The sequence below is a fragment of the Hyla sarda genome, chromosome 6, assembly GCF_029499605.1.
Source record: "Hyla sarda isolate aHylSar1 chromosome 6, aHylSar1.hap1, whole genome shotgun sequence".
Taxonomy (NCBI): domain Eukaryota; kingdom Metazoa; phylum Chordata; class Amphibia; order Anura; family Hylidae; genus Hyla; species Hyla sarda.
In genome coordinates, this window is record NC_079194.1 from 262,518,514 (window position 1) to 262,590,602 (window position 72,089).

The window sequence follows — 72,089 nt, forward strand, 5'->3', positions numbered from 1 at the left end:
CCTTTTTGGGAAACACTGAGTTAAGTAACAAACTCAGTGTTTTGCAACCAGTGTGCCTCCATCTGTTGCATAACTACAACCCCCAGCATGCACGGACAGCCAGAGGGCATGCTGGGAGTGTTAGTAGTATGCCTCCAGCTGTTGCATAACTACAAGTCCCAGAATGCCCTCAGTTGTCACTGCATGCTGAGAGTTGTAGTTTTTGCAACGGCTGAAGGATCACTGGTTGCGAAGTTTGTTACCTAACTCAGTGTTTCGCAACCAGTGTGTCTCCAGCTGTTTCAAACTACAACTCCCAGCATGCACTGATAGACTGTACATGCAGGGAGTTGTAGTTCTGCAACAGCTGGAGGCACACTGGTTGTCAAACACTGAGTTAATTAACAAACTGTGTTTTGCAACCAGTGTGCCTTCAGCTGTTGCATAACTTCAACCCCCAGCATGCACGGACAGCCAAAGGGCATGCTGGTTGTGGTAGTTTTGCAACAGCTGGAGGTTTGACAACCCCCCCCCCCCATGTGAATGTACAGGGTACATTCACACGGGCGGGGGTCTACAGCGAACTTTATGATACAAGTTTGAGATGCAGCAAGTTTTCCGCCACAGCTCAAACTCCACGGAAAGCTCGCTGTAGACCCCGGCCGTGTGAGTGTACCCTAAAAACACTACACTATACTACATTACACAAAATAAAAAGTAAAACACTACATATACACATACCCCTACACAGCCCCCCTTCACCCCCCCCCCCCAAATAAGAATAAAACATTTCTCGTATGGCACTGTTTCCAAAACGGAGAATCCAGCTGTTGCAAGACAACTCGCAGTATTGCCGGACAGCGATTGACTTTCCAGGCATGCTGGAAGTTTTGCAACAGCTGGAGGCACCTTGTTTGGGAAACCCTGCCATAGGGTATTTTTGGTATTGGAGGCAAGTGTAATTCTTGCATCCGGTTCCGTCCTCATGCAAATCCCTTATTTAGTCCTCAAATGCACATGGCGCTCTCTCACTTTGGAGCCCTGTCGTATTTCAAGGAAACAGTTTAGGGCCACATATGGGGTATTTTCGTACTCAGGAGAAATTGCCTAACAAATTTTGGGGGGCTTTTTCTCCTTTTACCCCTTATGAAAAGGTGAAGTTGGGGTCTATACCAGCTGTCATTGTAAAAATGTTTTTACATTTTTTACACTAACATGCTGGGGTTGCCCCATACTTTTCATTTTCACAAGAGGTAAAAGGAAAAAAAGACCCCCAAAATTTGTAACGCAATTTCTCCTGAGTATGGAAATACCCCATATGTGGACATAAAATGCACTGCGGGCGCATAACAAGGCTCAGGAGTGAGAGCGCCATGTACATTTGAGGTGATTTGCACAGGGGTGGCTGATCGTTACAGCGGTTCTGACATAAACACAAAAAAAAAACCACCCACATGTGACCCCATTTTGAAAACTACACCTCTCACGTAATGTAATAAGGGGTACAGTGAGCATTTACGCCCCACAGGTGTCTGACAGATTTTTTTAACAGTTGTCCGCAAAAATGAAAAATCGCATTTTCATTTGCACAGCCCACTGTTCCAAAGATCTGTCAAAGGCCAGTGGGGTGTAAATGCTCACTGCACCCCTTATTACATTTCTTGAAGGGTGTAGTTTCCGAAATAGGGTCACATGTGGGGGGTCCACTGTTCTGGCACCATGGGGGGTTTTGTAAAGCACATGACTCCCGACCTTCATTCCAAACAAATTCTCTCTCCAAAATCCCAATGGCGCCCCTTCTCTTCTAAGCATTGTAGTTCGCCCACAGAGCACTTTACATCCACATATGGGGTATTTCCATACACAGAAGAAACGGGGTTACAAATGTTGGGGGGCATTGTCTCCTATTACCTCTTGTAAAAATGGTAAGTTTGGGAAAAAAAACTACATTTCAGTGAAAAAAAAAAGATTTTCATTTACACATCCGACTTTAACGAAAAGTCGTCAAACACCTGTGGGGTGTTAAGGCTCACTGGACCCCTTGTTACGTTCCTTGAGGAGTGTAGTTTCCAAAATAGTATGCCATGTGAGGGTTTTCTTTGCTGTTCTGGGACAATAGGGGCTTCCTAAATGTGACATGCCCCCCAAAAACCATTTCAGAAAAATTCACTCCCGACAAATCACATGCACAGAGTTGAACTAGAAGTCATTGCTAAAAGCGTCTGTGCTAGATAGCAATGCTATATTTACTGGTGACATTTTAATTCCATGGTGAAGTGCTCTGTAGCATTACTTGTGTGGCACATGCTGAATTAGCTTTTTGTATGTGATGCCTCAATGCTCCACATTTCTTTGTACGTGTGTTAATACAATACACATTTCTTTGTACAATACATTCTCTGACAGAATACATTGTACTCTGACAGAATAAATCTCCAGTGTTTTTTGCAGTTATTTCGAAATTGCTGCCAACAGTTTATTTTGCTTCATGTGGTCTTGTATAATTACTTCTGGTGTCAATTGTGGTAGCTGCCATTGCCACTTGGCCAGGATGACTGCTGTGGATTCCAAGGCAGTATGAATCATAATAAAACTTCAATCAGTTTCCTAATGAGCAGTCCGGAGAGCTCTCTGAGTCATTCTCTCATATACTTGCTTATTTAGCACACACGGCACTATACATTATGATTTCGTCCAGAATATGCAGTAGTCAAAGTACAATATACCACAAAGGCAAGTTATTTTTTCTTTTAATGAACAATAAAGTTTATTAAGAAGTAAAAAGTGTCAGGCCCATGACATTACAAATAAGCAACAATAAACCATGACATTACAAATAAAAACAATGAGAAGCATAAAAACATAGCACTATCAGTACAGTGATAGAAATGATGGATACATAGAAGCAATACTGCGATATACTAAGGACATGTATGTAGGGTATACAGCCCCCAATGACATAGTGTGGATACAAGTTGACCTATCAACATATTACAAAAAACAGTCATAATAGTCCTTAAAAAAAAATAGCCAAACATAAAAAGAAACATGGAGTGGATAAAGGTGTCCTTATTGAAAGCAGATATGAACCCATTAAGTGAAAAGCATGGCTATGGGACCAGAGGGAATTAAATCGAAGTGTTAGGCCACAAGAATTGGCCTTTGGATGTTGACATGTGAACATGATGCAGGCGAAAACTGCACTGGAAAGGTGTTTGGCATAGTTTTCATATTGATTTGCAGTTTACCTGTGCACCTATTAGGCATTAGCAGTATAGAGATATATCAAAAGTTCTGAATAGTGAGAGTCTGGGGGTAAGACTAAGCCTCAACTGGGGGTTTCAGAACCCAAACCCTGGCCAATACAAAGGGTGTAGTGTGCGCAGACTAGCGTACATTTACGTTATTCTGATCCAGAGCTATGCCCATACAATCACTGCAGGAGACCATGACAGCCAGGCTCCCATTGCAATAGCCAAATCAGAGATCATACTTGTTTAAAGGGGTTATCCAGGAAAAAACTTTTTTTTATATATCAACTGGCTCCAGAAAGTTAAACAGATTTGTAAATTACTTCTATTAAAAAATCTTAATCCTTACAGTACTTATGAGCTTCGGAAGTTTAGGTTTTCTGTCTAAGTCCTCTCTGATGACACCTGTCTCGGGAAACGCCCAGTTTGGAAGAGGTTTGCTATGGGAATTTGCTTCTAAACTGGGCGTTTCCCGAGACACGTGTCATCAGAGATTACTTAGACAGAAAAGAACAACCTTAACTTCAGAAGCTCATAAGTACTGAAAGGATTAAGATTTTTTAATAGAAGTAATTTACAAATCTGTTTAACTTTCTGGAACCAGTTGATATATATAAAAAAAAAGTTTTTTCCTGGAATACCCCTTTAATCCCTTAGATGTCACTGACAGTAGAGTGACCACAGAATCTAGGCAGACATAGGGAGAGATTACCTGTAAGTTCTTATGTTCAGGCAGTATGGTTTGGTATACTAATAGAAAAAATGGTGCAGCTCACAATTAATCACTATCCGAGGTATAATGGGCAAACACCTATACCCAAGGTGTATATACAATATATGGGAAAAAAAGAGAAAAATCACCCAACCTCTAGGGTAGTGAGAAATAATAATTATAGAATAATGTTTGACTAAGACCGTGCTTCAAATAACAATGAATTATTTATTTATATAAAATAATGAATGCATGAAAATTGGAGATTTTTCTATCCTTGGTGAAGGAAAATATAGATTTTATTAAAGACAAAGTTTTTAGGTTTTTTTTAGGCTGTCTGGGCTTGCTGGGAGTTGTGGTTTGACAACTCCTGAACGCAGCAGTGAAGATCACTTACCGCTGATCTTCACAGCTCCGTCCGCTGGTCCCGCGCTGTCTGTCCGGTACCGCCGCGGGTCCCGCTGCGATCGCTGGCCCCGGGACATGATCGCTGGTCCTGGGACCATCCGCCATCTTCCCCCAGCTCTGCCCCGACATCCAGGGGCGCGGCAGAGCGGGGATTTCACCTTTAACCTCCCGCCCCCCTCGTGCCATTGGTCGCTAGTCCTAACGACCAATGGCAGAGGTTTAGGAGCAGCTGCCACCTCGGTCTCTGACTGCTCTCGGCCTAGCTCAGAGAGCAGGAGGAGCAGCCATGATGTGTGCGAGTATACACATTAAAAGCGTGTCTGCTCGTAGCGGAGGATTGCCGTTATGAGCAGGCACAGATGGAGGCAGCACTGTAGGGTCCATTGTCGGTGGATCTGTAGCGTATAATACACTGTGGATCCACCCCTGAATGGGCCCTTAGGGTACGTTCACACATACAGGATCTGCTGTATATTTTCTGCAGCTAATTTTGCTATCTATTGAAGCTAATGGGTTGCAAAATCAGCTGCATGTACATGTGATTTAATGGGGTTTAATGATAAACTAGCAGTGTGTTCACATGTTGTCCTTCCAAAGGGGTCACTTTCCCTCCTCCAGTGTCCACAGGTCACCAACATGTCACATTACCAGAACAATTTATGGAAAAATCGCGGCAAAAATTGCGCAATTTTTGCCGCGATTTTTCCCAAAAATTGTTGTGATAATGTGGCCTGTTGGTGACCTGTGGACACTGGAGGAGGGAAAGTGACCCATCTGGACTGCTACCATACACATTACTCAGCCCCGGGTTATACTGCTGATCAGGGGGGAGAGAGGCAGGACAGGGCGACATCACTCACCTCACATGAAGCAGCCGCTCTGCTGTGTGACCTGTCAGCTCTAGGCCCGTCCTCTCCTGTGCTCGGGGCTGGGCCATCAATGTATCGGGACATCCCTATTTATTTTAAATTGGGGGGGCCCAAGGGGGGGCACGGCCTGATCTCTGCCCCCCCCCCTAGCGACGCCACTGCCCTGGTGGAAAACAATTTTTTTTAATCAACTGGTGGAAGAAAGTTTAACAGCTTTGTTAATTACGTCTATTTAAAAATCTTAATCCTTCCAGTACTTATCCACTGCTGTATGCTCCACAGGAAGTTCTTTTCTTTTTGAATTTTTTTCCAGTATGACCACAGTGATCTCTGCTGACACCTATGTCTATGTCTGGAGCTGTCCAGAGTAGTAGCAAATCCCCATAGCAAACCTCTCTTTCTCTGGACAGTTCCTTACATGGACAGAGGTGTCAGCAGGAAACACTGGGGTCACCCTGGAAAGAAATTCAAAAAGAAAATCACTTCCTGTGGAGTATACAGCAGCTGATATGTAGATTTTTAAATAGAAGTAATTTACAAATCTGTTTAATTAAAAAAATAATTCCACCAAATTACCCCTTTAACCTGTTGCGGACCACGGGCTTATGGATACGCCCTTGCGTCCTGGTACTTAAGGACCAAGTACGCCCGTGGGAATTTCGATCCCCGCCGCTAGCCGGACAGGGATCGGAACGGGATGCGTCTGAAATCATTCAGCAGGCATCCCGTATGTTGGCGATTTGCGGCGATTCCAGGCTGATCGGGTCGCTGATCGGGTCTCTGATCGGAGCTGTCAGAGACATCCCCGATCATCCTAAAAGATAGGAGAGAGGTGGCAGGGGTGCGACATCTTCCTATCCCCTGCGATTGGCCGATCAGGACTAATCGCAGGGCAGGGTCGGGGGTGAACGTTCATTTCCCCCACTCTGCCTGCCCCTAGATGTTGGGGCAGAGCGGGGGAAGATGGCGGCGATCTGCGGGGGCCCTGTGGATGCGGCGGGGACCGACGGCGCTGGTTACCTGGCTTCATGCGGGGACCATGGACCGGCGGCTGACAGAAGGCGCAGGCAAGTGGAGGCAGCGGCGGCAGTTTCCCAGATGCAGCAGTGAAGATTGCCGTAAAGTGATCTTCACTGCTGCATCTAGGAGTTTCAAAACTACAACTCCAAAATTGTCTGGGCATGCTGTCTGGGCATGCTGGGAGTTGTAGTTTTGCGACATCTGGAGGGCCACAGTTTGGAGACCACTGTCCTTCCAGATGTTGCAAAACTACAACCCTCAGCATGCCCAGACTGTCCAGGCATGCTGGGAGTTGTAGTTCTGTAACATCTGGCCCTTCAGATGTTGTAGAACTACAACTCTCATAATGCTTGGACAGTCTCAACATGCTGGGAGTTGTAGTTTTGCAACATCTGGAAGGGCACAGTTTGGAGACCACTATACAGTGGTGTCCAAACTGTAGCGCTCCAGATGTCAATTCAAAGCATGCAGAGACTGTCCAGGCATGCTGGAAGTTGTAGTTCGGCAACATCTGGCCCTTTAGATGTTGCCGAACTACAACTCCCAGCATGCCTGGGCAGTCTGGGCATGCTTGGAGTTGAAGTCTTGCAACATCAGGAGAGCTACAGTTTGGAGACCACTACACAGTGGTCTCCAAATTGTTTTCCTCCAGTTGTTGCATAACTACAACTCCCAACATGTCCCTTCGGCTGTCTGGGCATGCTGGGAGTTGTAGTATAGCAACACTGGAGGCACACTGGTTGGGAAACATTGTCTGTTTCCTAACTCAGTGTTTCCCAACTTGTGTGCCTCCTACTGTTGCAAAACTATAACTCCCAGCATGCACTGACAGACCATGCATGCTGAGAGTTGTAGTTTTGCAACAGCTGAAGGCACATGGGTTGGGAAACACTGAGTTTGGTAACAGACAGTGGTGCGGAAACACTGCGGTAGTCTGTTACCTAACTCAGTGTTTCCCAATCCCAACCAGTGTGCCTCTAGCTGTTGCATAACTTCAACTCCCAGCATGCACGGTACAGGGTACATGGGCTGGGGTTTACTGCAAGTTTCCCGCTTAAAACCCTGGCCCGTGTGAATGTACCCTAAAAACACTACACTAACCCTAAATAAAGAGTAAAACACTGCATATACACTACATCCTTACACTGTCGCTCCCCCCCCCCCCCCCAATAAAAATTGAAAACGTCTTGTATGTCAGTTTTTCCAAAATGGAGCCTCCAGCTGTTGCAAAATAACAACTCCCAGTATTGCCGGACAGCCACTGAATGTCCAGGCATGTGGTGAGTTTTGCAAAAGCTGGAGGCACACTGTTTGGGGAAAACTGATGTACAGTATTTTTGGTGGAGGAGGCAAGTGAAACGCTTGCATCTGGGTACACCCCTATAAAAATCCCTAATTTAGGCCTCAAATGCACATGGCGCTCTCTCATATCTGAGCCCTGTCTTATTTCAAGGCAACAGTTTAGGGCCACATATGGGGTATCTCCGTACTCGGGAGAAATTGCGCTACAAATTTTGGGGGGGGCTTTTACACCTTATGAAAAGGTAAAGTTGGGGTCTACATCAGCATGTTAGTGTAATTTTTTTTACATTTTTTACACTAACATGCTGGTGTTGCCCCATACTTTTTATTTTCAGAAGAGGTAAAAGCAAATAAAGACCCACAAAATTTGTAACACAATTTCTCCCAAGTACGGAGATACCCCATATGTGGGCGTAAAATGCTCTGGCGACACACAACAGGGCTCAGGAGTGAGACCGCACCATGTACATTTGAGGCCTAAACTGGTGATTGCACAGGGGTGGCTGCTGGTTACAGCTGTTCTGACATAAACGCAAAAAAAAAAAAAACATATGTGACCCCATTTTGGAAACTACACCCCTCACGGAATGTAACAAGCGGTATAGTGAGCATTAAGACTTACAGATTTTTTAAACAGTGGTCTGTGAAAATGAAAAAAATATATATTGGGCCATGTGAGTTTTTTTTTGCTGTTCTGGCACCACAGGGGCTTCCTAAATGTGACATGCCCCCCAAAAACCATTTCAGCAAAATTCGCTTTCCAAAAGCCCAATGTTGCTCCCTCCCTTTTGAGCCCTCTAGTGCACCCACAGATCACTTGACATACACATATGAGGTATTTCCTTATTCGGGAGAAATGGGTTAAAAATTTTGGGGGACATTTTCACCTATTACCCCTTGTGAAAATGAAACATTTGGGGTAACATCAGCATTTTAGTAAAAAAAATAAGATTTTTCATTTTCATGTCCAAATTCAACGCAAAGTCATCAAACACCTGTGGGGTGTTAAGGCTCACTGTTCCACTTGTTACGTGCCTTGAGGGGGTGTAGTTTCCCAAATAGTGTACCGTGTGGGGTGTTTTTCGCTCTTCTGGCACCACAGGGCTTCCTAAATGCGACATGCCCCCAAAAAACCATTTCAGCAAAATTCTCTCTCCAAAATCCCATTGTCGCTCCTTCTCTTCTGAGCCCTCTAGTGCGCCCACAAAGCCCTTTACATCCACATATGAGGTATTTCCTTACTCGAGAGAAATTGGGTTACATATTTTGGGGGGCTTTTTCTCATTTTACACCTTGTAAAAATAAAAAATATTGGTCTACAAGAACATGTTAGTGTAAAAAATGAAGTTTTGGAATTTTCGCCTCCAGTTTACTGCTATTCCTGTGAAACACCTAAAGGGTTAATAAACTTTCTGAATGTCATTTTGAATCCGTTGAGGGGAGTAGTTTTCATAATGGGGTCCATTATGGGGTATTTCTAACATAAAGACCCTCAAATTCACTTCAAAACTGAACTGGTCCCTGAAAAATGTAGGCATATTGTATATGTGAGCTTCAAAGTTCTAAAAATGCTAAATTTTTTAAATTTTCATGAAATTTGGGGATTTTTCACCAAGAAATGATGCAAGTATCGATGAAAATTTACCACTTACATAAAGTAGAATGTCACAAAAAAACTATCTCTGAATCAAATTCATAAGTACAAGCATTCGGAGTTATTAATGCTTAAAGTGACAGTGGTCAGAATAGCAAAAAATGCTCTGGTCCTTAGGGTAAAAAATGGGCTCGGTCCCCAAGGGGTTAAAATAAACCCAAAAATGTTGTGCCAAAGAGGAATGATATATGCAGTGCCTGGACTGTTGAAAAGATCCTATTATGCTGATATCTAGATATTTCTCAAAACAAATCTTTTTTGTATTTCTATTGTCACAATCCATTAATCATATTTTTCTGGGCTGACATCTGCTCTGCACGCTCTTATACTGCACTGAAACCATCAGAATATGAAAAGCTGCTGACATTCTCCTTATCATATATTACAATCAAATGTCCTTGGGGCTGGGTGATCTGTCTTCATCAAGGGGGCGAGAAGTAGCTAAAAGCATAATTTATGTAAATCCTGGACGTCAGATGTTAATCTTGTCTTCATTCGGAGAAAGGCGGAAAGCTCTAGACAGAGCTCCTAATACAACAAAAGACAATATGGTAGCCTTAAAGCAGAGCACAGATACGAGCTGCCTAGCAACCCAGCCATAACTAATGGTCACAAATGATATTTAATGGTATTTTGTACGCTGAAATTTTCAATTCAGTCTTCAAAGCTGTCTTGTGGTATCATCATTAGGCTGGCATAATAGAGGAAGAACCAAGGTTGTATGATCTGTAAAAGATTAGTAACGCCATCAGCCCACTAGTTCAGTGGTATGTCCACACATTTTAAAGTAATGGCGCCAATTCTGTATCACAATGTAATTCAGTGTAACACTGGCAGTTGCTGGTATGCAGCACGTCCTGCTGCTTACCTCAGCCGAGCTGCCCCTCCCCGCTCTTGACATCATGTGTACTGTCGCCAGCGATGACAATTTCTGGTGCTCCCTGTTGGGATGGCGTATGTGCAAGGAATTGTGTGCGTCCATGATTCCCATGACTCCTTCTCCAGTCTCTGTCAGGCGTTGCCTATATAATCTCATACAGAAGAACATGGATGGTATTTCGCAACGTGGATGGAATAATGATTTTATTCACTTACATCAGACAGGACAGTGACAACGGTGCAAGGGGAGGGAGCAGACAAGTTGTAACAACGTCTGTTTTGCAGCCACCTGCTGCTTCTACTGGTTCCTGCAAGTACACTTCAGAGCACACCTCTTAAAGGCTCTTGGCGATATAGAGGTGGAGGTTATTTAACTCTCAGGAGTGTTATGTATGGGAATCCCAGTGTACAACTTCACAGAAAAAATACATGAAGGAAATGCATAAAAAAATACATAAAGAGTGAACATAAAGAAACACACAAGGATAACAATACATAATACAGTGTAATATTTGAAACTTTTTGTATTAAATTACACATAGTATGCACTCGTGCAGGTACAATTTTTTTTTATAAATATATCTTTCTCTCTGGAAGCAGATCAGGCTAGCAACACTTGAGACTGTTTATTCATTGAACATACTTAAACCACTTCTCTCATTCAGGCTCAGGGGGCCAAGTGCCTGGGTCCTGATAATCAGCAAGGTTTCTTGTTTCAATAACGCCACATTCACCTCACCGCCATCCGGCCGTGTGTGAACACAAACTAGGTATCACCAGCATGGCATTCCGCATCTGATGTATTAAACGCGGGGATCCCTTGCCGCTGCTCACAGATCTCACATGTTCGGCAAAACGTACATATAGTGGTCTAATCGTCTTCCCAATATAGAAGAAATCGCAGCTACATTTTATAGCATATATTACTGATTTTGTACGGCATGTAATAAATTGTTTAATAGACCAGTGTTCCGCTCCTAATTTCACTGTTTTTCCTGTCAACAACTGTTCACAGCATTTGCAACTACCACAACTGTGGTTGCCATGAGAAACCACACTGTTCAACCAACATTTTTCCGTCTTTTCCATTAGATCAAGGCGCCCTTTTACCAAAGCATATCTCAAGCTGTGTTTTTTTTTTTTTTTTTTTTTTTTTTTAAGTAACAATCGGTTTCTTTATACAAATATCCCTAAGAATTTCGTCTTGGGCCAGAATGTTCCAGTTTTTAAATATAGCATTTTTCACAATTTTTCCATTGGACTAAAAGTGAAGGAAAAAACTAAAGTTTCTCCTCCACTTTTTGGGAAATATTTTGTCCTCCCTGATTAGCCTCCCTTTTCTTTCTGCTTCTTAAGAGATGTTCATGGTTCAGGGCACGGGCTTTTTGATAGGAGTACTGAATCAATTCTTCTAGGTAATCATGTTCTCGTAACCTGTCCATTAGTTGGGACGCCTGTAGATCAAAAGATGTCAAGTTACAGTTTACTCTTCGCAACCTGACAAATTGCCCAGGGGTAGGGAGACCTACTTTCTCCAGGTAACATGCTTCCGTTTCACACCTGCTTTTTTGCATCTTTCAGGTCCGTCCCCGGCGTGTTCGTCGCCTAAAGGGATATTGCCACCTTCAGCCATACGACCAGGTGGGTTAGGTGTAATCGGTAGGCTAGTTGGGTCATCTCGGTCCCCTCTGCCACTTGAATCAGAACCGTTAAACAGATTTGTAAATTACTTCTATTAAAAAATCTTAATCCTTCCAGTACTTACTAGCTGCTGAATACTACAGAAGAAAATCTTTTCTTTTTGGAACACAGAGCTCTCTGCTGATATCATGACCACAGAGCTCTCTGCTGACACCTCTGTCCATTTTAAGAACTGTCCAGAGTAAGAGAAAATCCCCATAGCAAACATATGCTGCTCTAGACAGTTCCTAAAATGGACAGAGATGTCAGCAGAGAGCACTATGTTCCAAAAAGAAGAGAATTTCCTCTGAACTTCACATCAATTTTAATTTTAACCATCTTCCCTGTCCCTGCTGAAGAAAAGCAGGCCCAAACCATGATGCTGCCACCACCATGTTTGACAGTGAGGATGGTGTGTTCAGGGGGATGAGCTGCGTTGCTTTTACGCCAAACATAACGTTTTGCATTGTTGCCAAAAAGTTCGATTTTGGTTTCATCTGACCAGAGCACCTTCTTCCACATGTTTGGTGTGTCTCCCAGGTGGCTTGTGGCAAACTTTTAAATGACACTTTTTATGGATATCTTTAAGAAATGGCTTTCTTCTTGCCACTCTTCTATAAAGGCCAGATTTGTGCAGTATACGACTGATTGTTGGCCTATGGACAGAGTCTCCCACCTCAGCTGTAGATGTCTGCAGTTCATCCAGAGTGATCATGGGCCTCTTGGCTGCATCTCTGATCAGACTTCTCCTTGTATGAGCTGAAAGTTTAGAGGGACAGCAAGGTCTTCGTAGATTTGCAGCGGTCTGATACTCCTTCCATTTCAATATTAACACTTGCACAGTGCTCCTTGGGATGTTTAAAGCTTGGAAAATCTTTTTGTATCCAATCCAGCTTTAAACTTCTCCACAACAGTATCTCGGACCTGCCTGGTGTGTTTCTTGTTCTTCATGATGCTCTCTGTGCTTTAAACGGACCTCTGAGACTATCACAGTGCAGGTGCATTTATACGGAGACTTGATTACACACAGGTGGATTCTATTTATCATCATTTAGTCATTTAGTCATTGGATCATTCAAAGATCCTCACTGAACTTCTGGAGAGAGTTTGCTGCACTGAAAGTAAAGGGGCTGAATAATTTTGCACGCCCAATTTTTCAGTTTTTTATTTGTTAACAAAGTTTGAAATATCCAATAAATTTCGTTCCACTTCATGATTGTGTCCCACTTGGTGTTGATTCTTAACAAAACATTACAGTTTTATATCTTTATGTTTGAAGCCTGAAATGTGGCAAAAGGTCGAAAAGTTCAAGGGGGCTGAATACTTTCACTATGCACTGTATATATATATATATATGTATATATATATATATATATATATATATATATATATATACACAGTAGTCCCTCAACATACGATGGTAATTCATTCCAAACAAGCCATTGTTTGTCGAATCCATCGTATGTTGAGGGATTCGTGCAATGTAAAGTATAGGAAGCTGTACTCACCTGTCCCGTCGCTCGCGATGGTGTCCCCGCCGCTTCCGATGGTGACCCCGGGCCTCCGCTGGGCTCTCCGCTGTCTTCTCCGGTCCTCTGCTGTCTTCTCTGGTCCTCTGCTGTCTTCTCCGGTCCTCTGCTGTCTTCGGCAAGGCCTTACTGGGCCTGCGTAGAGACGTCATTACGCCGCTGCGTACGCCATTCCTATTTTATGACGTGCGCAGCAGCGTATTGACGTCATCGGAGAGGGCCGAGAAGACACCGGAAGACCAGCGCTGGACCCGGAGGGCACCCCAGAGCATCGTGGAGGGGTAAGTAATACTTACCACACCACACGGGGAACATTAAGCTGCTATCCGGCAGCAGCTTAAGCATTTTGCGCTGCCGGATAGCACTTAATGCGAAGGCCCCGAGGCCATCGTATGTCGATTTGATCATATGTCGGGGCCATCGTAGGTCGGGGGGTCACTGTTTATATATATACACATATATATCAAAGTTATGGTAACCTAGTGTTGAAATAACAAGCTCACCAGCAGCTGTTTTTAGGAATATCACAGTATAGTATATATAGATATGGAATCTATGACATATTGCCATTCTATTTTATTTTATTTATTTCAAGTACACATGTAGTGTGGGGAAGAACAAGGCCATTTGTGGATGGTTAGTAGTATCCAATCAGATAACAATGTAGCCATTACATAATGTATATAACCACAAGTTAAATATATATATATATATATATATATATATATATATATATATATATCATAAAATGTTGCAGTATCCTGTAATACCTTTTTTATTGGACTAACAGCATTTTGTAGAGACAATCTTTCGGGATTCCTCCCTTTATCAAGTCCAAAGCAAATCTAAGCTCACAAGTAGAAGACACAGGTTACATCTCACAAATATGCAGGGGTTAAGACAATAGATGTGGAGAATTCACACTGAGATGGGCCATAAATTGTCCTGTTATAGGAACACAGACTAAATAGATAAGGACGAGAAAAAGGGGGAGGGAGGGGGGAGCAGGGGAGAGACTGGTAATAAGCAGGACAAAGTGAGATGCAAAAGAGAATCCAGTATAGTACAGGTTATAAGAAATTTTGATAATGAGATAAGAAGCTCAAATCCACATTGAGTCCCCTGTTTTTTGAGTAAAAAAACAGCCAAAATGATACTGCTTTTTGACTCGAAAAACAGGGGACTCAATGTGGACTTTCTAGGTCATTCTGCAGGGAAAGGGATGCGGCACTCTGCTGTAAAAGGTGGTGGATCTAGTGTTATGCACAAAAGAAACCCCCCCCCCAAAAAATAGGTAATTTTCTGATGACAGTTGTTTTAACACCTTAAGGACCAAGGATGTATGAGTACGTCCTTGGTCCCGCTCCCGTGATATAACGCGGGGTCCCACGGTGACCCCGCATCATATCACGGCGGGCCCGGCGTCATAGTGAACCCGGGACCCGGCCGCTAATAGCGCGTGGCACTGATCGCGGTGCCGCATGTCGTTAACCCTTTAGCTGCGCGCTCAAAGCTGAGCAACGCGGCTAAAGGTGAAAGTAAAAACTGCCGGTTAGCTCAGTGGGCTGTTCGGGATAGCCGCCGCGAAATTTCGCGGCATCCCGAACAGCTTGCAGGACAGCCGGAGGGTCTCCTACCTGCCTCCTCGCTGTCCGATCGCCGAATGACTGCTCAGTGCCTGAGATCCAGGCAAGATCTATGGGAGCTATAACACTGCAAAAAAAAGTGAAAAAAAATAAGTGAATAAAGATCATTTAACCCCTCCCCTATTAAAAGTTTGAATCACCCCCCTTTTCCCATAAAAAAAAACACAGTGTAAATAAAAATAAACATATATGGTATCACCGCGTGTGGAAATGTCCGAATTATAAAAATGTATAATTAATTAAACCACACGGTCAATGGCGTATGCGCAAAAAATTTCCAAAGTCCAAAATAGTGCATTTTTGGTCACTTTTTATATCATGAAAAAATGAATAATCCTGATCAATAAGTCCTATCAATGCAAAAATGGTACCGTCAAAAACTTCAGATCACGGTGCAAAAAATGAGCCCTCATACCGCCCCATACGCAGAAAAATAAAAAAGTTATAGGGGTCAGAAGATGACAATTTTAAACGTATTAATTTTCCTGCATGTAGTTATGTTTTTTTTCCAGAAGTACGACAAAATCAAACCTATATAAGTAGGGTATCATTTTAATCATATAGACCTACAGAATAAAGATAAGGTGTCATTTTTACCGAAAAATGTACTACGTAGAAATGGAAGCCCCCAAAATTTACAAAACTGTGTTTTTTTTTTCAATTTTGTCGCACAATGATTTTTTTTCCCGTTTCACCATAGATTTTTGGGCAAAATTACTGATGTCATTACAAAGTAGAATTGGTGGCGCAAAAAATAAGCCATCATATGGATTTTTAGGTGCAAAATTGAAAGAGTTATGATTTTTTAAAGGCAAGGAGCAAAAATAAAGTGCAAAAACGGAAAAACCACCGTTCCTTAAGGGGTTAAAGGGAATGTAATACTTTTTTAAGCTAATTAAAAACAAATTTTGATACTCTTTTCTGATGTTTTTACCATTTGATTTTAGCTTCTCTATTCTATTTTCTGAACATTTATGTGGGCAGCCATCATGCTCTACAGGTGTTTTCCTAGTAATTGCATACTGAAATGCGATCAAAAAAATCAAGAGAAGATAATATATCCATCAATTCAGCCATACCAGGAGCACACCAACAATCAATCCCTTCTGTCAGGTCTCACCCTAAAACAAAAGAACAGATTTTTAGAACAGCCCAAGTAATACATTTTACCAACAGCACTATAGACTGTTAAAGAGATAAAGAGGAGATAAAGAGGAGATAAAGAGGCGCTGCCAGTGATGACAAATGTGTCAGGCAGAGTTCACACTGTAAAATACACTTCTCAGTGTAAAAAGATCTAAAATTCTCAGTAGCCCGGTTATAGTGTTGGTCCATGGGCCCAACACACACTCAATGGCCAATGCAAATCTGCAGCAGTAGCTGCCTGCAACACTGTCCTGCTTTAAGAAGTTTTCCCACATTTCCTACAGGATAGGTTATAGGTAGTTTTTTTTTTGCTGGCAGTCTAACCTACTGTAAGAACAGATGTCCCTAGTCCGCCATTTGCAACATAGTGCGATTGTTGGAAATGCAAGCTGCTGCTCTATTTACAACTGTGGAAGTGATGGAGTTAGCTGAGTACAGTTCCTGTCTATATTTGTCAGTCCTATAGAGCTGAATGGAGAGACAGCAACATGCCAACTTCTAATCCATTCAAATGGGGGAAACAGACATTTACCAGCTGAAAAACTCCTTAACTCCTTAAGGACGCAGCCCATTGCACATCTGACCACTGTCACTTTAAGCATTAATAACTCTGGGATGCTTTTACTTATAAATTTGATTCCAATGTTGTTTTTTCGTGACATATTCTACTTTAACATAGCAGTAAAATTTCGTCGATACTTGCATCATTTCTTGGTGAAAAGTTCCAAAATTTCATGAAAAATTTAAAAATTTAGGATTTTTCTAACTTTGAAACTCTCTGCTTGTATGGAAAATAGACATACCAAATAAATTATATATTGATTCATATATACAATATGTCTACTTAATGTTTGCATCATAAAGTTGACATGTTTTTACTTTTGGAAGATATCAGAGGGCTTCAAAGTTCAGCAGCAATTTTCAAATTTTTCACACAATTTTCAAAATCCAGTTCAGTTTTGAAGTGGATTTGAAGGGCCTTCAGATTAGAAATACTCCATAAATGACCCCATTATAAAAACTGCACCCCTCAATGTATTCAAAATGACATTCAAAATGACATTCAATAAGTTTGTTAACCCTTTAGGTGTTTTACAGGAATAGCAGCAAAGTGAAGGAAAAAAGTCTGCTTTTTTTTACACTTGCATGTACTTGTAGACCCAGTCTTTTAATTTTTACAAGGGGTAAAAGGAGAAAAAGCCCCTCAAACTTTATAACACAATTTCTCTCGAGTAAGGAAATACCTCATATGTGGATGTAAAGTGTTCGGCGGGCGCAGTAGAGGGTTCAGAACGGAAGGAGCGACAATGGGATTTTGGAGAGTGAGTTTTTCTGAAACGGTTTTGGGGGGCATGTCACATTTAGGAAGCCCCTATGGTGCCAGAACAGCAAAAAAACAACAACACATGGCATACTAATTTGGAAACTACACCCCTCAAGGAACGTAACAAGGGGTAGAGTGAGCCTTAACACTCCACAGGTTTTTGACGACTTTTCGTTAAAGTTGGATGTGTAAATTAATTTTGTTTTTTCCTCACTAAAATGCTGTTTTTCCCCCAAATTTTACATTTTTACAAGGGCTAATAGGAGAAAATCCTAACCCCATCTCTTCTGAGTTTGGAAATACCTCATGTGTGAACGTCAAATGCACTGCGGGCGCACTACAATGCTCAGAAGAGAAGGAGCCACATGTCGCATTTAGGAAGCCCCTGTGGTGTCCCGATACCGTATCCTATCCGGTACCTGCATGTGTGGGTCCCCTTAGCCAGAGTCCGTAGGACATCGGGGTCCCCATTGTCTAGTTCCCCACTGGTCACCTCTCATCTAGATAGTTATTGAGCTAATGGTTTATTTAGGATGCATGTAAATATGATTGTATAAATGTCTATGTCACGATGCCGGCTGGCAGGTAGTGGATCCTCTGTGCCAGAGAGGGATTGGCGTGGACCGTGCTAGAGGATCGGTTCTAAGTCACTACTGGTTTTCACCAGAGCCCGCCGCAAAGCGGGATGGTCTTGCTGCGGCGGTAGTGACCAGGTCGTATCCCCTAGCAACGGCTCAACCTCTCTGGCTGCTGAAGATAGGCGCGGTACAAGGGAGTAGACAGAAGCAAGGTCGGACGTAGCAGAAGGTCGGGGCAGGCAGCAAGGATCGTAGTCAGGGGCAACGGCAGAAGGTCTGGAATCACAGGCAAGGAACACACAAGGAACGCTTTCACTGGCACTAGGGCAACAAGATCCGGCGAGGGAGTGAAGGGGAAGTGAGGTGATATAGGGAAGTGCACAGGTGTAAACACTAATTGGAACCACTGCACCAATCAGCGGTGCAGTGGCCCTTTAAATCGCAAAGACCCGGCGCGCGCGCGCCCTAGGGAGCGGGGCCGCGCGCGCCGGGACAGAACTGACGGGGAGCGAGTAAGGTACGGGAGCCGGGGTGCGCATCGCGAGCGGGCGCTACCCGCATCGCGAATCGCATCCCGGCCGGAGGTAGTAACGCAGCGCCCCGGGTCCGTGGAACCGACCGGGGCGCTGCAGTGAGGGAAGTGTAGCGAGCGCTCCGGGGAGGAGCGGGGACCCGGAGCGCTCGGCGTAACAGTACCCCCCCCCTTGGGTCTCCCCCTCTTCTTGGGGCCTGAGAACCTGAGGATCAGACTTTTGTCCAGGATATTGTCCTCAGGTTCCCAGGACCTCTCTTCTGGACCACAACCCTCCCAATCCACTAAAAAAAAAGTTCTTCCCCTGACCTTTTTAGAGGCCAAAATCTCTTTGACAGAGAAGATGTCCGAGGAGCCGGAAACAGGAGTGGGAGGAACAGATTTAGGAGAAAAACGGTTGAGGATGAGAGGTTTAAGAAGAGAGACGTGAAAGGCATTAGGGATACGAAGAGAAGGAGGAAGAAGAAGTTTGTAAGAGACAGGATTAATTTGACACAAAACTTTAAAAGGACCAAGATAGCGTGGTCCCAACTTATAGCTCGGGACACGGAAACGGACATATTTAGCGGAGAGCCATACCTTGTCTCCAGGGGAAAAAATGGGAGGAGCTCTTCTTTTCTTATCTGCGAATCTCTTCATGCGAGAAGAAGCCTGTAAGAGAGAATTTTGGGTCTCTTTCCATATGGTGGAAAGATCACGAGAAATTTCATCCACAGCGGGCAGACCAGAGGGCAAGGGGGTAGGGAGGGGGGGAAGAGGGTGACGGCCGTACACCACGAAAAACGGAGATTTGGAGGAAGATTCAGAGATTCTGAAATTATACGAGAATTCGGCCCAAGGTAGAAGATCTGCCCAGTCATCCTGGCGGGAGGAAACAAAATGTCGTAAATAGTCACCCAAGATCTGGTTAATTCTCTCTACTTGTCCATTGGATTGAGGATGGTATGCAGAAGAAAAATTTAATTTAATCTTGAGTTGTTTACAGAGAGCCCTCCAGAATTTAGACACAAATTGGACGCCTCTATCCGAGACGATCTGTGTAGGCAACCCGTGAAGACGAAAAATGTGTACAAAAAATTGTTTAGCCAACTGAGGCGCTGAAGGAAGACCAGGAAGAGGGATGAAATGTGCCATTTTGGAGAATCGATCAACGACCACCCAAATAACAGTGTTGCCATGGGATGGGGGTAAGTCAGTAATAAAATCCATACCAATCAGAGACCAAGGTTGTTCGGGGACAGGTAGAGGATGAAGAAAACCAGCGGGCTTCTGGCGAGGAGTCTTATCCCGGGCACAGATAGTGCAGGCTCGCACAAAGTCCACCACATCAGTCTCTAGAGTCGGCCACCAATAGAAGCGAGAGATGAGTTGCACAGATTTCTTGATGCCCGCATGACCTGCGAGATGGGAGGAGTGACCCCATTTGAGGATCCCAAGGCGTTGGCGTGGAGAAACAAAGGTCTTTCCTGGAGGAGTTTGCCTGATGGAGGCTGGAGAAGTGGAAATCAGGCAGTCAGGAGGAATGATGTGTTGAGGAGAGAGTTCAATTTCAGAGGCATCTGAGGAACGAGAGAGAGCATCGGCCCTAATGTTTTTATCAGCAGGCCGAAAGTGAATTTCAAAATTAAATCGGGCAAAGAACAGAGACCACCTGGCCTGACGAGGATTCAGCCGTTGGGCAGACTGGAGGTAGGAGAGGTTCTTGTGATCGGTGTAAATAATAACTGGAAATCTTGATCCCTCCAGCAGATGCCTCCATTCCTCAAGTGCTAATTTAATGGCTAGAAGCTCTCGATCCCCGATGGAGTAGTTCCTCTCCGCCGGAGAGAAGGTCCTGGAAAAAAAACCACAAGTAACAGCATGCCCGGAAGAGTTTTTTTGTAGAAGGACAGCTCCAGCTCCCACTGAGGAGGCATCAACCTCCAATAGGAAGGGTTTAGATGGGTCAGGTCTGGAGAGCACGGGAGCCGAAGAAAAGGCAGACTTGAGTCGTTTAAAGGCGTCTTCCGCTTGAGGAGGCCAAGACTTGGGATCGGCATTTTTTTTTGTTAAAGCCACAATAGGAGCCACAATGGTAGAAAAATGTGGAATAAATTGCCTGTAATAATTGGCGAACCCCAAAAAACGTTGGATGGCACGGAGTCCGGAGGGGCGTGGCCAATCTAAGACGGCAGAGAGTTTATCTGGGTCCATTTGTAGTCCCTGGCCAGAGACCAAGTATCCTAGAAAAGGAAGAGATTGGCATTCAAACAGACATTTCTCTATTTTGGCATAGAGTTGATTATCACGAAGTCTCTGAAGAACCATACGGACATGCTGGCGGTGTTCTTCAAGATTGGCAGAAAAAATCAGGATATCGTCCAGATATACAACAACACAGGAGTATAGTAGATCACGAAAAATTTCATTAACAAAGTCTTGGAAGACGGCAGGGGCGTTGCATAGACCAAAGGGCATGACCAGATACTCAAAGTGTCCATCTCTGGTGTTAAATGCCGTTTTCCATTCATCCCCCTCTCTGATGCGGATGAGATTATAAGCACCTCTTAAGTCCAGTTTGGTAAAAATATGGGCACCTTGGAGACGATCAAAGAGTTCAGAGATGAGGGGTAGGGGGTAGCGGTTCTTAACCGTGATTTTATTAAGACCGCGGTAGTCAATGCAAGGACGTAGAGAGCCATCTTTTTTGGACACAAAGAAAAATCCGGCTCCGGCAGGAGAGGAGGATTTACGGATAAAGCCCTTTTTTAAATTTTCTTGGACGTATTCAGACATGGCAAGAGTCTCTGGGACGGACAGAGGATAGATTCTGCCCCGGGGTGGAGTAGTGCCCGGGAGGAGGTCAATGGGACAATCATAAGGCCTGTGAGGAGGTAGAGTCTCAGCTTGTTTTTTGCAAAAAACGTCCGCAAAGTCCATATAGGCCTTAGGGAGACCGGCTACATGAGGAAGCACAGGGACACGGCAAGGTTTACTGGGAACCGGTTTTAAGCAGTCCTTGGAACAAGAGGGCCCCCAACTCTTGATCTCCCCAGTGGACCAATCCAGGATTGGGGAATGGAGTTGAAGCCAGGGAAGTCCAAGAAGGATTTCAGAAGTGCAATTGGGGAGGACCAACAGTTCAATCCTCTCGTGATGAGATCCGATGCACATTAGAAGGGGCTCCGTGCGGAAACGTATAGTACAGTCCAATCTTTCATTGTTTACACAATTGATGTAGAGGGGTCTGGCGAGACTGGTCACCGGGATGTTGAACCTGTTGACGAGAGAGGCTAAGATGAAATTTCCTGCAGATCCAGAGTCCAGGAAGGCCACAGCAGAGAAGGAGAAGGCAGAGGCAGACATCCGCACAGGCACAGTAAGACGTGGAGAAGCAGAGTAGACATCAAGGACTGTCTCACCTTTGTGCGGAGTCAGCGGACGTCTTTCCAGGCGGGGAGGACGGATAGGACAATCCTTCAGGAAGTGTTCGGTACTAGCACAGTACAGGCAGAGATTCTCCATGCGGCGTCGTGTCCTCTCTTGGGGTGTCAGGCGAGACCGGTCGACCTGCATAGCCTCCACGGCGGGAGGCACAGGAACAGATTGCAGGGGACCAGAGGAGAGAGGAGCCGGGGAGAAGAAACGCCTCGTGCGAACAGAGTCCATATCCTGGCGGAGCTCCTGACGCCGTTCGGAAAAACGCATGTCAATGCGAGTGGCAAGATGGATGAGTTCATGTAGGTTAGCAGGGATTTCTCGTGCGGCCAGAACATCTTTAATGTTGCTGGATAGGCCTTTTTTAAAGGTCGCGCAGAGTGCCTCATTATTCCAGGATAATTCTGAAGCAAGGGTACGGAACTGTACGGCATACTCGCCAACGGAAGAATTACCCTGGACCAGGTTCAACAGGGCAGTCTCAGCAGAAGAGGCTCGGGCAGGTTCCTCAAAGACACTTCGAATTTCCGAGAAGAAGGAGTGTACAGAGGCAGTGACGGGGTCATTGCGGTCCCAGAGCGGTGTGGCCCAAGCCAGGGCTTTTCCAGACAGCAGGCTGACTACGAAAGCCACCTTAGACCTTTCAGTGGGGAACTGGTCCGACATCATCTCCAAGTGTAATGAACATTGGGAAAGAAAGCCACGGCAAAACTTAGAGTCCCCATCAAATTTATCCGGCAAGGATAGTCGTATTCCAGAAGCGGCCACTCGCTGCGGAGGAGGTACAGGAGCTGGCGGAGGAGATGATTGCTGGAGCTGTGGTAGTAACTGTTGTAGCATAACAGTCAGTTGAGACAGCTGTTGGCCTTGTTGCGCAATCTGTTGTGACTGCTGGGCGACCACCGTGGTGAGGTCAGCGACAACTGGCAGAGGAACTTCAGCGGGATCCATGGCCGGATCTACTGTCACGATGCCGGCTGGCAGGTAGTGGATCCTCTGTGCCAGAGAGGGATTGGCGTGGACCGTGCTAGAGGATCGGTTCTAAGTCACTACTGGTTTTCACCAGAGCCCGCCGCAAAGCGGGATGGTCTTGCTGCGGCGGTAGTGACCAGGTCGTATCCCCTAGCAACGGCTCAACCTCTCTGGCTGCTGAAGATAGGCGCGGTACAAGGGAGTAGACAGAAGCAAGGTCGGACGTAGCAGAAGGTCGGGGCAGGCAGCAAGGATCGTAGTCAGGGGCAACGGCAGAAGGTCTGGAATCACAGGCAAGGAACACACAAGGAACGCTTTCACTGGCACTAGGGCAACAAGATCCGGCGAGGGAGTGAAGGGGAAGTGAGGTGATATAGGGAAGTGCACAGGTGTAAACACTAATTGGAACCACTGCACCAATCAGCGGTGCAGTGGCCCTTTAAATCGCAAAGACCCGGCGCGCGCGCGCCCTAGGGAGCGGGGCCGCGCGCGCCGGGACAGAACTGACGGGGAGCGAGTAAGGTACGGGAGCCGGGGTGCGCATCGCGAGCGGGCGCTACCCGCATCGCGAATCGCATCCCGGCCGGAGGTAGTAACGCAGCGCCCCGGGTCCGTGGAACCGACCGGGGCGCTGCAGTGAGGGAAGTGTAGCGAGCGCTCCGGGGAGGAGCGGGGACCCGGAGCGCTCGGCGTAACAGTCTATAAATAGTTAATTACCTGTATACAGCGTAGCAGGACCTGCGGGTCACGTGATCAGGAAAACTCTATGGTTTTTGCTTTAGGACCTTTGGAGGTCCCTGTAATGTATTCTACCCATCACTCCTTGTAACGGTGAGTGACAGTTACTGGGACCAATCCAAAACGGCCCTGCCCATATAAGGGAGCGGTGGCCATTGCTCTTTCCCTCTTTGCTCCTGCGCTCCTGACGAGGAAGGACCTGTACAGCTATCTCCCGCAGTGAGTTTAGCCCGAGCCTTGCGGCAACGGCTGATCGAGTCTAAATTGAGAGTGTATCAATCCCTAAGCACTCTGCATGATCACCGGACCTTATCTATCCCCTAAATCCGGACGGATCTGCAAATATTTCCCTAAATTCAGAGACTGTATCTAAAAGTCAAGGTCCGCAACAACTGTCAGTCATTGCACTATATAGAGACAGTATTCCTGAGACTGTTATTGTGCATTGGATGTACCGCAAGCCTTTCAGTAAAGTTTGTTCAAGTTCATGTACCTTGTGGACCTTCAGTCATTTTGTATATGCACCTATCTTTACTGGGAAGGGCGGTGATAGGCCGGAGAATTACCTCAGCATACTATCCCTCAGCCTGGCGTCATGAACTATAGGGTTAACATTAACCCCTCATTTACGGAAACAACACCCCAACTACCATACACCCCCAAGGGCTACCACACCCCTATGGTGCCAGAGCAGCAGAAAACCTTCAACATGCCATACCATTTTGGAAACTACACCCCTCAAGGCACAAGGGGTCTAGTGAGCCTTAATACCCCACAGGTGTTTGACGACTTTTCGTTTAAGTCAATTGTGTAAATTAAAATTTAGTTTTTTCACTGAAATGCAGTTTTCCCCCCTAAACTTACCATTTTTACAAAAGGTAATAGGAGAAAATGCCCCGCAAAATTTGTAACCCCGTTTCTTCTGAGTATGGAAATACCCCATATGTGGATGTAAAGTGCTCTGCGGGCGAACTACAATGCTCAGAAGAGAAGGAGTGCCATTGGGCTTTTGGAGAGAGAATTTGTGCGGAATGGAGGTCGGGGGTCATGTGCGTTTACAAAGCCGTGCCGTGCTACCAGAACAATGGACCCCACCACATGTGACCCTATTTCGGAAACTACACCCCTCAGGGAATGTAATAAGGGGTACAGTGAGCATTTACACCCCACTGGCCTATGATATGGTGGAACAGTGGGCTGTGCAAATGAAAAATAACATTTTTCATTTTTACGGACGACTGTTCAAAAAATCTGCCAGACACCTGTGGGGCGTAAATGCTCACTGCACCCCTTATTACATTCCTTGAGGGGTGTAGTTTCCAAAATGGGGTCACATGTGGGGGGGGGGGGGCATTATTCTGGCACCATGGGGGCTTTGTAAACACACATGGCCTTCAATTCCAGACACATTCTCTCTCCAAAAGACCAATGGCCCTTCTTCTCTTCTGAGCCCTGTAGTACACCCGCAGATCATTTTACATCCACATATGGGGTATTTATATACTCAGAAGAAATGGGGTTACAAATTTTGGGGGGCTTTTTTCCTATTACCCCTTGTACAAAAGAAAAATTTGGGATACGACCAGCATTTTAATGAAAACTACAACATTTTCATGTCCAACTTTAATGAAAATTTGTCAAACGCTCCGATCATCCCTATTTTCTGGGCTATCGGGTCACCAGAGACTCGATCAGCCCGGAACCCCGCAAGTCCTTGTCATTAGTCAGTCACTAACTGACTGACTAATGACAACGATCAGCAGCAGGGGACCATTCTGATTGGTCCCCAGCTGCATAGTGTCATCGGTCAGCTGTTCAGAACAGCTGCGATGATGTTTCTATCACCATGCCAACTGACATGGTGATAGAAAATGTATTGGACCTTTATGAACGTCCATTTGCCTTAAGTTACAGGAAAAATGGACGTTCATAAACGTAAGGGGTTAAAGGGGTACTCTGGTGGAAAACTTAAACAGTGCTAGAAAGTTAAACAGATTTGTAAATGAATAAAAACCTATAGCTTATGCCTCTAGGACCTCACCAATGGTGCATAATGGTGTGGACAAAGATAGATGTAACAGCATTTATTCAAAAATTGCTTTTAATTCAGATATAAAATGTAATATATATATATAAATAAAATAGTAGCAAATATCACATTACACTGGCATTAATCTAATGAAAATCTCACTGGGCCCTAGTGAGGTATCAAAAAATGTGTGAATTAATATTTAAATACGTCCATGAATCTGCAGATAAAAAAATATAAAAATAAAAATACCAATAAAAAAATAATTCCGTAAAAAACGTATGGATATTGTAACATAAAGTCAATGAAAAAATTAATAAAAAAGTTGATGAATGAATGATACGGAGTATCTCTCACAACTGCTTCTGGCTTGATCTGTTGTAGTAGATGGGTCGCAGCCTTATATTCCTCATGTGCCCCAATGGGTGGAAGGGGGGCACAGATTGATAGATCTCCCTTAGCAGCCAAAGGGGGCGCAAATAGATGTTGCGTATCGTGAGCTCCGATGGCAGGGGAGCAGGCGGCAGTTGCAGCGCTCGGGACCTCGTTCGCTTACCGGCTTAGCACAGACGGCACTAGTCTGGCACTCCGGCAGGAGTGTCAGTCGGCTCGGGTGCGACAACGGGTCTGCTGGTGATGGTATTCCGGAAGCAATGGAAGGTCTGGGATTGGCGTCCCACGTGGAGGCAGAAGATGAGGCTATGAGATGCAATGGATGGTAAGGTTACAACCAGGCAGGGCGGAGTAGAACAGGTTTAACTCCTCTGTTGCCGAGGTATTTGCAGATGGACGCTGATGATAACTGTGTGAATAGTGCCAGATTTCTAAATGCGTTTCGGGGTACTGGGAAACAAAGACCTCCGACCCCTTCCTCAGTAGAAAATGTGTATATGTTATACACATTTTCTACTGAGGAAGGGGTCGGAGGTCTTTGTTTCCCAGTACCCCGAAACGCGTTTAGAAATCTGGCACTATTCACACAGTTATCATCAGCGTCCATCTGCAAATACCTCGGCAACAGAGGAGTTAAACCTGTTCTACTCCGCCCTGCCTGGCTGTAACCTTACCATCCATTGCATCTCATAGCCTCATCTTCTGCCTCCACGTGGGACGCCAATCCCAGACCTTCCATTGCTCCCGGAATACCATCACCAGCAGACCCGTTGCCGCACCCGAGCCGACTGACACTCCTGCCGGAGTGCCAGACTAGTGCCGTCTGTGCTAAGCCGGTAAGCGAACGAGGTCCCGAGCGCTGCAACTGCCGCTTGCTCCCCTGCCATCGGAGCTCACGATACGCAACATCTATTTGCGCCCCCTTGCCAACAGGGCTGCTAAGGGAGATCTATCAATCTGTGCCCCCCTTCCACCCATTGGGGCACATGAGGAATATAAGGCTGTGACCCATCTACTACAACAGATCAAGCCAGAAGCAGTGGTGAGAGATACTCCGTATCATTCATTCATCAACTTTTTTATTAATTTTTTCATTGACTTTATGTTACAATATCCATACGTTTTTTACGGAATTATTTTTTTATTGGTATTTTTATTTTTATATTTTTTTATCTGCAGATTCATGGACTTATTTAAATATTAATTCACACATTTTTTGATACCTCACTAGGGCCCAGTGAGATTTTCATTAGATTAATGCCAGTGTAATGTGATATTTTGCTACTATTTTATTTATATATATATTACATTTTATATCTGAATTAAAAGCAATTTTTGAATAAACGCTGTTACATCTATCTTTGTCCACACCATTATGCACCATTGGTGAGGTCCTAGAGGCATAAGCTATAGGTTTTTATTAATTTACATTATTGTTGCCGGTGGGGTCCGGCCTTAGCTTTAACTGCCTCGGTCCTTCTGTTGTGAGCTGCACCTTATTTTTTAGATTTGTAAATGACTTCTATTTAAAAATCTTAGTCCTTGCAGTACTTATTAGCAACTGTATGTTACAGAGGAAATTCTTTTCTATTTGAAACTCTTTTTTTCTAACATGTAGCACATCAGCAGCATATTTCACACAGCGGAAGTAAGCTGCACAGCGGTAAATACTCTGCAGATTCTGTGTGTACAGGAAGGTTTGGAGGCGTGCCCAACGTGACTGAAGCGCAGGCCTGTCTCCAAACCTTACTGAACACACAGCACTGCGGAAGGGTAGCCCTGTGTGTCTGCTCGTAGCAGAATCCACAGTGTATTTTTCCTTCTGCATGGAATAGGCTGCGGATGCGCTACGTGTGACCCTACCCTGTGCACACTATAGAAGTTCCATAGCGGAACTTCTGAGGTGAATCTGAATTCTGTTGAAATAATAAATATGTTTATTCTTTTGTCGGAATTCTGTCTGGAACTGCAACGCACTCAATGGGACAGTGGAGGCTACGGCAAGTGGTGTTCTGCTCTGAATAATTCCAAGCTGAATTTCTGTAGTGTGTATGGGGAACTTAAAGTGTTAGTGTCATTAATATAAACTACTGAAATGTTGTCCAGACATGTCAAAAGGTTAGATTGCACCTGCTCAGTCCTGAGACCAGCTGCCATTGAGAGTATTAGCTAGATAAAACACTTTTACTCCATAGACAAGTGTGTGGTGTCCCGGTACTGTATTTCATACTGTACCTTTGTAGAGGTCCCCATAGTCAGAGTCCCTAGGAACGTCGGGGTCCCTCTTCTATAGTTATCCCCTTGTCACCCCTCAGTTAATTCCTATTTGTATAGAAGTTCATATAAATATAAGTATAAATATGTATATATTCCAATGCCTACCTGTTCAGCGTAGCAGGACCTGCGGGTCACGTGATTAGGGTTAGAACTCTATGGTTTTGCTACAGGACCTTTGGAGGTTCTCATGACGTGTTCACCCACAATGCAATGTAACGGTGAGTGACAGTTGTTATGGACCCATCCAAAACGGCCAGCCTCTGCCCATATAAGGGAGCCGCGGCCATTACTCGCTCTCTTGGGTTGCTGATTCTGGAAGAGGTAGGACCTATGCAGCTTACAAGACAATTTACTAGGCTAAAGCCTTGCGGCCTCGGCAGAGGCGTAGCTTGTAGCTTCAGGGCCCCGATGCAAAATCTGCAACATGGCCCCGTATGCCAATTATTATACTGCTCTCTTATGGGGCAGATGTGCTTTGGGGCCCCCTTAGGCACCAGGGCCCTGGTGCGGCTGCTACCTCTGCTACCTCTATAGCTACTCCCCTGGGCCTCGGCCTATATCAAAGCGGTTATACTAAGCAATTCCCCACTACTCCCCGCAAGATCACTGGACCTAAACGCACCCTTAAATCCAGCGGATCTATGCTACAAAATCTCTAAGAAGCTAAATTGAGCTTATCTGATCCCAACCAACTGTCAATCGCTGCTCAGCTATATCTGTAGAGACTCTGTTATCTGGACTGTTTCTATTGCTGCATGTACAGAAATTCTTCAGTAAAAGTTCCTGCAAGTTTTCAGTTAACAGTGGGTTGTGGACAGTCCTTTATTCTACATTCACCTATTGCTCTTGGGAAGGGTGGCAATAGGCCTGTCAAGATTACAGAATTTAACCCTCACCCTGGCGTCACGAGTGACAAGGGTTAACAGTGCGCTTTATAATTCTGAACAGCAACACCCTAACTACCCTACACCCCACAAGGCTTTATCCCCCAACGCCACCACAAGTGTTTCCCAATCAGTGTGCCTCCAGCTGTTGCAAAACAGCAAATTTCAGCATGAGATTTGTAGTTTTGCAACAGCTGGAGGCACACGATTGAGAAATGCATCCATAGACATGTAAAAAAGTCAAATTTAATGGACAGCCGGGGATTTTATTTGGCTATTATTGCAGTGTAAACTTTTGACATGTCTGGACAACAACTGCCATGGGTGATCTCATTGGGGAAAATAGCAGTTTTCAATATTTTCTATTATAATCTGTCACTGGGGGTACCCACCAAACACTCTTCTACATGTCTATCTATCAGTCCTCTATGTACAATCCTCCTATACATCCCTCTACACTACATGTCTATCAGTCCTCTATGCACAATCCTCCTATACAACCCTCTCCTTTTATGTCTATCAATCCTCTATGTACAATCCTCCTATACAACCCCCTCCTTCTACATGTCTATCAGTCCTCTATGCACAATCCTCCTATACAACCCTCTCCTTTTATATGTCTATCAGTCCTCTATGCACAATCCTCCTATACAACCCTCTACACTACATGTCTATCAGTCCTCTATGCACAATCCTCCTATACAACCCTCTCCTTTTATGTCTATCAGTCCTCTATGTACAATCCTCCTATACAACCCCCTCCTTCTACATGTCTATCAGTCCTCTATGCACAATTCTCCTATACAACCCCCTCCTTCTACATGTCTATCAGTCCTCTATGTACAATCCTCCTATACAACCCCCTCCTTCTACATGTCTATCAGTCCCCTATGTACAATCCTCCTATACAACCCCCTCCTTCTACATGTATCTCTATCAGTCCTCTATGCACAATCCTCCTATACAACCCCCTCCTTCTACATGTCTATCAGTCCTCTATGTACAATCCTCCTATACAACCCCCTTCTTCTACATGTCTATCAGTCCTCTATGCACAATCATCCTATACAACCCTCTCCTTTTATGTCTATCAATCCTCTATGCACAATCCTCCTATACAACCCCCTCCTTCTACATGTCTATCAGTCCTCTATGTACAATCCTCCTATACAACCCCCTCCTTCTACATGTCTATTAGTCCTCTATGCACAATCCTCCTATACAACCCCCTCCTTCTACATGTCTATCAGTCCTCTATGTACAATCCTCCTATACAACCCCCTCCTTCTACATGTCTATCAGTCCTCTATGCACAATCCTCCTATACAACCCTCTCCTTTTATGTATATCAATCCTCTATGCACAATGCTCCTATACAACCCCCTCCTTCTACATGTCTATCAGTCCTCTATGTACAATCCTCCTATACAACCCCCTCCTTCTACATGTCTATCAGTCCTCTATGTACAATCCTCCTATGCAACCCCCTCCTTCTACATGTCTATCAGTCCTCTATGTACAATCCTCCTATACAACCCCCTCCTTCTACATGTCTATCAGTCCTCTATGTACAATTCTCCTATACAACTCCCTCCTTCTACATGTCTATTAGTCCTCTATGAACAATCCTCCTAAACAACCCCCTCCTTCTACATGTCTATCAGTCCTCTATGTACAATCCTCCTATACAACCCCCTCCTTCTACATGACTATCAGTCCTCTATGCACAATCCTCCTATACAACCCCCTCCTTCTACATGTCTATCAGTCCTCTATGTACAATCCTCCTATACAACCCCCTCCTTCTACATGTCTATCAGTCCTCTATGCACAATCCTCCTATACAACCCTCTCCTTTTATGTATATCAATCCTCTATGCACAATGCTCCTATACAACCCCCTCCTTCTACATGTCTATCAGTCCTCTATGTACAATCTTCCTATACAACCCCCTCCTTCTACATGTCTATCAGTCCTCTATGTACAATCCTCCTATACAACCCCCTCCTTCTACATGTCTATCAATCCTCTATGCACAATCCTCCTATACAACCCCCTCCTTCTACATGTCTATCAGTCCCCTATGTACAATCCTCCTATACAACCCCCTCCTTCTACATGTATCTCTATCAGTCCTCTATGCACAATCCTCCTATACAACCCCCTCCTTCTACATGTCTATCAGTCCTCTATGTACAATCCTCCTATACAACCCCCTCCTTCTACATGTCTATCAATCCTCTATGCACAATCCTCCTATACAACCCCCTCCTTCTACATGTCTATCAATCCTCTATGTACAATCTTCCTATACAACCCCCTCCTTCTACATGTCTATCAGTCCTCTATGTACAATCCCCTTAACCCCTTAAGGACTGAGCCCTTTTTCACCTTAAGGACTCGGCCATTTTTTGCAAATCTGACCACTGTCACTTTAAACATTAATAACTCTGGAATGCTTTTAGTTATCAATCTGATTCCGAGATTGTTTTTTCGTGACATATTCTACTTTAACGTAGTGGTAACATTTTTTGGTAACTTGCATTCTTTCTTGGTGAAAAATCCCAAAATTTGATGAAAAATTTGAAAATTATGCATTTTTCTAACTTTGAAGCTTTCTGCTTGTAAGGAAAATGGATATTCAAAATAATTTTTTTTTTAATTCACATATACAATATGTCTACTTTATATTTGCATCATAAAATTGATGAGTTTTTACTTTTGGAAGACACCAAAGTTCCGCAGCAATTTTCCAATTTTTCACAAAATTTTGAAACTCGCTTTTTTTCAGGGACCAGTTCAGGTTTGAAGTGGATTTGAAGGGTCTTCATATTAGAAATACCCCATAAATGACCCCATTATAAAAACTGCACCCCTCAAAGTATTCAAAATGACATTCAGTAAGCGTTTTAACCCTTTACGGGTTTCACAGGAATAGCAGCAAAGTGAAGGAGAAAATACACAATCTTCATTTTTTACACTCGCATGTTCTTGTAGACCCAATTTTTGAATTTTTGCAAGGGGTAAAAAGGAGAAAATTTTTACTTGTATTTGAAACCCAATTTCTCTCGAGTAAGGACATACCTCATATGTCTATGTTAATTGTTCAGCGGGCGCAGTAGAGGGCTCAGAAGAAAAGGAGCGTCAAATGGTTTTTGGGGGGCATGTGACCTTTAGGAAGCCCCTATGGTGCCAGAACTGCAAAAAAACCCACATGGCATACCATTTTGGAAACTAGACCCCTCGGGGAACGTAACAAGGGGTAATGTGAACCTTAATACCCCACAGGTGATTCACGACTTTTGCATATGTAAAAAAAAAAAAAATTTTTTACCTAAAATGCTTGGTTTCCCTAAAGTTTTACATTTTTAAAAAGGGTAATAGCAGAAAATAACCCCCAAAATTTGAAGCCCAATTTCTCCCGATTCAGAAAACACCCCATATGGGGGTGAAAAGTGCTCTGCTGGCGCACTACAGGTCTCAGAAGAGAAGGAGTCACATTTGGCTTTTTTGAAGGAAATTTTGCTCTGGGGGCATGCCGCATTTAGGAAGCCCCTATGGTACCAGGACAGCAAAAAAAAAAACACATGGCATACCATTTTGGAAACTAGACCCCTCGGGGAACGTAACAAGGGGTAAAGTGAACCTTAATACCCTACAGGTGTTTCACGACTTTTGCATATGTAAAAAAAAATAAAAAAATTTACCTAAAATGCTTGGTTTCCCCAAAAATTTACATTTATACAAAGGGTTAAAGCAGAAAATACCCCCCAAAATTTGAAGCCCAATTTCTCCCGATTCAGAAAACACCCCATATGGGGGTGAAAAGTGCTCTGTTGGCGCACTACAGGTCTCAGAAGAGAAGGAGTCACATTTGGCTTTTTGAAAGCAAATTTTGCTCTGGGGGCATGCCGCATTTAGGAAGCCCCTATGGTGCCAGGACCGCAAAAAAAAACCACATGGCATATCATTTTGGAAACTAGAGTCCTCGGGGAATGTAACAAGGGGCTAAGTGAACCTTAATACCCCACAGGCGTTTCACGACTATTGCATATGTAAAAAAAATAAAAAAAATTTTACCTAAAATGCTTCTTTTCCCAAAAACTTTACATTTTTAAAAAGGGTAAAAGCAGAAAATACCCCCCAAAATTTGAAGCCCAATTTCTCGCGAGTACGGCGATACCCCATATGTGACCCTTAACTGTTGCCTTGAAATACGACAGGGCTCCAAAGTGAGAGCGCCATGCGCATTTGAGGCCTAAATTAGGGGTGGACATAGGGGTATTCTACGCCAGTGATTCCCAAACAGGGTGCCTCCAGCTGTTGCAAAACTCCCAGCATGCCTGGACAGTCAACCGCTGTCTGACAATACTGGGAGTTGTTGTTTTGCAACAGCTGGAGGCTCCGTTTTGGAAACCGTGGCGTACCAGACGTTTTTCATTTTTATTGGGGAGGGGAGGGGGGCTGTGTAGGGGTATGTGTATATGTAGTGTTTTTTACTTTTTATTTTATTTTTTGTGTTAGTATAGTGTAGTGTTTTTAGGGTACAGTCGCACGGGTGGTGGTTCACAGTAGTTTCTCGCTGGCAGTTTGAGCTGTTGCAGAAAATTTGCTGCAGCTCAAACTTGCAGCCCGATACTTACTGTAAGCCTCCGCCCATGTGAGTGTACCCTGTACATTCACATTGGGGGGGACATCCAGCTGTTGCATAACTACAACTCCCAGCATGCGCTGACAGACTGTACATGCTGAGAGTTTTAGTTTTGCAACAGCTGTAGGCACACTGGTTATGTATCACGGAGTTTGTGACCTTACTCGGTGTTTCAAAACCAGTGTGCCTCCAGCTGTTGCAAAACTACAACTCCCAGCATGTACGGTGCATGGTGTAAGGTGACTGCTGGGAGTTGTAGTTTGCAACAGCTGGAGGCACACCGGTCGTGAAACACTGAGTTAGGTAAAAAAAAAACTCTAAGTTTCACAACCAGTGTGCCTTCAGCTGTTGCAAAACTACAACTCTCAGCAGTCACCGACAGCCAACGGGCATGCTGGGAGTTGTAGTTATGCAACCAGCAGATGCACCACTACAACTCCCAGCATGCACTTTAGCTGTTTGTGCAAGCTGGGAGTTGTAGTTATACAACAGCTGAAGGTACACTTTTCCATAGAAAAAATGTGCCTCCAGCTGTTGCAAAACCATAAGTCCCAGCATGCCCATAAGGGAATGCTGGGAGTTGTGGTGGTCTGCCTCCTGCTGTTGCATAACTACAGCTCCCAGCATGCCCTTTGTGCATGCTGGGAGCTGTTGCTAAGCAACAGCAGGAGGCTGTAACTCACCTCCTGCTGCTGCTCCATCACAGGACTGTCCCTCGCCGCCGCCGTCGCTCCTGGGGCCCCGATCCCAACATGGACGCCGGGGATCGGGGTCCCCAGCACCGGGGGTCGTCTTCCCGCACCCGCTCACGCCCTCCGGAAGAGGGGCGGAGCGGGTGCAGGAGTAACGCCCGCAGCAGGCGCCCTGATTGGTCGGCCGGTAATCCGGCCGACGAATCAGGGCGATCGTGAGGTGGCACCAGTGCCACCTCACCCCTGCAGGCTCTGGCTGTTCGGGGCCGTCAGAGACGGCCCCGAACAGCCAGTAATTCCGGGTCACCGGGTCACTGGAGACCCGATTGACCCGGAATCGCCGCAGATCGCTGGACTGAATTGTCCAGCGATCTGCGGCGATCGCCGACATGGGGGGGCATAATGACCCCCCTGGGCGATATGCCGGGATGCCTGCTGAACGATTTCAGCAGGCATCCGGCTCCGGTCCCCAACCGGCTAGCGGTGGGGGCCGGAATTCCCACGGGCGTATGGATACGCCCTGCGTCCTTAAGGACTCGGGATGCAGGGCGTATCCAACCCCCTCCTCCTTCCAAATAAATTATATATTGATTCACAAATGCAATATGTCTACTTTATGTTTGCATATGTTTTTCCTTTTGGAAGACATCAGAGGGCTTCAAAGTTCAGCATCAATTTTCCAATTTAAAGTGGATTTGAAGGGCCTTCATATTAGAAATACCCCACAAATGACCCCATTATAAAAACTGTACCCCTCAAAGTATTCAAAATGACATTCAGGAAGTGTGTTAACCCTTTAGGTGTTTCACAGGAATAGCAGCAAAGTGAAGGAGAAAATTCTAAATCTTCATTTTTTACACTAGCATTTTCTTGTAGACCCAGTTTTTGAATTTTTACAAGGGGTAATTGGAGAAAAAGCCCCTCAAACTTTGTAACCCAATTTCTCTTGAGTAAGGAAATACCTCATATGTGTATGTCGAGTGTTCGGTGGGCACAGTAGAGGGCTTAGAAGGGAAGGAGCAACAATGGGATTTTGGAGTGTGAATTTTGCTGAAATGGTTTTTGGGGGGTATGTCGCATTTAGGAAGCCCCTATGGTGCCAGAACAGCAGAAAACCTTCAACATGCCATACCATTTTGGAAACTACACCCCTCAAGGCACAAGGGGTCCAGTGAGCCTTAATACCCCACAGGGTATTGACAACTTTTAGTTAAAGGGGTTATCCAGGAAAAAAACTTTATTTTTATATATCAACTGTCTCCAGAAAGTTAAACAGATTTGTAAATTACTTCTATTAAAAAATCTTAATCCTTTCAGTACTTATGAGCTTCTGAAGTTAAGGTTGTTTTTTTCTGTCTAAGTGCTCTCTGATGACACATGTCTCGGGAACCGCCCAGTTTAGAAGCAAATCCCCATAGCAAACCTCTTCTAAACTGGGTGGTTCCCGAGACACGTGTCATCAGAGAACACTTAGACAGAAAAGAACAACCTCAACTTTAGAAGCTCATAAGTACTGAAAGGATTAAGATTTTTTAATAGAAGTAAGTTACAAATCTGTTTAACTTTCTGGAGCCAGTTGATATATATATATATATATATATATATATATATATATATATTTAAAAAAAAAGTTTTTTTTCCTGGATAACCCCTTTAACCCCATAAGGACCAGGCCATTTTACACCTTAGGACCAGAGCGTTTTTTGCACATCTGACCACTGTCAATTTAAACATTAATAACTCTGGAATGCTTTTAGTTATCAATCTGATTCCGAGATTGTTTTTTCGTGACATATTCTACTTTAACATAGTGGTAAAATTTTGTGGTAACTTGCATCCTTTCTTGGTGAAAAATCCCAAAATTTGATGAAAAATTTGAAAATTTAGCATTTTTCTAACTTTGAAGCTCTCTGCTTGTAAGGAAAATGGATATTCAAAATATTTTTTATTTTATTCACATTTCCAATATGTCTACTTTATGTTTGCATCATAAAATTGACGTGTTTTTACTTTTGGAAGACACCAGAGGGCTTCAAAGTTCAGCAGCACTTTTCCAATTTTTCACAAAATTTAGAACCTCGCTTTTTTTCAGAGACCAGTTCAGGTTTGAAGTGGATTTGAAGGGTCTTCCCATTAGAAATACCCAACAAATGACCCCATTATAAAAACTACACCCCCAAAGTATTCAAAATGACAATCAGTAAGTGTTTTAACCCTTTAGGTGTTTCACAGGAATAGCAGCAAAGTGAAGGAGAAAATTCACAATCTTTATTTTTTACACTCGCATGTTCTTGTAAACCCAATTTTTGAATTTTTACAAGGGGTAAAAGGAGAAAATGTATACTTATATTTGTAGCCCAATTTCTCTCGAGTAAGCACATACCTCATATGTCTATGTAAAGTGTTCGGCGGGCGCAGTAGAGGGCTCAGAAGCGAAGGAGCGACAAGGGGATTTTGGAGAGTACGTTTTTCAGAAATGGTTTTTGGGGGGCATGTTGCATTTAGGAAGCCCCTATGGTGCCAGAACAGCAAAAATAACCCACATGGCATACCATTTTGGAAACTAGACCCCTTGGGGAACGTAACAAGGAATAAAGTGAGCCTTAATACCCCACAGGTGTTTCACGACTTTTGCATATGTAAAAAAAATTAAAAAAAATTTCACTAAAATGTGTGTGTCACGATGCCGGCTGGCAGGTAGTGGATCCTCTGTGCCAGAGAGGGATTGGCGTGGACCGTGCTAGTGGATCGGTTCTAAGTCACTACTGGTTTTCACCAGAGCCCGCCGCAAAGCGGGATGGTCTTGCTGCGGCGGTAGTGACCAGGTCGTATCCACTAGCAACGGCTCAACCTCTCTGACTGCTGAAGATAGGCGCGGTACAAGGGAGTAGACAGAAGCAAGGTCGGACGTAGCAGAAGGTCGGGGGCAGGCGGCAAGGTTCGTAGCCAGGGTGGATAGCAGAAGTACTGGTACACAGGCTTTAGACACACAAAACGCTTTCACTAGGCACAAGGGCAACAAGATCCGGCAAGGGAGTGCAAGGGAGGAGCTCAGATATAGCCAGGGAGCAGGTGGAAGCCAATTAAGCTAATTGGGCCAGGCACCAATCATTGGTGCACTGGCCCTTTAAGTCTCAGGGAGCTGGCGCGCGCGCGCCCTAGAGAGCGGAGCCGCGCGCGCCAGCACATGACAGCAGGAGACGGGAACGGGTAAGTGACCTGGGATGCGATTCGCGAGCGGGCGCGTCCCGCTGTGCGAATCGCATCCCCGACGGCCATGACAGTGCAGCGCTCCCGGTCAGCGGGACCGACCGGGGCGCTGCGGAGAGAGAGACGCCGTACGCGCTCCGGGGAGGAGCGGGGACCCGGAGCGCTAGGCGTAACAGTACCCCCCCCCCCCTTAGGTCTCCCCTTCTCTTTGTCCGGAAACTGCCTCCCCTGGGATGAGGACACCGGGAAAGGATGGAGGGATTCCTCAACGGTAGGCAGAACAGCAGGAGTGGGAATGGGGAGGGAGGGCAGAGGGCGAGGCCTGGCACGGGGCAGTGTGACACCAGGACGAGGGCCATGAGGAGGCACCGAGGCTTGCCTGACTGGACTGGGAGGGGGGGAGAGGCACTTCTTAAGGCAGGCAGAGTCCATAACGACCTTAGGGAGACGGGAAACAGGAGGAACCACAGGGTCACGGCAGGGAGTACTGGGGACCGGTTTAAGGCAGTCCTTGAAGCAAGAGGTACCCCAGCTCTTGATCTCCCCTGTGGACCAATCCAGGGTTGGGGAATGGTGTTGAAGCCAGGGTAGTCCAAGGAGAATTTCGGAAGTGCAATTGGAGAGGACCAAAAACTCAATTTTTTCGTGATGAGTTCCGATGCACATTAGGAGGGGCTCCGTGCGGTAGCGCACGGTGCAATCCAACCTGGCTCCGTTGACCGCGGAAATGTGGAGTGGCTTGACAAGACGGGTCACCGGGATGCGGAATTTATTCACCAAGGACTCCCGAATAAAATTCCCAGAAGCACCAGAGTCCAGGCAGGCCACGGCTGAGAGGGAAGAGCTGGCTGAAGTAGAAATCCGTACAGGCACCGTGAGACGTGGAGAAGCCGACTTAGCATCAAGAGACGCCACACCCACGAGAGCTGGGTGCGAGCGTGCGTTTCCCAGACGTGGAGGACGGATAGGGCAATCCACCAAAAAATGTTCGGTACTGGCACAGTACAGACAAAGATTCTCTTCCTTACGGCGATTCCTCTCTTCCAGGGTCAGGCGAGACCGATCCACTTGCATGGCCTCCTCGGCGGGAGGCCTAGACGCAGATTGCAATGGAGACTGTGGGAGAGGTGTCCAGAGATCTAAGTCTTTTTCCTGGCGGAGCTCTTGATGCCTCTCAGAAAAACGCATGTCAATGCGAGTGGCTAGATGAATGAGTTCATGCAGGTTAGCAGGAGTTTCTCGTGCGGCCAGAACATCTTTAATGTTGCTGGATAGGCCTTTTTTAAAGGTCGCGCAGAGGGCCTCATTATTCCAGAATAGTTCAGAAGCAAGAGTACGGAATTGTATGGCGTACTCGCCAACGGAAGAATTACCCTGGACCAGGTTCAGCAGGGCAGTCTCAGCAGAAGAGGCTCGGGCAGGTTCCTCAAAGACACTTCGAATTTCCGAGAAGAAGGAGTGTACAGAGGCAGTGACGGGGTCATTGCGGTCCCAGAGCGGTGTGGCCCATGACAGGGCTTTTCCAGAAAGAAGGCTGACTACGAAAGCCACCTTAGACCTTTCAGTAGGAAACTGGTCCGACATCATCTCCAAGTGCAGGGAACATTGCGAAAGAAAGCCACGGCAAAACTTAGAGTCCCCATTAAATTTGTCCGGCAAGGACAGGCGGAGGCTAGGAGTGGCCACTCGCTGCGGAAGGGGTGCAGGAGCTGGCGGAGGAGATGATTGCTGCTGAAGTTGCGACTGAAGTTGGTGCACAATGGTGGACATTTCCGACAGCTGGTGGGTTAGATGGGCGATCTGTCGGGATTGCTGGGCGACCACCGTGGTGATATCAGAGATATAAGGCAGAGGGACCTCAGCGGGATCCATGGCCGGATCTACTGTCACGATGCCGGCTGGCAGGTAGTGGATCCTCTGTGCCAGAGAGGGATTGGCGTGGACCGTGCTAGTGGATCGGTTCTAAGTCACTACTGGTTTTCACCAGAGCCCGCCGCAAAGCGGGATGGTCTTGCTGCGGCGGTAGTGACCAGGTCGTATCCACTAGCAACGGCTCAACCTCTCTGACTGCTGAAGATAGGCGCGGTACAAGGGAGTAGACAGAAGCAAGGTCGGACGTAGCAGAAGGTCGGGGGCAGGCGGCAAGGTTCGTAGTCAGGGTGGATAGCAGAAGTACTGGTACACAGGCTTTAGACACACAAAACGCTTTCACTAGGCACAAGGGCAACAAGATCCGGCAAGGGAGTGCAAGGGAGGAGCTCAGATATAGCCAGGGAGCAGGTGGAAGCCAATTAAGCTAATTGGGCCAGGCACCAATCATTGGTGCACTGGCCCTTTAAGTCTCAGGGAGCTGGCGCGCGCGCGCCCTAGAGAGCGGAGCCGCGCGCGCCAGCACATGACAGCAGGAGACGGGAACGGGTAAGTGACCTGGGATGCGATTCGCGAGCGGGCGCGTCCCGCTGTGCGAATCGCATCCCCGACGGCCATGACAGTGCAGCGCTCCCGGTCAGCGGGACCGACCGGGGCGCTGCGGAGAGAGAGACGCCGTACGCGCTCCGGGGAGGAGCGGGGACCCGGAGCGCTAGGCGTAACAGTGTGTTTCCCCCCAAATTTCTCATTTTTTCAAGGGTTAATAGCAGAAAATACCCTCCAAAATTTGTAACCCAATCTCTTCTGAGTATGCAGGCACACCATAAGTTGGCATAAAGTGCATTGCGGGCGAGCTACAATGCTCAGAAGAGAAGGAGTGATATTTGACTTTTTGAGAGCAAATTTTGCTCGGGGGCATGTCGCATTTAGGAAGCCCCTATGGTGCCAGAACAGCAAAAAAAAAACACATGGCATACCATTTTGGAAACTAGACCCCTTGAGGAACGTAACAAGGAATAAAGTGAGCCTTAATACCCCACACGGGTTTCACGACTTTTGCATATGTAAAAAAATATATATATTTTTTTCACTAAAATGTGTGTTTCCCCCCAAATTTCACATTTTTGCAAGGGTTAATAGCAGAAAATACCCCCCAAAATTTGTAACCCCATCTCTTCTGAGTATGGAGGTACCCCATAAGTGGACCTGAAGTGCACTACGGGCGAACTACAATGCTCAGAAGAGGAGGAGCACCATTGAGCTTTTGGAAAGAGAATTAGTTTGGAATGGTAGTCAGGGGCCATGTGCATTTACAAAGCCCCCCGTGGTGCCAGAACAGTGGACCCCCCCCCACATGTGACCCCATTTTGGAAACTACACCCCTCACAGAATTTAATAAGTGGTGCAGTGAGCATTTACACCCCACTGGCGTTTGACAGATCTTTGGGACAGTGGGCTGTGCAAATGGAAAATTAAATTTTTCATTTTCACGGATCACTGTTCCAAAAATCTGTCAGACACCTGTGGGGCGTAAATGCTCACTGCGCCCCTTATTACATTACATGAGGGGTGTAGTTTCCAAAATGGGGTCACATATGGGGAGGGTCAATTGTTCTGGTACCATGGGGGCTTTGTAAACACAAGTGGCCTTCAATTCCGGACAAATTTTCTCTTCAAAATCCCAATGGCGCTCCTTCTCTTCTGAGCATTGTAGTGCACCCATAGAGCACTTTACATCCACATATGGGGTATACTCTTACTCAGAAGAAATTGGGTTACAAATTTTGGGGGGCTTTTTTTTATTTTCCCTTGTGAAAATGAAAAATTTAGGGTGACACCAGCATTTTAGTGAAAAAAATTTTTTTTTTTCATTTTCCCATCCAAATTTAATGAAAATTTGTCAAACACCTGTGGGGTGTTCAGGCTCACTATACCCCTTGTTACGTTCCGTGAGGGGTGTCGTTTCCAAAATGGGGTCACATGTCTGTATTTATTGTTTTGTGTTTATGTCAGAACCACTGTAAAATCAGCCACCCCTGTGCAAATCACCAATTTAGGCCTCAAATGTAAATGGTGCGCTCTCACTCCTGAGCCTTGTTGTGCGTCCGCAGAGCATTTTACGCCCACATATGGGGTATCTCCGTACTCAGGAGAAATTGCGTTACAAATTTTGGGGGTCTTTTTTTCCTTTTACCTCCCGTGAAAATAAAAAGTAAAGGACAACACCAGCATGTTAGTGTGAAAAAAATTTTTTTTTTACACTAACAGGCTGGTGTAGACCCCAACTTTTCTTTTTCATAAGGGTTAAAAGGAAAAAAAGCCTCCAAAATTAGTAACGCAATTTCTCCCGAGTACGGAGATACCCCATATGTGGCACTAAACTGTTTCCTTGAAATACGACAGGGCTCCGAAGTGACAGAGCGCCATGCGCATTTGAGGACTAATTTAGGGATTGCACAGGGGTGGACATAGGGGTATTCTACGCCAGTGATTCCCAAACAGGGTGCCTCCAGCTGTTGCTAAACTCCCAGCATGCCTGGACAGTCAGTGGCTGTCCGGAAATGCTGGGAGTTGTTGTTTTGCAACAGCTGGAGGCTCTGTTTTGGAAACACTGCCGTACAATACGTTTTTTATTTTTTATTAGGGGGACAGTGTAAGGGGGTGTATATGTTGTGTTTTACTCTTTATTATGTGTAAGTGTAGTGTAGTGTTTTTAGGGTACATTCACACTGGCGGGTTTACAGTGAATTTACCGCTAGGAGTTTGCGCTGCGGTGAAAAATTTGCCACAGTCCAAACTTGAAGCAGAAAACTTACTGTAAACCCGCCAGTGTGAATGTACCCTGTACGTTCACATGGGGGGGCAAACCTCCAGCTGTTTCAAAACTACAACTCCCAGCATGTACTGACAGACCGTGCATGCTGGGAGTTGTACTTTTGCAACAGCTGGTGGCACACTGGTTGGAAAACCTTCAGTTAGGTTCTGTTACCTAACTCAGTATTTTCCAACCAGTGTGCCTCCAGCTGTTGCAAAACTTCAACTCCCAGCATGTACTGATCGCCAAAAGGCATGCTGGGAGATGTAGTTATGCAACAGCTGGAGGGATCGCAACTACAACTCCCAGCATGCAGAGACAGCTGTTTGCTGTTTAGGCTTGCTGGGAGTTGCAGTTTTGCAACATCTGTAGAGCTATAGTTTAGAGACCACTGCATAGTGGTCTCCAAACTGTGGACCTCCAGATGTTGCAAAACTACAACTCCCAGCATGCCCAGACAGCAAACTGCTGTCTGGGCATGCTGGGAGTTGTAGTTTTGCAAGATCTGGAGGTGCACAGTATAGAGATCACTTTGCAGTGGTCTCAAACTGTAGACCTCCAGCTGTTGCAAAACTACAACTCCCAGCAAGCCTAAACAGCTCTCTGGGCATGCTGGGAGTTGTAGTTTTGCAACATCTGGAGGGTTACAGTTTAGAGACCACTATAGTGGTCTCAGACTGTAGCCCTCCAGATGTTGCTAAGTAACTCACCGGCTTCCGTTGGATCGAGGGAGCTGCGTCGCGGTCCTCTTCTTCCACCGATCGTCGCCCACTGCCGCCGCTGATCGTCGCCGCTGCCGTCGCCGATGGGTAAGTGGATCTTCGGCGCCGGTCCCTGTCGGTTTCCCCGTCCTGCCCCGCCTATTGTGGGAGGGCTGGACGGGGAAACCGAAAGTAAACCCCTCCGCCCCCGATCTGCTATTGGTGGTCGCGTCTAGACCAATAGCAGGGATAGGAGGGGTGGCAACCCTGCCACCTCACTCCTATCGCTACAGGGGGATCGTGGGTGTCTAGGACACCCGCGATCCCCCTTCTATTCCGGGTCACCGGGTCACCATAGACCCGTATGACCCAGAATCGGCGCAAATCGGAGTGTGAATTCACTTGCGATTTGCGCCGATCGCCGACATGGGGGGGGTCTAATGACCCCCCTGGGCATTTGCGCGGGGTGCCTGCTCATAGATATCAGCAGTCACCCCGGCGCGATCCCCGCACGGCGCGCGGCGGGGACCGAAATTCCCACGGGCGTACAGGTACGCCCTTGGTCCTTAAGTACCAGGGAGCAAAGGCGTACCTGTACGCCCTTGGTCCTTAAGGGGTTAAAGTCGGATGTGTAAATGAATAAAAAAAAAAATTCAATAAAGTGCAGTTTTTCCCCCCAAATTTACCATTTTTACAAAGGGTTATGGGAGAAAATGCCCCCCAAAATTTGTAACCCCATCTCTTCTGAGTATGGAAATACCCCATGTTAGGACGTAAAATTCTCTGCGCCAAACTAAAATGCTCAGAAGAGAAGGAGTCACATTTGGCTTTTGGAAAGCAAATTTTGCTGAAATGGTTTTTGGGGGCATGTAACATTTAGGACAAATTTTCTCTTCAAAATCTCAATGGTGCTCCTTCTCTTCTGAGCATTGTAGTTCGCCCGCAGAGTACTTTACATCCAAATATGGGGTATGGTCAGAAATGGACAGAAATGAGGTTACAAATTTTGGGGGGCTGTTTTCTTATTTTCCCTTGTGAAAATGAAAAATTTAGGGTAACACCAGCATTTTAGTGAAAAAAAAAAGTTTTTTCATTTTCCCATCCAACTTTAATGAAAATTTGTCAAACACCTGTGGGGTGTTAAGGCTCACTATACCCCTTGTTACATTCCGTGAGCGGTGTAGTTTCAAAAATGGGGTCACATGTGGGTATTTATTTTTTTGCGTTTATGTTGTTAAGAATGTCGACGTAAGAAAATTCACACCAGGCCAGGTTGGTATGAGTTCCTCGGGATCCTAGGGAGTTCTGTTTATTATACAGAAATCACATTAGTTTTTACAAACTGACAAAAAGGGGAGGGTGGAAGGTAAAATTATGCACTGTTCTATATGCTGATTGGTCATTTGAATGTGGCGTAGCATAAATCATTTATGTTACAAGACTTCTAGCTTGAGATTTCTCGATTATTCCACAATGCCCAATGTTTAGACTTCCTGTATCCATGGTCTCCATCTCAAGGTTCTAGTCTTGATTACGGGCAAATCTGAAATGTCTTGAAATAAGGAAAGCAAAGTTTTTCTGCAATAATTAGCAATAGCATATAGCATTTTAGCAAAGGCATATGAGTATAGATATAGCGATGAATATATCAGAATATTATAGACCCAACAATTCCCTCCTAAGAACTTTGTTTCCTTCCATCTTTCCCTATCGTGCGTTCTGCCTAATAGTCCCTGTTTCTGGCAGAGAAAAATAAAAAACGGGTATGGGATGCTTCACTGATTTGAGATGAGCGGCTCCTGGTGAACCGCCATCCTTTGTACTCAGATTTGTCCTTTACCTGGGACTTCTATTTTCACCCTACTCTGCTGGGTTTGCACTTGCACCATTGGCATACAGTATGGTTGTTCTCATGGGTGGAATTCCCTCGGTCATGCTTGGGTCTGATGTATCAGTAAGGTTGAGATAAGCTGAAATAGTAGGTTCAATATCCAAATACATTGTCTCTGTTTGAAATGTGGCCTCTACAGTGAAGATTATTGTTTTCTTTACACAGGGGACTACGCAAGTTACGCAACATCCAATTGTCATTCTCTGTAGTAGAGATTTGTCAGTGTTGTCTTTCTTCTATTGGCACTCTCTGGTCTATAGTCTCAGTCAGTCCCTGTGTTCCATCCCACCGTTCTCCAATAGTCACAGTTGTTCCCCCAGTAGTCATCCATCACACATGTATATTAAATTGTCATTCCCATATATAAGACATTGTTTTGGCACCTCGGGACAATTCACAATGTCACAGTAATCAAATTTAAAGGCAGTCACTTGGGCACTGGAAGATTTATCAAAATGTGGGATACAACTCTTGGGTCATTGTCAAGTTAGTCCAGTAGTGTGGTGGAGTCGGATTGGGTTGCTGGGTTTGTACTCGACTTATACGCAAAGGATATGTATCTGGAGCATGGTTTAGGAACCCTCTTGCAGTGTGAGGCGTATCCATGTTGATTTTCCTTCCATTTTCACCGAAGTCAGAGTAGAACCTGATGAGGACCTTTAAATCTAGGTTCCAGTGGCCCCCTCATGTGTCTTTTCACGAGGACAAACTCTCCAGGCTGCAAATTGTGCCTTCCTTGCTCAGTGTCTGGAATGGAAGAATAAAACTGCAACATGTGTTACTTTCAGCTCATTACAAAGGGTAATAACAAACTTTACTAAACTATAATTTCCTGCACTAAGCTGCTGAGGGTAATAACATCCTAGCTGAGGGACACCCCAAAAAGTGTCTCATATGGGGTTACAACTGGGGATAGACTTTCAAAGAGTAGCGGGTATCCACGGCGCTCACCAGGATCGGACACGTCAGGTAGGTAAAAGGTAGCTTTATTTGGATAATGCAACGTGTTTTACCGCACTTGCGCGGCTTCATCAGGCATCAGGATGCCTGATGAAGCCGCGCAAGCGCGGTGAAACGCGTTGCATTATCCAAATAAAGCTACCTTTTACCCACCTGACATGTCCGATCCTGGTCAGCGCCGTGGATACCCGCCACTCTTTGGAAGTCTATCCCCAGTTGTTGCATACTTGATTGGGAGGCTACAGACCGGACTTATCCGCTCATTCACGCTTACCATTGTTGTGTGTGAGTTCGCACAACCACCTGGGGTAAGAGACTCGTACAACCTTTTCTCTCAATATATTCATCCAGGTGGTATTACGCTATGGAGCGCTCTCTCTTGCTTTTTTTTCATATGGGGTTGGACCTGTTAGCTGTCAGGGTGTGCTTCTAACAGAGTACAGGGCTATGGGCAGCAGTTCTGGCCATGGAAGGGACAGTTCTCTACTGGCTTTTAGGATTTTGTTCTTTAGGGTGCCATTCAGTCTTTCAACTTTTCCACTGCTCTGGGGATGATATGGAGTATGGAATCCAAGGTCTGCTCCTACCATTCTCCAACGTTCTCTTGTAATATCTGCAATGACAGCCGGTCCTTGGTCGCTTTCAATTACTTCAGGGACTCCAAATCTGCATATCAGTTCTGTTAGTAGTTTCTTTACAGTAGTCTTTGCTGTAATATTAGTGACTGGGTAGGCTTCTGATCATCCTGAGAAAATGTCCACTGCTACTAGTACATACTTAACTTTCCACTTTTGGGCAATTGCATGTGGTCAATCTGGATCCTCTGAAATGAGTAGCAAGGTTTGGCCAAGTGTTTCTTAGGAGTAACTTCTGTTCTTCCAGGGTTGCAGGTGTTGCAAATGTCACATCCCTTGACATGTTGTTCAACTGGTGTTGTTATTCCTGGTGCAAGGTAGATTTTGTTGCTAGAAGTGATCATTTGTTTTTTTCCTCTGTGGGTGACTCCATGAGCCCATTGAGTCACCTCCGGATAAAGGGCTTGAAGGAGGCAAATTCTGTCTACATTTCTCCATAGGCTGTCCGATTCATTTAGTTCAGCTCCCATTTTCTCCCATATCCTCTTTCCCATGTCCAAGGCTTGAGTCTGGAACTGTTTCAGTGTCTTGAGTCCGGGTTTCCCTTTTCCTCTTCTGGTTCTTTTGATCCTTTCTGTCTTCTTGTCACCTCTGGAGCAAGGGTCAGTATTTCAGTTTCTTTAGCTGCCTGGTCTGCCAAGATTTCCTTTGACTTCTTCAGAATCCAATCTTCCGTGCGCTTTGACTTTGATGATTGCCACTTGTATAGGCAGTTTTAAGGCTTCAACCAGGGTCCTGACAGCTTCAAAAGTTCTTTATAGGGGTTCCATTTGCAGTCATGTACCCCCTCAAGGCCCATTTTAATCCGAAGTCCAGCGCCACTCAATGCCCATAGGCAGAGTCCGTGTAGATGTTGGCGGTTTGTCCTTCCGAGATGCGGCAGGCTTCAGTTAGGGCAAAGAGTTCCGCCTCTCGTGCTGAAACATGGGAAGGGAGTAGTCTTGCTCGCAGAACTTCTAATGGGCTGACCACTGAGTATCCTGTGTAGAAGTTGCCACTTTCATCATCATATCTGGATCCGTCTGTGTAGAGAGTAAAGGTTGCATTGTTCAATGGTTTTTCTTGGACTGTTGGTAGATGTGATGTCTCCATTTCCATAATCTCTAAACAATTGTGCTTAGGGTCACCGAGGTCTTCAGTATTTTGTTCAATTTGTTTTTCTTCACCGTCCCCCCTCGAGAGAGGAAGCAGGGGCTGAATTCAGTATTGCGCATCTTTGAAGAGTGACTTTATCCGGAAGTAGGAGAGAGAGCATTGAAGCCTCACTTGTCTTTGTAGAGAAAGTGGATTTCTTAGGCATTGAGTCAAAATAACTTTCAGATCAAATGAAGCACGGATAATGATAGAATGTCCAAGAATGATGTCCAAAGTCTTTAGCTGCTATCACAGTTCAAAGTCAGGTGGGTGCAGTTTGTGCAACAGGATCTAGTCTGCATGAGTAGTATCCCAAAGGTCTCAATTTGTCTCCATGTTATAGTGCAAGGACTCCAGAGGCATGGCCCTTTGTTTCAGAGACAAACAGATAAAATGGTAGTTCATAGTTCGGGATGTCAAGTGCCGGAGCGGACATGATACCGACTTTTAGGCGGTTCAAACACTGTATGGCTTCCCATGAAAGTGGTTGCTTCTGAGTCATAGCTGCATTGGCATCATATAGAGGTTGCATCAATGCTGAGGCATCCGGAATCCATTGTTGGCAGTAAGTGATCATACCAAGGAAAGCCTGTAGTACTTGTAGGTACATGAATCTCTTGTATGGCTTGCTTCCTGTCTTCTGTGAGGTGTTTAGCACCTTGAGAGATACAATGTCCTAGGAAGACAACTTTTTGTAGTGCCCACTGAACTTCTTCAAGGGACACCTTGCAGCTGATTGAAGAAAGAAAAGATAGCAGATCAACTGAAGTGGTGGCACACTCATCTTGCGATGTGGAACAGAGTAGAAGGTCATCCACATATTGAAGTAAAGTCACATTAGGATGGGCACATAACCATGGATGCAGACAGGTGGATAAGGCTTGAGAAAAGTGATTAGGGGAGTTTTGAGCTCCCTGTGGCAAGCGTGTCCAGGTGTATTGTCCTCCTTGGTGAGTAAAGGCAAAGAGATATTGGCAGTCTGAATGCAAAGGAACGCTGAAGAAAGCATTGGATAAGTCCAGAACAGTAAAAAAAAACTTGCCATCTGGGGGTATTGAGCTGAGCAGAGTATGTGGGTTGAGAAAAATGGGAGTATCCAGTACTGTGGCAGCATCAATGGCACGAAGGTCATGTACCATTTAATTTTTACGTTTTCATTTTTTCCTCCTCGCCTTCTAAAAATCATAACTCTTTTATATTTTCATCCACAGACTAGTATGAGGGCTTGTTTTTTGCGCGACCAGTTGTCCTTTGTAATGACATCACTCATTATATCATAAAATGTATGGCGCAACCAAAAAACACTATTTTTGTGAGGAAATTAAAACGAAAAACGCAATTTTGCTAATTTTGGAAGGTTTTGTTTTCACGCCGTACAATTTATGGTAAAAGTGACATGTGTTCTTTATTCTGAGGGTCAATACGATTAAAATGATACCCATTATTATATACTTTTATATTATTGTTGCGCTTAAAAAAAATCACAAACTTTTTAACCAAATTTGTACGTTTATAATCCCTTTATTTTGATGACCTCTAACTTTTTTATTTTTCCGTATAAGTGGCGGTATGGGGGCTCATTTTTTGCGCCATGATCTGTACTTTTTTTTGATACCACATTTGCATATAAAAAACTTTTAATACAATTTTTATAATTTTTTTTTAATAAAATGTATTAAAAAAGTAGGAATTTTGGATTTTTTAATTTTTTTTCGTTCACGCCGTTCACCGTACGGGATCATTAACATTTTATTTTAATAGTTCGGACATTTACGCATGCGGCGATACCAAATATGTCTATAAAAAATGTTTTTTACGCTTTTTGGGGGTAAAATAGGAAAAAACGGACGTTTTACTTTTTTATTGGGGGAGGGGATTTTTCACTTTTTTTTTACTTTTACTTTTACATTTTTTTACATTTTTTTTTACACTTGAATAGTCCCCATAGGGGACTATTCATAGCAATACCATGATTGCTAATACTGATCTGTTCTATGTATAGGACATAGAACAGATCAGTATTATCGGTCATCTTCTGCTCTGGTCTGCTCGATCACAGACCAGAGCAGGAGATGCCGGGAGCCGCACGGAGGAAGGAGAGGGGACCTCCGTGCGGCGTTATGAATGATCGGATCCCCGCAGCAGCGCTGCGGGCAATCCGATCGTTCATTTAAATCGCGAACCGCCGCAGATGCCGGGATCTGTATTGATCCCGGCACCTGAGGGGTTAATGGCGGACGCCCGCGAGATCGCGGGCGTCGGCCATTGCCGGCGGGTCCCTGGCTGCAATCAGCAGCCGGGATCAGCCGCGCATGACACGGGCATCGCTCCGATGCCCGCGGTTATGCTTAGGACGTAAATGTACGTCCTGGTGCGGTAAGTACCACCTCACCAGGACGTACATTTACTAATTTCCTTAAGGGGTTAAACGTCTCTTCTCAAGACTAAACAATTGTAACTCCTTTAATCGCTCCTCATAGCTAAGATGATCCATGCCCCATATTAGTTTAGTCGCGCGTCTCTGCACCCTTTCCAACTCCGCAGTGTCCATTTTATGGACAGGTGCCCAAAACTGAACAGCATATTCCAGGTGAGGCCGTACCAATGCTTTATAAAGGGGGAGTATTATGTCCCTGTCCCTTGAGTCCATGCCTCTTTTGATACATGACAATATCCTGCCGGCTTTGGAAGCAGCAGCCTGACATTGCATGCTATTCTGTAGTCTGTGATCTACAAGTACACCCAGATCCTTCTCTACCAGTGACTCTGACAGTTTAATCCCCCCTAAGACATACGATGCATGCAGGTTATTAGTACCCAGATGCATAACTTTACATTTATCCACATTGAACCTCATTTGCCAAGTGGATGCCCAGACACTTAGTCTATCCAAGTCATCTTGTAACTTATGTACATCCTCTATAGACTGTACCCTGCTACAAAGCTTGGTGTCATCTGCAAAGATAGAAACAGAGCTGTTAATACCATCCTCTATATCATTGATAAATAAATAAACAAACAACAGCGGGCCCAGTACTGAACCTTGGGGTACACCACTAATAACCGGGGACCAATCAGAGTACGAATCATTGACCACCACTCTCTGGGTACGATCCATGAGCCAGTGTTCAATCCAGTTACAAACTAAAATTTCCAAACCCAAAGACCTTAACTTACCTGTCAAACGTCTATGAGGGACAGTATCAAATGCTTTGGCAAAATCCAGAAACACTATATCCACAGCCATTCCTCTGTCAAGGCTTCTACTCATCTCTTCATAAAAGCAAATTAGATTGGTTTGACAACTTCTATCCTTAGTAAACCCATGCTGACTATCACTTATAATACAATTATCCCCTATGTATTCCTGTATGTAATCCCTTATAAGTCCTTCAAACAATTTACCCACAATGCACGTTAAACTTACCGGTCTAAGGCGCATGCGCGCGGCTCACTGAGGAAGTCGCATCTCATGTGAGCTCCGTGCCGGCTGTGCACTTACCGCCATTTTCAGCGCCTTAACACGGCTCCCCAGCTACTCCAAGCTCACCGAGGATACCATGAGTGTCTCCCGATCCTCTAGGAGGAAACTCCAGAACCTTTCCCACGGCCTTTCTCAATCTATTCCTGACCTGTTCAGGACCGGGGCGAAATCCAAGATGGCCGCCGCGAGCTCCATTATGTCGGAGGAGAACTCTGAGGACGAGGCCCTGCCTCCACCAGATGACCTCACGCCGACAACTCTGTACCGCAATATACAGAAGATGTTTAAGGCCGAGCTTTCGCAGGCGGTAGCCACGTTCTCGTCACAGATCCAGGAGCTGACTCAGCGGGTGGCGGATAACGAGGCGAAAATAGATGAACTGGCGGATGCGGTGGATGTGGACCGGCGGGACTTGGATGAACAGACAGATAAGATGGCGGCCCTGGAATACAAGCTGGAAGACCTGGAAAACAGGTCACGGAGAGCTAACTTGCGGCTGAGGGGACTGCCGGAGTCGGTTACGGACTTCGCTAAGGTACTTACCGATCTGTTTTCTGAGTTGGCGCCCCAGCTCGAACCTGAACTGCTGAGATTTGACAGGATCCATAGGGCTCTGGCTAGGCCCAAAAACGCTGAGCTACCAAGGGACATTGTCCTAAAATTGCATTATCCGGAGGTGCGGGATGTGCTGCTGCTTGCTGCCCGCGATTTGGCAGTTTTGCCGGGCCTGCCGCCCACTGCGAAGCTCTACTCCGATCTCGCTCCCTCCACACTTGCACGTCCCCGGGAGTTCAGACCCATAACTTTGGCGCTTATCCAGAGGAAGGTGAAATATAGGTGGGGGTTCCCTTTCTCCCTCTCCTTTCAACTAAATGGCCGTTCCTACCTGCTCCGCACTCTGAAAGAAGCGCTTGTGGCCCTGAAAGCCGAAAACATTCAGCCCGTGGATCTGCCGCCGCTCCCACAGAGGGTCCGCCGTCCCACTCGTACCTGGACTCCGGTGACCAGGCCTGCCAAGCCTAAGAAGCATACCTGACCTAGGAACATTTACCTGAGTGACCGGAATGCAATTGCTTACCCCGTGAGCCTCGTGGTCTGCTCCAACTGACGAGGTGCCATTCCTGTATGTTTCCTGTATTTTTTGCCTCACTGTCTGAACTATGCATCTGAACTTTTTTGCCTGGGACTTTTTTGATGGGACTTGGACCTATGCGCAGATGGCGGCGCATAGTCCGGAATAGTGTGACCTCACCACCCCTACAGGGGACTTGGAAGTGTGCTGGGTCCCGGACGGACCGGACCCGTGCTTCCCACTTGGACTTGTTTTATTGTTTGTCTGTTTGGTTTGTGTTTTGTTGTCTGTCTTTTTGTTGTTTCCAGGTCTTATCGGAGGGGTGCCTGTTTATATGGACATTTACTGACCGTGGTGGGTGAAGTTTTGCATTATTGTTCTGTTTATCTATGGGCTCCTGTCCTGACCTCCCCTTGCATGGTGCTGATTAGTCACAATGTGTAGGGTTATATCACATAATGTGAGGGGCTTTAATTCCCCCCACAAATGTAGTAAATCATTTAGAGACTATGCAAAGCTACGCCCTGATATTATATGCCTCCAAGAGTCTCACTTCACCCCTGCCTCCCACCCGAGGTTTTTTCATAGATCGTACAAACGTTACTTCCTGTCCACCTTCCCTTCTAAGAGTAGAGGTGTCATTACTTTTCTTAATGACGCACTGCCATTCGATGTGAGTACTATAACCACTGATCCTGATAGCCGATATGTGATACTACAAGGGACATTGTATGATAAACAGTTATGTGTCGTTAACTCATATGCACCCACTGCTGACCCTATTTCTTTTTTTAGTACATTATGTTCGCTGCTCGGTTCCATGAGATACGATTGGCTGATTTGGGCAGGTGATTTTAACTTTGTGTACCACAGTGACTTGGATCGCTCTCATACCGCCCCGCTTCGTAGATCCGGGCTCCGGCAGCGACAGGTACAGGGGCTGTTTAGTGACACGCACATAGCAGATGTTTGGCGAGAACACAATGGGAGAGCGAGGGGCTATACCTATTACTCTCAATCCCAGCACACGTATACACGCATTGATTGGATATTGGCTAACACACCACTGCTACCCTCCCTGCTGTATGCGAGACATGTGCCCTGTGCCTGGTCGGACCATGATGTAGTGCTTGCAGTGTTCCACTTAGCTAAGCCTTCCACAGTCCCTTTCCACTGGAGGCTAAATGAGTCCTTACTTACCATTCCCAGGGTGAGTGCACAGTTAGATACTGAGCTGTCTGATTACTTTCATGTTAACTCGGGGTCAACTGGTGGGCCGTATTGGCTGTGGCTGGCCCATAAGTCCTACATGCGGGGTCGGATTATATCTATAGCCACGGGTCTTAAAAAAGACCGCTCAGCGACTAGGGTTGCTTTAGAAGCTAAATTGCTCCGCCTGACCTATGCTCATCAGCTGTCTCCCTCTATGTTTCTGTATGCTGAGATTAGGTACACTAGGGTGCAGCTGGATGCATTGCTCTCTGTTGAGGTGGACAAAGCTATCAGATGGACTCGGTCCACTTATTATAGGTATGCAAATAAACCAGACCGCCTGTTGGCGTCAATGTTACGTAATACTACCTCATATAATAGAGTGCATGCGGTGCGACTTCGCCCTGGTGTGACTACCTCTAACCCGGACTTGGTGTACTCTGCTTTCCATTCCTTTTACTCCTCTTTGTATTCTCCCCCACCTGATTCTTCTACCTCTATCCCTTCGGTTTCCTCCTACCTTGCTTCCTTGGCTCTTCCTACCTTGGATTCTGACGCTCTGGAGATTATGAATGGCCCATTTACTGCTGAGGAGGTGGAAGATGCGATTAAACATCTTAAGAATGGCAAGTCACCCGGGCCGGATGGTTTTTCGGCCGCATACTATAAAAAATTTGCTAAACACTTAATCCCCCATCCCCCATCCCACAATGTCCTAGGAAGACAACTTTTTGTAGTGCCCACTGAACTTCTTCAAGGGACACCTTGCAGCTGATTGAAGAAAGAAAAGATAGCAGATCAACTGAAGTGGTGGCACACTCATCTTGCGATGTGGAACAGAGTAGAAGGTCATCCACATATTGAAGTAAAGTCACATTAGGATGGGCACATAACCATGGATGCAGACAGGTGGATAAGGCTTGAGAAAAGTGATTAGGGGAGTTTTGAGCTCCCTGTGGCAAGCGTGTCCAGGTGTATTGTCCTCCTTGGTGAGTAAAGGCAAAGAGATATTGGCAGTCTGAATGCAAAGGAACGCTGAAGAAAGCATTGGATAAGTCCAGAACAGTAAAAAAAAACTTGCCATCTGGGGGTATTGAGCTGAGCAGAGTATGTGGGTTGAGAAAAATGGGAGTATCCAGTACTGTGGCAGCATCAATGGCACGAAGGTCATGTACCATTTAAGAAGACCTTACCAGGCGGAACAGGCAAGAGTCCAAAATCATCTGGGCCTTCGGACCAGACGCAGTCAGGAATTTGTTGTAGATAGACATCGGGTATAGTCTTCGTTTCGATATTCATGACCATCAGTGGAGAGGCTTGAAAAATACAGACTTCTTCAGGTGTGAGTGGTTGAGATAATTCAAGGTGCATACCATCATCCTCATATTTAATGGTGGCTTTGAGTTTCAGGAGTAAATTTCAGATCCAGATTTTTGATAATATCTATACGGGACATAATTAGCTGGATTCTCTTGAGTTATACTGTTGTCGGGTCTTCATTGTTGATTCATTCTGGGGTAGTTTGGGTGTCCAGAGAGAGGTCTAGATTGTTGTTGGTCCATATTGTTATGGTTTTGTGACATCATTGGCCTTGCAGTGGCTGAATCTATTTGGTAGTTAGAAGGAAGAGGTTTGGATCTGCAGTGTCGCTGGACATGTCCTATTTTACCACATCTATACCAGATGATCGGAACACGGTACAGAGCAGGAACTGTTCAGAACTGAGGGACATAATTCTGAACTGGGTATTGTGCTGTAGCATTAAATGTCATCGGTGCATCTTGACATATTGACGCATCCGAGCTCTTCTTAGTAGGTGCCACTTCAGTTTGTTTTTTCAATAGCTTTGACAATGAGTAAAAGCTGTTTTGGTTACATAGTTACATACATAGTTACATAGTTAGTACGGTCGAAAAAAGACATATGTCCATCAAGTTCAACCAGGGAATTAAGGGGTAGGCGTGTGGCGCGATATTGGGGAAGGGATGGGATTTTATATTTCTTCATAAGCATTAATGTTATTTTGTTCCATGAATGTATCTAATCCTGTTTTAAAGCTGTTAATTGTTCCTGCTGTGACCAGTTCCTAAGGTAGACCGTTCCATAAATTCACAGTCCTCACGGTAAAGAAGGCGTGTCGCCCCTTGAGACTAAACTTTTTCTTCTCCAGACGGAGGGAGTGCCCCCTCGTCCTTTGGGGGGGTTTAACCTGGAACAGTTTTTCTCCATATTTTTTGTATGGACCATTAATATACTTATATACGTTTATCATATCCCCCCTTAACCCCTTAAGGACTCAGCCCATTTTGGCCTTAAGGACTCAGACAATTTAATTTTTACGTTTTCATTTTTTCCTCCTCGCCTTCTAAAAATCATAACTCTTTTATATTTTCATCCACAGACTAGTATGAGGGCTTGTTTTTTGCGCGACCAGTTGTCCTTTGTAATGACATCACTCATTATATCATAAAATGTATGGCGCAACCAAAAAACACTATTTTTGTGAGGAAATTAAAACTAAAAACGCAATTTTGCTAATTTTGGAAGGTTTTGTTTTCACGCCGTACAATTTATGGTAAAAGTGACATGTGTTCTTTATTCTGAGGGTCAATACGATTAAAATGATACCCATTATTATATACTTTTATATTATTGTTGCGCTTAAAAATAATCACAAACTTTTTAACCAAATTAGTACGTTTATAATCCCTTTATTTTGATGACCTCTAACTTTTTTATTTTTCCGTATAAGTGGCGGTATGGGGGCTCATTTTTTGCGCCATGATCTTTACTTTTTTTTGATACCACATTTGCATATAAAAAACTTTTAATACAATTTTTATAATTTTTTTTTTAATAAAATGTATTAAAAAAGTAGGAATTTTGGATTTTTTAATTTTTTTTCGTTCACGCCGTTCACCGTACGGGATCATTAACATTTTATTTTAATAGTTCGGACATTTACGCACGCGGCGATACCAAATATGTCTATAAAAAATGTTTTTTACGCTTTTTGGGGGTAAAATAGGAAAAAACGGACGTTTTACTTTTTTATTGGGGGAGGGGATTTTTCACTTTTTTTTTACTTTTACTTTTACATTTTTTTACATTTTTTTTTACACTTGAATAGTCCCCATAGGGGACTATTCATAGCAATACCATGATTGCTAATACTGATCTGTTCTATGTATAGGACATAGAACAGATCAGTATTATCGGTCATCTTCTGCTCTGGTCTGCTCGATCACAGACCAGAGCAGGAGATGCCGGGAGCCGCACGGAGGAAGGAGAGGGGACCTCCGTGCGGCGTTATGAATGATCGGATCCCCGCAGCAGCGCTGCGGGCAATCCGATCGTTCATTTAAATCGCGAACCGCCGCAGATGCCGGGATCTGTATTGATCCCGGCACCTGAGGGGTTAATGGCGGACGCCCGCGAGATCGCGGGCGTCGGCCATTGCCGGCGGGTCCCTGGCTGCAATCAGCAGCCGGGATCAGCCGCGCATGACACGGGCATCGCTCCGATGCCCGCGGTTATGCTTAGGACGTAAATGTACGTCCTGGTGCGGTAAGTACCACCTCACCAGGACGTACATTTACTAATTTCCTTAAGGGGTTAAACGTCTCTTCTCAAGACTAAACAATTGTAACTCCTTTAATCGCTCCTCATAGCTAAGATGATCCATGCCCCATATTAGTTTAGTCGTGCGTCTCTGCACCCTTTCCAACTCCGCAGTGTCCATTTTATGGACAGGTGCCCAAAACTGAACAGCATATTCCAGGTGAGGCCGTACCAATGCTTTATAAAGGGGGAGTATTATGTCCCTGTCCCTTGAGTCCATGCCTCTTTTGATACATGACAATATCCTGCCGGCTTTGGAAGCAGCAGCCTGACATTGCATGCTATTCTGTAGTCTGTGATCTACAAGTACACCCAGATCCTTCTCTACCAGTGACTCTGACAGTTTAATCCCCCCTAAGACATACGATGCATGCAGGTTATTAGTACCCAGATGCATAACTTTACATTTATCCACATTGAACCTCATTTGCCAAGTGGATGCCCAGACACTTAGTCTATCCAAGTCATCTTGTAACTTATGTACATCCTCTATAGACTGTACCGTGCTACAAAGCTTGGTGTCATCTGCAAAGATAGAAACAGAGCTGTTAATACCATCCTCTATATCATTGATAAATAAATAAACAAACAACAGCGGGCCCAGTACTGAACCTTGGGGTACACCACTAATAACCGGGGACCAATCAGAGTACGAATCATTGACCACCACTCTCTGGGTACGATCCATGAGCCAGTGTTCAATCCAGTTACAAACTAAAATTTCCAAACCCAAAGACCTTAACTTACCTGTCAAACGTCTATGAGGGACAGTATCAAATGCTTTGGCAAAATCCAGAAACACTATATCCACAGCCATTCCTCTGTCAAGGCTTCTACTCATCTCTTCATAAAAGCAAATTAGATTGGTTTGACAACTTCTATCCTTAGTAAACCCATGCTGACTATCACTTATAATACAATTATCCCCTATGTATTCCTGTATGTAATCCCTTATAAGTCCTTCAAACAATTTACCAACAATGCACGTTAAACTTACCGGTCTAAGGCGCATGCGCGCGGCTCACTGAGGAAGTCGCATCTCATGTGAGCTCCGTGCCGGCTGTGCACTTACCGCCATTTTCAGCGCCTTAACACGGCTCCCCAGCTACTCCAAGCTCACCGAGGATACCATGAGTGTCTCCCGATCCTCTAGGAGGAAACTCCAGAACCTTTCCCACGGCCTTTCTCAATCTATTCCTGACCTGTTCAGGACCGGGGCGAAATCCAAGATGGCCGCCGCGAGCTCCATTATGTCGGAGGAGAACTCTGAGGACGAGGCCCTGCCTCCACCAGATGACCTCACGCCGACAACTCTGTACCGCAATATACAGAAGATGTTTAAGGCCGAGCTTTCGCAGGCGGTAGCCACGTTCTCGTCACAGATCCAGGAGCTGACTCAGCGGGTGGCGGATAACGAGGCGAAAATAGATGAACTGGCGGATGCGGTGGATGTGGACCGGCGGGACTTGGACGAACAGACAGATAAGATGGCGGCCCTGGAATACAAGCTGGAAGACCTGGAAAACAGGTCACGGAGAGCTAACTTGCGGCTGAGGGGACTGCCGGAGTCGGTTACGGACTTCGCTAAGGTACTTACCGATCTGTTTTCTGAGTTGGCGCCCCAGCTCGAACCTGAACTGCTGAGATTTGACAGGATCCATAGGGCTCTGGCTAGGCCCAAAAACGCTGAGCTACCAAGGGACATTGTCCTAAAATTGCATTATCCGGAGGTGCGGGATGTGCTGCTGCTTGCTGCCCGCGATTTGGCAGTTTTGCCGGGCCTGCCGCCCACTGCGAAGCTCTACTCCGATCTCGCTCCCTCCACACTTGCACGTCCCCGGGAGTTCAGACCCATAACTTTGGCGCTTATCCAGAGGAAGGTGAAATATAGGTGGGGGTTCCCTTTCTCCCTCTCCTTTCAACTAAATGACCGTTCCTACCTGCTCCGCACCCTGAAAGAAGCGCTTGTGGCCCTGAAAGCCGAAAACATTCAGCCCGTGGATCTGCCGCCGCTCCCACAGAGGGTCCGCCGTCCCACTCGTACCTGGACTCCGGTGACCAGGCCTGCCAAGCCTAAGAAGCATACCTGACCTAGGAACATTTACCTGAGTGACCGGAATGCAATTGCTTACCCCGTGAGCCTTGTGGTCTGCTCCAACTGACGAGGTGCCATTCCTGTATGTTTCCTGTATTTTTTGCCTCACTGTCTGAACTATGCATCTGAACTTTTTTGCCTCGGATGGGACTTGGACCTATGCGCAGATGGCGGCGCATAGTCCGGAATAGTGTGACCTCACCACCCCTACAGGGGACTTGGAAGTGTGCTGGGTCCCGGACGGACCGGACCCGTGCTTCCCACTTGGACTTGTTTTATTGTTTGTCTGTTTGGTTTGTGTTTTGTTGTCTGTCTTTTTGTTGTTTCCAGGTCTTATCGGAGGGGTGCCTGTTTATATGGACATTTACTGACCGTGGTGGGTGAAGTTTTGCATTATTGTTCTGTTTATCTATGGGCTCCTGTCCTGACCTCCCCTTGCATGGTGCTGATTAGTCACAATGTGTAGGGTTATATCACATAATGTGAGGGGCTTTAATTCCCCCCACAAACGTAGTAAATCATTTAGAGACTATGCAAAGCTACGCCCTGATATTATATGCCTCCAAGAGTCTCACTTCACCCCTGCCTCCCACCCGAGGTTTTTTCATAGATCGTACAAACGTTACTTCCTGTCAACCTTCCCTTCTAAGAGTAGAGGTGTCATTACTTTTCTTAATGACGCACTGCCATTCGATGTGAGTACTATAACCACTGATCCTGATAGCCGATATGTGATACTACAAGGGACATTGTATGATAAACAGTTATGTGTCGTTAACTCATATGCACCCACTGCTGACCCTATTTCTTTTTTTAGTACATTATGTTCGCTGCTCGGTTCCATGAGATACGATTGGCTGATTTGGGCAGGTGATTTTAACTTTGTGTACCACAGTGACTTGGATCGCTCTCATACCGCCCCGCTTCGTAGATCCGGGCTCCGGCAGCGACAGGTACAGGGGCTGTTTAGTGACACGCACATAGCAGATGTTTGGCGAGAACACAATGGGAGAGCGAGGGGCTATACCTATTACTCTCAATCCCAGCACACGTATACACGCATTGATTGGATATTGGCTAACACACCACTGCTACCCTCCCTGCTGTATGCGAGACATGTGCCCTGTGCCTGGTCGGACCATGATGTAGTGCTTGCAGTGTTCCACTTAGCTAAGCCTTCCACAGTCCCTTTCCACTGGAGGCTAAATGAGTCCTTACTTACCATTCCCAGGGTGAGTGCACAGTTAGATACTGAGCTGTCTGATTACTTTCATGTTAACTCGGGGTCAACTGGTGGGCCGTATTGGCTGTGGCTGGCCCATAAGTCCTACATGCGGGGTCGGATTATATCTATAGCCACGGGTCTTAAAAAAGACCGCTCAGCGACTAGGGTTGCTTTAGAAGCTAAATTGCTCCGCCTGACCTATGCTCATCAGCTGTCTCCCTCTATGTTTCTGTATGCTGAGATTAGGTACACTAGGGTGCAGCTGGATGCATTGCTCTCTGTTGAGGTGGACAAAGCTATCAGATGGACTCGGTCCACTTATTATAGGTATGCAAATAAACCAGACCGCCTGTTGGCGTCAATGTTACGTAATACTACCTCATATAATAGAGTGCATGCGGTGCGACTTCGCCCTGGTGTGACTACCTCTAACCCGGACTTGGTGTACTCTGCTTTCCATTCCTTTTACTCCTCTTTGTATTCTCCCCCACCTGATTCTTCTACCTCTATCCCTTCGGTTTCCTCCTACCTTGCTTCCTTGGCTCTTCCTACCTTGGATTCTGACGCTCTGGAGATTATGAATGGCCCATTTACTGCTGAGGAGGTGGAAGATGCGATTAAACATCTTAAGAATGGCAAGTCACCCGGGCCGGATGGTTTTTCGGCCGCATACTATAAAAAATTTGCTAAACACTTAATCCCCCATCCCCCATCCCACAATGTCCTAGGAAGACAACTTTTTGTAGTGCCCACTGAACTTCTTCAAGGGACACCTTGCAGCTGATTGAAGAAAGAAAAGATAGCAGATCAACTGAAGTGGTGGCACACTCATCTTGCGATGTGGAACAGAGTAGAAGGTCATCCACATATTGAAGTAAAGTCACATTAGGATGGGCACATAACCATGGATGCAGACAGGTGGATAAGGCTTGAGAAAAGTGATTAGGGGAGTTTTGAGCTCCCTGTGGCAAGCGTGTCCAGGTGTTTTGTCCTCCTTGGTGAGTAAAGGCAAAGAGATATTGGCAGTCTGAATGCAAAGGAACGCTGAAGAAAGCATTGGATAAGTCCAGAACAGTAAAAAAAAACTTGCCATCTGGGGGTATTGAGCTGAGCAGAGTATGTGGGTTGAGAAAAATGGGAGTATCCAGTACTGTGGCAGCATCAATGGCACGAAGGTCATGTACCATTTAAGAAGACCTTACCAGGCGGAACAGGCAAGAGTCCAAAATCATCTGGGCCTTCGGACCAGACGCAGTCAGGAATTTGTTGTAGATAGACATCGGGTATAGTCTTCGTTTCGATATTCATGACCATCAGTGGAGAGGCTTGAAAAATACAGACTTCTTCAGGTGTGAGTGGTTGAGATAATTCAAGGTGCATACCATCATCCTCATATTTAATGGTGGCTTTGAGTTTCAGGAGTAAATTTCAGATCCAGATTTTTGATAATATCTATACGGGACATAATTAGCTGGATTCTCTTGAGTTATACTGTTGTCGGGTCTTCATTGTTGATTCATTCTGGGGTAGTTTGGGTGTCCAGAGAGAGGTCTAGATTGTTGTTGGTCCATATTGTTACGGTTTTGTGACATCATTGGCCTTGCAGTGGCTGAATCTATTTGGTAGTTAGAAGGAAGAGGTTTGGATCTGCAGTGTCGCTGGACATGTCCTATTTTACCACATCTATACCAGATGATCGGAACACGGTACAGAGCAGGAACTGTTTAGAACTGAGGGACATAATTCTGAACTGGGTATTGTGCTGTAGCATTAAATGTCATCGGTGCATCTTGACATATTGACGCATCCGAGCTCTTCTTAGTAGGTGCCACTTCAGTTTGTTTTTTCAATAGCTTTGACAATGAGTAAAAGCTGTTTTGGTTACATAGTTACATACATAGTTACATAGTTAGTACGGTCGAAAAAAGACATATGTCCATCAAGTTCAACCAGGGAATTAAGGGGTAGGGGTGTGGCGCGATATTGGGGAAGGGATGGGATTTTATATTTCTTCATAAGCATTAATGTTATTTTGTTCCATGAATGTATCTAATCCTGTTTTAAAGCTGTTAATTGTTCCTGCTGTGACCAGTTCCTAAGGTAGACCGTTCCATAAATTCACAGTCCTCACGGTAAAGAAGGCGTGTCGCCCCTTGAGACTAAACTTTTTCTTCTCCAGACGGAGGGAGTGCCCCCTCGTCCTTTGGGGGGGTTTAACCTGGAACAGTTTTTCTCCATATTTTTTGTATGGACCATTAATATACTTATATACGTTTATCATATCCCCCCTTAACCCCTTAAGGACTCAGCCCATTTTGGCCTTAAGGACTCAGACAATTTAATTTTTACGTTTTCATTTTTTCCTCCTCGCCTTCTAAAAATCATAACTCTTTTATATTTTCATCCACAGACTAGTATGAGGGCTTGTTTTTTGCGCGACCAGTTGTCCTTTGTAATGACATCACTCATTATATCATAAAATGTATGGCGCAACCAAAAAACACTATTTTTGTGAGGAAATTAAAACGAAAAACGCAATTTTGCTAATTTTGGAAGGTTTTGTTTTCACGCCGTACAATTTATGGTAAAAGTGACATGTGTTCTTTATTCTGAGGGTCAATACGATTAAAATGATACCCATTATTATATACTTTTATATTATTGTTGCGCTTAAAAAAAATCACAAACTTTTTAACCAAATTAGTACGTTTATAATCCCTTTATTTTGATGACCTCTAACTTTTTTATTTTTCCGTATAAGTGGCGGTATGGGGGCTCATTTTTTGCGCCATGATCTGTACTTTTTTTTGATACCACATTTGCATATAAAAAACTTTTAATACAATTTTTATAATTTTTTTTTAATAAAATGTATTAAAAAAGTAGGAATTTTGGATTTTTTAATTTTTTTTCGTTCACGCCGTTCACCGTACGGGATCATTAACATTTTATTTTAATAGTTCGGACATTTACGCACGTGGCGATACCAAATATGTCTATAAAAATGTTTTTTACGCTTTTTGGGGGTAAAATAGGAAAAAACGGACGTTTTACTTTTTTATTGGGGGAGGGGATTTTTCACTTTTTTTTTACTTTTACTTTTACATTTTTTTACATTTTTTTTTACACTTGAATAGTCCCCATAGGGGACTATTCATAGCAATACCATGATTGCTAATACTGATCTGTTCTATGTATAGGACATAGAACAGATCAGTATTATCGGTCATCTTCTGCTCTGGTCTGCTCGATCACAGACCAGAGCAGGAGATGCCGGGAGCCGCACGGAGGAAGGAGAGGGGACCTCCGTGCGGCGTTATGAATGATCGGATCCCCGCAGCAGCGCTGCGGGCAATCCGATCGTTCATTTAAATCGCGAACCGCCGCAGATGCCGGGATCTGTATTGATCCCGGCACCTGAGGGGTTAATGGCGGACGCCCGCGAGATCGCGGGCGTCGGCCATTGCCGGCGGGTCCCTGGCTGCAATCAGCAGCCGGGATCAGCCGCGCATGACACGGGCATCGCTCCGATGCCCGCGGTTATGCTTAGGACGTAAATGTACGTCCTGGTGCGGTAAGTACCACCTCACCAGGACGTACATTTACTAATTTCCTTAAGGGGTTAAACGTCTCTTCTCAAGACTAAACAATTGTAACTCCTTTAATCGCTCCTCATAGCTAAGATGATCCATGCCCCATATTAGTTTAGTCGCGCGTCTCTGCACCCTTTCCAACTCCGCAGTGTCCATTTTATGGACAGGTGCCCAAAACTGAACAGCATATTCCAGGTGAGGCCGTACCAATGCTTTATAAAGGGGGAGTATTATGTCCCTGTCCCTTGAGTCCATGCCTCTTTTGATACATGACAATATCCTGCCGGCTTTGGAAGCAGCAGCCTGACATTGCATGCTATTCTGTAGTCTGTGATCTACAAGTACACCCAGATCCTTCTCTACCAGTGACTCTGACAGTTTAATCCCCCCTAAGACATACGATGCATGCAGGTTATTAGTACCCAGATGCATAACTTTACATTTATCCACATTGAACCTCATTTGCCAAGTGGATGCCCAGACACTTAGTCTATCCAAGTCATCTTGTAACTTATGTACATCCTCTATAGACTGTACCGTGCTACAAAGCTTGGTGTCATCTGCAAAGATAGAAACAGAGCTGTTAATACCATCCTCTATATCATTGATAAATAAATAAACAAACAACAGCGGGCCCAGTACTGAACCTTGGGGTACACCACTAATAACCGGGGACCAATCAGAGTACGAATCATTGACCACCACTCTCTGGGTACGATCCATGAGCCAGTGTTCAATCCAGTTACAAACTAAAATTTCCAAACCCAAAGACCTTAACTTACCTGTCAAACGTCTATGAGGGACAGTATCAAATGCTTTGGCAAAATCCAGAAACACTATATCCACAGCCATTCCTCTGTCAAGGCTTCTACTCATCTCTTCATAAAAGCAAATTAGATTGGTTTGACAACTTCTATCCTTAGTAAACCCATGCTGACTATCACTTATAATACAATTATCCCCTATGTATTCCTGTATGTAATCCCTTATAAGTCCTTCAAACAATTTACCCACAATGCACGTTAAACTTACCGGTCTAAGGCGCATGCGCGCGGCTCACCGAGGAAGTCGCATCTCATGTGAGCTCCGTGCCGGCTGTGCACTTACCGCCATTTTCAGCGCCTTAACACGGCTCCCCAGCTACTCCAAGCTCACCGAGGATACCATGAGTGTCTCCCGATCCTCTAGGAGGAAACTCCAGAACCTTTCCCACGGCCTTTCTCAATCTATTCCTGACCTGTTCAGGACCGGGGCGAAATCCAAGATGGCCGCCGCGAGCTCCATTATGTCGGAGGAGAACTCTGAGGACGAGGCCCTGCCTCCACCAGATGACCTCACGCCGACAACTCTGTACCGCAATATACAGAAGATGTTTAAGGCCGAGCTTTCGCAGGCGGTAGCCACGTTCTCGTCACAGATCCAGGAGCTGACTCAGCGGGTGGCGGATAACGAGGCGAAAATAGATGAACTGGCGGATGCGGTGGATGTGGACCGGCGGGACTTGGACGAACAGACAGATAAGATGGCGGCCCTGGAATACAAGCTGGAAGACCTGGAAAACAGGTCACGGAGAGCTAACTTGCGGCTGAGGGGACTGCCGGAGTCGGTTACGGACTTCGCTAAGGTACTTACCGATCTGTTTTCTGAGTTGGCGCCCCAGCTCGAACCTGAACTGCTGAGATTTGACAGGATCCATAGGGCTCTGGCTAGGCCCAAAAACGCTGAGCTACCAAGGGACATTGTCCTAAAATTGCATTATCCGGAGGTGCGGGATGTGCTGCTGCTTGCTGCCCGCGATTTGGCAGTTTTGCCGGGCCTGCCGCCCACTGCGAAGCTCTACTCCGATCTCGCTCCCTCCACACTTGCACGTCCCCGGGAGTTCAGACCCATAACTTTGGCGCTTATCCAGAGGAAGGTGAAATATAGGTGGGGGTTCCCTTTCTCCCTCTCCTTTCAACTAAATGACCGTTCCTACCTGCTCCGCACCCTGAAAGAAGCGCTTGTGGCCCTGAAAGCCGAAAACATTCAGCCCGTGGATCTGCCGCCGCTCCCACAGAGGGTCCGCCGTCCCACTCGTACCTGGACTCCGGTGACCAGGCCTGCCAAGCCTAAGAAGCATACCTGACCTAGGAACATTTACCTGAGTGACCGGAATGCAATTGCTTACCCCGTGAGCCTCGTGGTCTGCTCCAACTGACGAGGTGCCATTCCTGTATGTTTCCTGTATTTTTTGCCTCACTGTCTGAACTATGCATCTGAACTTTTTTGCCTCGGATGGGACTTGGACCTATGCGCAGATGGCGGCGCATAGTCCGGAATAGTGTGACCTCACCACCCCTACAGGGGACTTGGAAGTGTGCTGGGTCCCGGACGGACCGGACCCGTGCTTCCCACTTGGACTTGTTTTATTGTTTGTCTGTTTGGTTTGTGTTTTGTTGTCTGTCTTTTTGTTGTTTCCAGGTCTTATCGGAGGGGTGCCTGTTTATATGGACATTTACTGACCGTGGTGGGTGAAGTTTTGCATTATTGTTCTGTTTATCTATGGGCTCCTGTCCTGACCTCCCCTTGCATGGTGCTGATTAGTCACAATGTGTAGGGTTATATCACATAATGTGAGGGGCTTTAATTCCCCCCACAAACGTAGTAAATCATTTAGAGACTATGCAAAGCTACGCCCTGATATTATATGCCTCCAAGAGTCTCACTTCACCCCTGCCTCCCACCCGAGGTTTTTTCATAGATCGTACAAACGTTACTTCCTGTCCACCTTCCCTTCTAAGAGTAGAGGTGTCATTACTTTTCTTAATGACGCACTGCCATTCGATGTGAGTACTATAACCACTGATCCTGATAGCCGATATGTGATACTACAAGGGACATTGTATGATAAACAGTTATGTGTCGTTAACTCATATGCACCCACTGCTGACCCTATTTCTTTTTTTAGTACATTATGTTCGCTGCTCGGTTCCATGAGATACGATTGGCTGATTTGGGCAGGTGATTTTAACTTTGTGTACCACAGTGACTTGGATCGCTCTCATACCGCCCCGCTTCGTAGATCCGGGCTCCGGCAGCGACAGGTACAGGGGCTGTTTAGTGACACGCACATAGCAGATGTTTGGCGAGAACACAATGGGAGAGCGAGGGGCTATACCTATTACTCTCAATCCCAGCACACGTATACACGCATTGATTGGATATTGGCTAACACACCACTGCTACCCTCCCTGCTGTATGCGAGACATGTGCCCTGTGCCTGGTCGGACCATGATGTAGTGCTTGCAGTGTTCCACTTAGCTAAGCCTTCCACAGTCCCTTTCCACTGGAGGCTAAATGAGTCCTTACTTACCATTCCCAGGGTGAGTGCACAGTTAGATACTGAGCTGTCTGATTACTTTCATGTTAACTCGGGGTCAACTGGTGGGCCGTATTGGCTGTGGCTGGCCCATAAGTCCTACATGCGGGGTCGGATTATATCTATAGCCACGGGTCTTAAAAAAGACCGCTCAGCGACTAGGGTTGCTTTAGAAGCTAAATTGCTCCGCCTGACCTATGCTCATCAGCTGTCTCCCTCTATGTTTCTGTATGCTGAGATTAGGTACACTAGGGTGCAGCTGGATGCATTGCTCTCTGTTGAGGTGGACAAAGCTATCAGATGGACTCGGTCCACTTATTATAGGTATGCAAATAAACCAGACCGCCTGTTGGCGTCAATGTTACGTAATACTACCTCATATAATAGAGTGCATGCGGTGCGACTTCGCCCTGGTGTGACTACCTCTAACCCGGACTTGGTGTACTCTGCTTTCCATTCCTTTTACTCCTCTTTGTATTCTCCCCCACCTGATTCTTCTACCTCTATCCCTTCGGTTTCCTCCTACCTTGCTTCCTTGGCTCTTCCTACCTTGGATTCTGACGCTCTGGAGATTATGAATGGCCCATTTACTGCTGAGGAGGTGGAAGATGCGATTAAACATCTTAAGAATGGCAAGTCACCCGGGCCGGATGGTTTTTCGGCCGCATACTATAAAAAATTTGCTAAACACTTAATCCCCCATCCCCCATCCCCATTTTGGCCTTAAGGACTCAGACAATTTAATTTTTACGTTTTCATTTTTTCCTCCTCGCCTTCTAAAAATCATAACTCTTTTATATTTTCATCCACAGACTAGTATGAGGGCTTGTTTTTTGCGCGACCAGTTGTCCTTTGTAATGACATCACTCATTATATCATAAAATGTATGGCGCAACCAAAAAACACTATTTTTGTGAGGAAATTAAAACGAAAAACGCAATTTTGCTAATTTTGGAAGGTTTTGTTTTCACGCCGTACAATTTATGGTAAAAGTGACATGTGTTCTTTATTCTGAGGGTCAATACGATTAAAATGATACCCATTATTATATACTTTTATATTATTGTTGCGCTTAAAAAAAATCACAAACTTTTTAACCAAATTAGTACGTTTATAATCCCTTTATTTTGATGACCTCTAACTTTTTTATTTTTCCGTATAAGTGGCGGTATGGGGGCTCATTTTTTGCGCCATGATCTGTACTTTTTTTTGATACCACATTTGCATATAAAAAACTTTTAATACAATTTTTATAATTTTTTTTAAATAAAATGTATTAAAAAAGTAGGAATTTTGGATTTTTTAATTTTTTTTCGTTCACGCCGTTCACCGTACAGGATCATTAACATTTTATTTTAATAGTTCGGACATTTACGCACGCGGCGATACCAAATATGTCTATAAAAAATGTTTTTTACGCTTTTTGGGGGTAAAATAGGAAAAAACGGACGTTTTACTTTTTTATTGGGGGAGGGGATTTTTCACTTTTTTTTTACTTTTACTTTTACATTTTTTTACATTTTTTTTTACACTTGAATAGTCCCCATAGGGGACTATTCATAGCAATACCATGATTGCTAATACTGATCTGTTCTATGTATAGGACATAGAACAGATCAGTATTATCGGTCATCTTCTGCTCTGGTCTGCTCGATCACAGACCAGAGCAGGAGATGCCGGGAGCCGCACGGAGGAAGGAGAGGGGACCTCCGTGCGGCGTTATGAATGATCGGATCCCCGCAGCAGCGCTGCGGGCAATCCGATCGTTCATTTAAATCGCGAACCGCCGCAGATGCCGGGATCTGTATTGATCCCGGCACCTGAGGGGTTAATGGCGGACGCCCGCGAGATCGCGGGCGTCGGCCATTGCCGGCGGGTCCCTGGCTGCAATCAGCAGCCGGGATCAGCCGCGCATGACACGGGCATCGCTCCGATGCCCGCGGTTATGCTTAGGACGTAAATGTACGTCCTGGTGCGGTAAGTACCACCTCACCAGGACGTACATTTACTAATTTCCTTAAGGGGTTAAACGTCTCTTCTCAAGACTAAACAATTGTAACTCCTTTAATCGCTCCTCATAGCTAAGATGATCCATGCCCCATATTAGTTTAGTCGCGCGTCTCTGCACCCTTTCCAACTCCGCAGTGTCCATTTTATGGACAGGTGCCCAAAACTGAACAGCATATTCCAGGTGAGGCCGTACCAATGCTTTATAAAGGGGGAGTATTATGTCCCTGTCCCTTGAGTCCATGCCTCTTTTGATACATGACAATATCCTGCCGGCTTTGGAAGCAGCAGCCTGACATTGCATGCTATTCTGTAGTCTGTGATCTACAAGTACACCCAGATCCTTCTCTACCAGTGACTCTGACAGTTTAATCCCCCCTAAGACATACGATGCATGCAGGTTATTAGTACCCAGATGCATAACTTTACATTTATCCACATTGAACCTCATTTGCCAAGTGGATGCCCAGACACTTAGTCTATCCAAGTCATCTTGTAACTTATGTACATCCTCTATAGACTGTACCGTGCTACAAAGCTTGGTGTCATCTGCAAAGATAGAAACAGAGCTGTTAATACCATCCTCTATATCATTGATAAATAAATAAACAAACAACAGCGGGCCCAGTACTGAACCTTGGGGTACACCACTAATAACCGGGGACCAATCAGAGTACGAATCATTGACCACCACTCTCTGGGTACGATCCATGAGCCAGTGTTCAATCCAGTTACAAACTAAAATTTCCAAACCCAAAGACCTTAACTTACCTGTCAAACGTCTATGAGGGACAGTATCAAATGCTTTGGCAAAATCCAGAAACACTATATCCACAGCCATTCCTCTGTCAAGGCTTCTACTCATCTCTTCATAAAAGCAAATTAGATTGGTTTGACAACTTCTATCCTTAGTAAACCCATGCTGACTATCACTTATAATACAATTATCCCCTATGTATTCCTGTATGTAATCCCTTATAAGTCCTTCAAACAATTTACCCACAATGCACGTTAAACTTACCGGTCTAAGGCGCATGCGCGCGGCTCACTGAGGAAGTCGCATCTCATGTGAGCTCCGTGCCGGCTGTGCACTTACCGCCATTTTCAGCGCCTTAACACGGCTCCCCAGCTACTCCAAGCTCACCGAGGATACCATGAGTGTCTCCCGATCCTCTAGGAGGAAACTCCAGAACCTTTCCCATGGCCTTTCTCAATCTATTCCTGACCTGTTCAGGACCGGGGCGAAATCCAAGATGGCCGCCGCGAGCTCCATTATGTCGGAGGAGAACTCTGAGGACGAGGCCCTGCCTCCACCAGATGACCTCACGCCGACAACTCTGTACCGCAATATACAGAAGATGTTTAAGGCCGAGCTTTCGCAGGCGGTAGCCACGTTCTCGTCACAGATCCAGGAGCTGACTCAGCGGGTGGCGGATAACGAGGCGAAAATAGATGAACTGGCGGATGCGGTGGATGTGGACCGGCGGGACTTGGACGAACAGACAGATAAGATGGCGGCCCTGGAATACAAGCTGGAAGACCTGGAAAACAGGTCACGGAGAGCTAACTTGCGGCTGAGGGGACTGCCGGAGTCGGTTACGGACTTCGCTAAGGTACTTACCGATCTGTTTTCTGAGTTGGCGCCCCAGCTCGAACCTGAACTGCTGAGATTTGACAGGATCCATAGGGCTCTGGCTAGGCCCAAAAACGCTGAGCTACCAAGGGACATTGTCCTAAAATTGCATTATCCGGAGGTGCGGGATGTGCTGCTGCTTGCTGCCCGCGATTTGGCAGTTTTGCCGGGCCTGCCGCCCACTGCGAAGCTCTACTCCGATCTCGCTCCCTCCACACTTGCACGTCCCCGGGAGTTCAGACCCATAACTTTGGCGCTTATCCAGAGGAAGGTGAAATATAGGTGGGGGTTCCCTTTCTCCCTCTCCTTTCAACTAAATGGCCGTTCCTACCTGCTCCGCACTCTGAAAGAAGCGCTTGTGGCCCTGAAAGCCGAAAACATTCAGCCCGTGGATCTGCCGCCGCTCCCACAGAGGGTCCGCCGTCCCACTCGTACCTGGACTCCGGTGACCAGGCCTGCCAAGCCTAAGAAGCATACCTGACCTAGGAACATTTACCTGAGTGACCGGAATGCAATTGCTTACCCCGTGAGCCTCGTGGTCTGCTCCAACTGACGAGGTGCCATTCCTGTATGTTTCCTGTATTTTTTGCCTCACTGTCTGAACTATGCATCTGAACTTTTTTGCCTCGGATGGGACTTGGACCTAAGCGCAGATGGCGGCGCATAGTCCGGAATAGTGTGACCTCACCACCCCTACAGGGGACTTGGAAGTGTGCTGGGTCCCGGACGGACCGGACCCGTGCTTCCCACTTGGACTTGTTTTATTGTTTGTCTGTTTGGTTTGTGTTTTGTTGTCTGTCTTTTTGTTGTTTCCAGGTCTTATCGGAGGGGTGCCTGTTTATATGGACATTTACTGACCGTGGTGGGTGAAGTTTTGCATTATTGTTCTGTTTATCTATGGGCTCCTGTCCTGACCTCCCCTTGCATGGTGCTGATTAGTCACAATGTGTAGGGTTATATCACATAATGTGAGGGGCTTTAATTCCCCCCACAAACGTAGTAAATCATTTA